At 38.4% G+C, this 72,089-nt stretch overlaps 2 protein-coding genes and 3 non-coding genes across 5 annotated transcripts; all 5 read right to left on the bottom strand.

The window, feature by feature from the left end:
• Positions 1–39,652: 39,652 nt before the first annotated feature.
• nkx6.1 (NK6 homeobox 1) lies at positions 39,653–41,829 on the bottom strand. Its single transcript, XM_052099357.1, has 3 exons — positions 40,865–41,829; positions 40,468–40,640; positions 39,653–40,281 (listed from the first exon to the last, which is right to left on the bottom strand). The coding sequence occupies exons 1-3, from the start codon at positions 41,412–41,414 to the stop codon at positions 40,036–40,038; spliced, it is 969 nt and encodes a 322-aa protein (XP_051955317.1). The 5' UTR covers positions 41,415–41,829; the 3' UTR covers positions 39,653–40,035.
• A 4,447-nt stretch (positions 41,830–46,276) lies between these two features.
• Positions 46,277–53,436, bottom strand: LOC127624576 (60S ribosomal protein L17). The gene is made up of 6 exons (XM_052099359.1): positions 53,324–53,436; positions 53,198–53,238; positions 52,856–52,990; positions 47,212–47,310; positions 46,609–46,800; positions 46,277–46,357 (listed from the first exon to the last, which is right to left on the bottom strand). Exons 1-6 carry the CDS (start codon positions 53,361–53,363, stop codon positions 46,310–46,312), a joined length of 555 nt encoding a protein of 184 aa, XP_051955319.1. The 5' UTR covers positions 53,364–53,436; the 3' UTR covers positions 46,277–46,309.
• LOC127625582 (small nucleolar RNA SNORD58) lies at positions 46,479–46,545 on the bottom strand. The gene has a single exon (XR_007968317.1). It is a non-coding gene; the product is annotated as a small nucleolar RNA SNORD58 (small nucleolar RNA).
• On the bottom strand, positions 47,409–47,475 carry LOC127625583 (small nucleolar RNA SNORD58). Its single transcript, XR_007968318.1, has one exon. It is a non-coding gene; the product is annotated as a small nucleolar RNA SNORD58 (small nucleolar RNA).
• Positions 53,073–53,143, bottom strand: LOC127625584 (small nucleolar RNA SNORD58). The gene has a single exon (XR_007968319.1). It is a non-coding gene; the product is annotated as a small nucleolar RNA SNORD58 (small nucleolar RNA).
• Positions 53,437–72,089: the final 18,653 nt, after the last annotated feature.

Below are 72,089 nucleotides of genomic sequence, written 5' to 3'. Positions count from 1 at the left end.
CACCCCAAGAGCACCTATGCACATGTTTCCTTTGATCATGGTCCGCTTGGAAAGAATTGGTATGGACCTTGTTGAGCCATTAGAGCAGACAGCATGTGGACATCACTTTGTGTTGGTTCTGGTGGACTTTGCAACGCGATATCAGGAAGCATGTAGTGTTGCTGAGGCACTCTTCAGAATTATCTCCCAAGTAGGGATTCTGAAAGAAATCCACACTGATCAAGGCACTACTTTCATGTGTTGTATGAATTATTGGGATTTAAATAGTTTTGGACAAGCATATACCATCCACAAATGGACGGCTTGGTCGAACGGTTTAATAAAACCCTGAAAAACATGATTCGTAAATTGTCCATGAAGATGCTCAAAATTGGGATAAGTGGCTTGATATTTTTACCTGTTATTCACAGTACGAGAGGTCCCACAAGACTCCACGGGGTAATCCCCGTTTGAATTTTTGTATGAGCGTATGCCTTGTGGGATATTACATGTCATGAGGGAGAATTGGGAAGAGGGACCTTCAAACAGCAAAAATGAAATTCAATATGTTCTTGACCTGGGAGCAAAACTCCACACGTTGGAGCAGCCGTAACAGGAGAATTTGCCACAGGCTCAAGAATGTAAAAGCCAGCTATATATCAGGGGAGTGTGGCTACGGGAATTTACAAAGCTAGATAAAGTCCTTGTATTACTACCAGCATCAAGCTCTAAATTACTCGCAAAGTGGCAAGGGCCCATTGAGGTCACACAGCGAGTCGGGGAAGTCGATTATGTGGTTATGGGCGGAGCACGGCAAATTTACCACCTTAACCTCTTAAAACTGTTGAGGGAGGTGGTTCCTGTGATTTTGGCAATGGTGGTTCCGGAGAGGGAGGTGCTCGGACTAGAGGTGAATGTAAAAGCCAATCGAGGCACCCTGGTCACTTGCGGACACCACCTCTCACCATCGCAAGCCATGGACATAGCCCGGTTGCAAAGAGAATTCTCTGACGTGTTCTTGCCCCTTCTAGGTTGTACGAACCTCATGGAACACCATATAAAAACAACCATAGGGGTAGTTGTAAGCAGTCGTCTCTTCCGATTACACAAGCACAAAAAAAAAAGTTGTTCGGGAAGAATTAAAGGCCATGCTCGATATAGGGGTAATAGAAGAATCCCACAGTAACTGGACCAGCCCAGTGGTGCTGGTTCCAAAGAGTGACAGCTTGGTCCAGTTCTGTGTGGATTATAGAAAGGTCAATGGTTTGTCTACATTTGACACATATACAATGCCTCGTATTGACAAACTGCTCGATCGGTTGGGCTTGGCTCTTTTTATTTGAAACTGGATTTGACAAAGGATATTGGCAGATCAGCTTAACACCGATGTACCATGAGAAAACGGCCTTCTCCACACCGTTTCTGTTCGGTTTGTTTGGGGCCCTGGCTACGTTTCAGCATCTTAGGGGCCGAGTCTTCAGACCGCACTCCACGTACGTTGTGCAGACATGCAGCATCTGAGGGCAGTTCTGAGTTCGTTGTGGCAGGCGGGACTAACGGCAACCCCAAAAATTGCACAAATGGGTGGTTAGAGGTACGGTATCTGGGGTTCTACTTGAGTCAAGGGCAGTGGACGGAGCCATGCCAACAGACCTTTAGGCAGGTGAAAGCTGCGCTTTATGGTGGGCCGTTGCTACATGCTCCTGATTTTTCTCTCCCTTTTTTTTCAGACTGACACATCGGACAGGGGCTTCAGAGCCATGTTGTCCCAGCTGGTTGAGAGGGTGCTGTACATCAGCCAAAGGCTCTCGGCGAGAGAGGAGAGGTACAGCACCATTGAGAAGGAGTGTCTGGCCATCATATGGGTGGTTCTTACCCTTCAGTATTACTTGCTGGGATGGGCTTTCACCCTCTGTTTGAACCACGCCCAGCTTCAGTGACTCTATCACATGAAGGATACCAATGCGCAGATCACCCGTTGGTATCTGTTTAAATTCAAGGTGATTCACAGGACGGGGGGTGCAGATGGCTGTTGCAGAGTCGGGTAGTTGGGGTATATTGAAGTGGGGGCGTGGTCGAGCACTGGCTTGTGAGATCGGGAGATGAGAACGGTAAGGGTCATCACCTTTCAATGATTGTCTCTAACAGCTGTTTGTCATTGCACTGAGAGTGGAGATGGAGTTAAAAGTAAGCCAGATGGCAGTAGAGGGGAGAGAGAGAGAGAGACAGAGCCCTGCTGAAGCTGCATGATTGTGACTCGGCATGACTATTTTTTTTGTTTTAGTATGGAAATAAAACGTATTGTTTGAGTTTAATTTCCACCCTCCGCTTCCTCCTTGTCAACACGTATAGAACCCTGTTACAATGGTTAATAAAAAAACAATTCAGCCCAATACTGTCCAAATTTCACATTTCTACAAATACATGGGTAACTGACCATTGTTGCTTTTGCGCAATGTGGCATCCACACCAATAGGTATCAGTATAAGTCAAAGATAACTGACATTTTGGCCAGCGCAAGACAAACAAAGCTTACTGAGTGCACCTTTAAAGTATTGTAAAGTATAGATTTAGAAATTGGGTAGGCTTAAGTTTAGTCTTTATAAAAAGATTTAATGAGATCCTTTATCTCTGTATAGTATCATGCGGAAAAAGTGTCAAATGGCAGGTTGTGTTTAACAATCTCTTCACATTGTAAAAGAAATCTTCCATAACACTAATGAATTTGGAAAGGTTTAATGAGATAACCAAGGTATGAGGAAGTAATTACCTTCTCATAAAAATGTCTGAAAGATTTAGTTTAGCTTTAACATGGTGTTTGCTAATTAATGATTTTTCATGTGACTGAGTATCATGGTGAGGAGCTGATACGAGCGTCTTCCTGTGAGAAGCACTGCAGTTGCTGTCATTTCAGAATCTCCTGGTCAATACATTTGGGAGCTCTGAGGTATGAGTCTCTGCTGGCCTTATCTTCTGCCCTCCTCCCTCTTAACACCAGTGATTGAGTGCTGGATATTAGACCCTCAGGCCACCACAAACACACACATCACACACATGGACAAACACACACATCACACATATATTATCCAGGCTGAGAGCCATGGTTCCCATATACCTCATGAGGAACTAGGAATGAAAGAAGGAAAATCTGGTCTTGACACCGTTACAACACAGACAGGCACACTTTACAGTTGATTTAAAAAAATCATTTGACATGTTATGTAAACGCGTCCCTCCATTTGATTATATATACATATTGTATGCCTTCTCAAAAATTTAAAGAAATATTTTGGGGCAATAGAAAGTGTTACAGTATTGTTCAAACATCATTTATGCACTGCTTAATAAATCAATTAGCATTAGGGCAATAGTAATTATTGAATCAAATGTATGAAAATAAATAAATATAATGCAATGTAGATTATATAAGTAAAAGTACAATGTAGTCACTTAAAGGAATTAAGGTACCACTTTATAATAATGGTCTGTCATTATTAAACTATGCAGGAATTAATGCAGGATTAATGAGAAGTACTACATTAACACTTTAGTTACTATTATTAACTAATATGGAAACATGATTAATGTCCATTAAGTAAGTAATAGTGAACTGATGATTGAGTTCAATGTTAGGTAATCAATAATTACTGAATTTGATTTTCCTCATTGAAAACTATCAACTAACTATGGCTAATTTAATATAACTACTAATTAATTACTAATCAAAACATTAAAATATGTATGAAATGTGAATGATTATGTTTTTATTGTGAACATGATCATGAAATGCACCTTCAGAGAAACATGCACCTCAGGTGTGTTCTTTGCTGGAATTAATTTCTGAACATAACATCTCTCTAAATCCTGGCTACAGTGTCTGGTAGATTATTATAGTCAGTTTACAGATGTATGTGACCAACATGTGTATTCCTTGGGATATCACTTCTGTTCATTACATTATTAACTTCAGCAGGTTTGAGATTGCTGGAGGTCTTTTTAAAATAATTTTGGTAACCCATAAGTAATGAATCAAGTGTTACCACATAAAAATGAAGGAATTACTAATTATTTTAAAGTCATAGTAACGTATTATTATTAGTTAATACACACTTGTATATACACTTATATATATATATATACATTTTTTAATTATTTTATTATTCAAAGATACTCTAGGTTAATCTTACAAGAAGTGTTTAATTTTATGTGAAGTGCATTTGTTTTCTGAGTAACTGGATCCAATGAAAAAAAGAATGAGTGTCTGGTCCATCAAGCTTCTAATCCAATCAGGGTTCGCCATATTCAGTGCTCGCGCTGAAACTGAAAGAGCGAGTGAATTTAGCTCCGCCCTCCCTTCGATACGCCTGCACGCGGTAAACTTCAACATTCATTCTGATTTGTTCAGACCGAACATGGGCAAAGGAGGAATCATTTCGAATTAATTTGATAAAAACTGTACGTATTTACAGAGTGGGCAGTCTAGATGGAAGAACACTTGTGGAATCTCCTCATGCTGCATTCAAATATTGTGGAGATTAACACACTTATCCTTTAGACACATAATTGTATTATTTTACTTTGCATTAAGAGATACAACTTTTAAAACATGTAATAACGGTGAGAACCAGGAATTAAAAGCATTATCCTGCTAAAGGCTCTTGGCCTATGCAATTATGTTCAGTTATTTCAATGATACATAATTTTGTTTTTTTGTTTAATGTCTGTGAATGTTTGTTAACTATCTGTTTGATTAAATTAATAAAATGTAGGAATAAACACTTGAGTATTCATTACTATCTGACAAGTAACACCTCAGTTACTATTAATTGTTATAATGTGTTTTCACTTTAGAATAATGGTCCAGATAACTTTTAACTCCCAAGGAAGGAAACAGTAAGATCTCATTAATTAATAATGTGTTACCATGACCCTAACTTTAAAATAATGGTCCAGATAATTAGTAATTCCTTTATACTCATGTGGTAACTCTTGACTCAATACTTATGAGTTACCAGAATTATTTAAAAAAAGACCTTCAGCAATATCAAACATGCAGAAGTTAATAATTTTTAAATGAACAGATGAGATATCCCAAGGAATGCGTAGGTTGGGCACATACATCCCTATATATCAGAAGTCAGCCCCCCCCCACCCCCATTATATTCATAATAATGGTATAATTATATGTTTTTTTCCCCAGTGTTTATTATTACATGGTTAAATTTGTAACTTGATTTCATGAACTGTTACATTAATTCACAAAGACCACATGCATAATCTTGTTCACAATAATAACATAATCATAAGCCATTTTAGACACGCTAATGTTTTGATTAGTAATTAATAACTAGTTTTTTTAATTAGCCATAGTTAGTTAATAGTTCTCAATTAGGCAGATCAGATTCAGTAATTATTGATTACGTAACAGTGAACTACATCAGTCATCAGTTAACTATTATTTACTGATTGGTTAATTATGTTTCCATATTAGTTAATCGTAGTAACCAAAGTGTTAATGTAGTACTACTCATTAATCCTGCATTAATTCCTCCATAATTACCTTAATGACAGATCATTATTATAAAGTGTTACTGAAATGAAAAACATAGAGTTTGAAACTTTGCTGTTGTCCAAGGCAAGATGACAGGAGAATGGAAAGAGAGAGACAAGTTCATCTATTTAGTGATGGACAGAGTGCCCAGGCAGGGGCAAACAGTCTATAACAGCATGTAAATGAAGTAGCCTGTGCCAACACACCAGCGCTTTCTCTTTATCATGAATAAATATTGGTGGTTCTCACCAACTTGGGTGCTTGCTGTAGAACAAAGCCTTGTTCAACACCACATTCCATGCATCTTGTTGCTACACTGGATGTCTTTATATAAGTGGAAACACCCTGGTGGGGCTGTGATCGCTTTATCAAAGAACAGGTTAGGTGGTAACCACAAAGTCATTAACCTTCGACCCTAATGAATTTTTGGCCAGGCGAACACCACCTGACCATCTGATTGTTCGGGAAAGGGATTGCTTTTGGTCCTGTTAAGCAAAAATTTTCTTTCATTTATTATCTCCAAAATGCAGCAGGGAGACTTCTCTAGGTCCAAACAAAAATGTAAAGCACAGACCATTAAAACAATATTATTTATGCTCATGAACATTTCTGGCACTTCAATAAAAATACAGTATAAGCAAAACAAATGCCTTGCAAAACAAAAACTTTGGAGGTAAAACAGAAAGGTGGCTGGAAAGGTGTATAGTTGAGATGAAATACCTCTGGGAAGCTGACATGCCCTGTGTTGTGATTGTTGATTTCCACAAAAATTTAATTTCGACTCATGCTTCCTTTTCTTAAAAAATAAAAAAAAAAAAAAAAAAATGCAAAAATCGAGGTTACAGTGAGGCACTTACAATGGAAGTGAATTGGGCCATTTTTTGGAGGGTTTAAAAGCAGAAATGTGAATCTTATAATTTTAAAAAAGCACTTATGATTTCTTCTGTTAAAAAATCATAGTTTTTACTGTTATTTTGGGGTTTACGGTGTTGTCTTCATGGCAACAAATTGGATATAACTTTACACAGAAAAGGTTAGTAACCAATTTTAAAACACTAAAATCACAATAACACATATATTGTTTATGTCTTGTACCAATACTTTTGAAAAAGTACTTTAAGTATTTTACAGATTGGGCCAATTCATTTCCATTGTAAATTCCATAGTAACTGTAATCCAGAGTTTAGCTTTTTTAAAGAAAAGGATGGACAAGTATATACATTTTTGTGGTAATGCTGTCGATTGAGTGTAGCTTGTATTGACTCAGAATATTCCTTTAGCAGCATTTTGCTGATTCACGTAACATTATTATACATGCAGTTTTTAAAATCTCATGTGGGACCACACAAAATATTTGTACCACCAAAAGATTCATTAGTCACACCACAGGACCATTGAAAAATAAGTGAAATTATTAAAATGGTGAAAGAGTTGTTGGACTGCTCCATGTTCAATAGTTAGTATCAACTGACAGAATTGTTGGCACAATGTTGATTACCACAAAAAAAGATTTTCGATTTGTAATCTATGTAGAACAGAGAGGTTAGGGTTAGTTCACCCAAAAATGAAAGTTCTATCATCATTTACTCACCCTCATGCCATCCCAGATGTGTATAACTTTCTTTCATTTAATGAACTCAAATTAAGATTTTTAGAAGACACTGGACTCCAGTGGTTAAATCAATATCTTCTGAAGTGATATGATAGGTGTGGGTGAGAATTAGATCAATTTGACAATTTTCTTCTTGTGTTTTTGGTTTGTCATATTCTTCATGCATATCACCCCCTACTGGGCAGAGAGAAGAATTTCAAGCAAAAAAGGACTTAAAAATGTATATGTTTCTCACTCACACCTATCATATCACTTCTGTAAATATGGATTAAAACACTGGACTTCATTGCCTTTATGTGCTTTTTGGAGCGTCAAAATGTTGGCACCCATTAATATACACGGCATTGACCTAAAAAGCTGAATTTGTGTTCTGATGAAGAAAGTCATACACACCTGGGATGGCATGAGGGTGAGTAAATGATAAGATCATTTTCATTTTTGGGTGAACTATCCCTTTAAATCATGTTTGCGTGTGTAATGTTTTTTTGTCTTGTGGCTATACTTTGGAAACTGTGTGTTTTTCAACATATAGACTGGCCTCATTCATTTCCTTTGTGGGTGCCTTAATGTAATGGCATTTATTTTATGTGATTTTTACATAAAATAAAAACTGAACAGAAATGTTATGCGTCAACTACCCAAGCGCAGCCCTGTGAGGACTAGCAAAATTGCTATATGTGACCTAAACAGGCGGCCATCTCAAAACCTGATTTGAAGGAGCGTCTCCCGTGATAGAGCGCTGTCTGCTTCGTGTTCTGCTATAAATGGTTCCACTGTCAGGGAGAATGGGTGGAATAAACTTCACTCTCCAATCCCCTGGCCCATTTAAACAGCAGATGAAAAGGTGGAGGGACAGGCAATACATGTTACTCTTCTTTCATTCGGCACTCAGCAGCTGATAAACAAAACAGCAAAGATCCAGTGCATTTTTCGACAGGCACTTTTCACTTGTCACTCCACATAAAAAGACATGCAGGGATTTTCACATTCCACGTTTCTCTATCGCTGTCATTCACACAACAGCCTCTCAAATGAAGCTGTATTTATTATCTAGCAAGGTCTCGCACGTGCTCTCTTTCTATTTCTCTGATGGCATCGTGACAGAAGATTAATTCCAGTCAGCTGCTGAAAATAATTTTTGGAAAATAGCATTATGGGAACAGTGATCATTATTTAGAAGATGATTAAATATGTCTGCATCTATTGACTTGAGGCCCTGTGATTTATGTATTTATTTAGTCAATAGTCTAATGTAAATGATGTATTTAATTATAGAGAGTGATGTCAGGTCATTGGTAAGAGGAACCAGGTGTGCAGCGCATGTTCTGACAGATGTGAGACGAGGTATCAGAGCAGTTCAGGGAATCCTTTCACCCCCAGATCTATTTCTTCATCTGTCCCACTGTCGCCCTGTATACAGTATATGCTCTACATGTCTCTTTCTCTTTCACGGCTGCCATTACAACTGATATACTTCTGACAATACCCTTGCTCCTCATTCATTCTTCAAACTGAGATTAGTACAAGGCACAGTTTAGCTACCAGAGCAGTGTAACAAGACAGCTGTTGGATGTGTTCTCATTTGCAGCTGGATAAAAATGTATGTCTTTCAAATAAAGCTAGATGAGCATGGTGAGATCAGGCTGTTCTGAGAACTCATCTTCCTATGGTATTTGATCTATTTAAAAGGTACAAGGTGCATAATCTTGTCCAAAACCAACAGTTATAGGTAGAAACAGACGAAATGTTCTGCTTAGTCTTTAAAGGTGCACTCAGTAAGTTTTACCTCTATAGAAATAAATATCACTTTTAAAAAATGTTTAAAATTATGTACACTCACATAAGATGAAGACTCCTGTCATATCAGTAACCTAATAAAAGTTTATATATATATATATATATATATATATATATATATATATATATATATATATATATATATATAAAGGCCTCTTCATGGTAGCCTCCATGTTGAGGTCACATGACCATCCGAATACTACTTTCATTCATCTCAAATAAGAAATACACCTTTGTTAATGGGCACTTTCACTCATTGAATAAATTAATCACAGGCAGTTTTGGGTTGATAACTTAATGCTAATTTTTACATGCATTTTTATAACGACATCTGAAAACTTCTGCTTTTGAATGATGCTGCATCCACATGGTTACTGTACTGTAGGTGTCCTTATAAGGCCACACTGCCATATCGGCCAGTGCAACATAAACAAAAAATTACTTAGTACACCTTTTACAGTTCGTAGGTGGAGACCATGTTCTCTCTATTTTTGTTGTTGTATTTTTTTACCCCAATTTGGCATGCCCATTTCCCAATGCACTCGAAGTCCTCGTGGTGACGTGGTGACGAATCTCAGTTTTCTCTGTGTCAGAGTTATCATGTGGCTTGTTAAGTGCATTACCGTGGATACCTAGTGTGTGTGGAGGCTCACACTATTCTCCGCGGCATCTACGCACAACTCACCACGAGACCCACCGAGAGTGAGAACCACATTATAGCGACCACGAGGAGGTTAACCCTACGTGTCTCTACCCACCCTAGCAACCGGGCAAATTGGTTGCTTAGGAAGCCTGTCTGACCATATTCTCTTTCAAACGAATATAAAAATCCATAGTCCTTCATTGGATTCTGTCCTTTTTGATCAGAAGCAGGGCAACCATTCCAAACTGATTTGTTTATTTTTCCCCCTGAAGAAAATCTTCTCTTTCCTCACTGCACCTCTCCTTCTCCCCGTGGATTGCTTCATGACTATCTCCCTCCCAGAAGGATCAGACGGTCAGCTGCCAGTCTCATAGGGATGCTGGAGGTCATGCAGTGTCCCTTGTCATGCCCGAGTGAAGTGATTTCCATTTTAATGTCACACTTTTAATCTCTAAAAAATGCAATATACAAGACACAAAGGCTTTAAGTGGTCTTCATATATCACTCATTCCCTGTGCTTTCACTCAGGTAATCATAACGATTGGTCTCCATATCTCAATATCTGCCACCAGAGGTGCAATAAGAGTCCTGGCGGACCATGGCTTACAGGAGGAGGCTGAAATTTGGAGGACATCTACCATTCATGCCACAAAGGGACTGAAATAAGTGAGACCCATCAATTTAGCTGAGTGTCAATAATCTGCTCATTTGGGATACCTTTAATGGATCTTTATCCTTGTAAGATATTATTCACTGACCCTAATGACCTAATGACTGCTATAATCATAAAAAGTGTGGCAATAAAAATACAAGATAATTCACTTAATTGTGCATTTTAAAAGCAGAATTCCTTTTCTGTCTGTATCTATTCAATCTAAATATAAACTAAATGAAGCACCACCAATAATTCATACAGTTCACACATTTCATAACTGGCTTCTATAAAGTATGTTCCTGCACAAAAAAGGTCTGAAATTAATTGACCCGTTTAAACCATAAAGGAATAGTTTACACACATTTTTTTAAACGTAAGAACGTTAGCCTCTGTCACCATTTACATTTATTGTATGTAAAAAAATACAAAGTGTAAAGGAAAGGTTGACTTAGACTAACATTCTGCCTAGCATCTGCTTTTGTGAACAGGAGCCAGCTGGTACATGATAGCTGTGCAGTATGTGTAAACCTCACTCAAGAGGCACACTAGCTACTGACGCTAGAGGCTGTAGTCTTTAGCTTCCTCGTTAGTGTGCCACCTCCCATGATGCAGGTTCGAATCCTACTTGGAGGGGGTCAGCAGGACTGGTTACGTGAAGAAATATAACAATAGCAATTTATGACAAAAACATATATAAAATTATAGTTCATATATTTGAGCATAAATGTGCATATTTAAATTCCATGAGAATTACAGAAAATATGTTGCATATATGAAAGCAACTATTTTTGTAGTATTTTGAAATATATGCTGCGGGTACACGTATGTTTTTTATAGCAGTGAAAACCACATGTGTTTTTTCACATATGTGCTTTACATATATTGCCATAAATCAGATTTCTGTATTTCATAGGAGAAATAAAGGCATACATGTTTAATATAACATGACAGTGAGTAAATTAATATATATTTTTTAACTATCCATTTAAAACTTGCAAAATGCAAACATGCATTTTCCCCTTATATAATTTTCCTTATATAAAAAAATAATACATTTGGCAATAAAAATGCATGATCATTCACACAGAATTATGCATTTAACGATAGCAGAACAATTTAACTCAGATCTGAAAGAAAAAAAGCAACACTAGCTAAAATTAATGCTGGCATTTATGTGTTCCTAAATAAAAACAGGTCTAAAATTAATCAACCCCTTTAAACCTCAACCTTCGTCTTCATGTATTTTCTCCTATAATATCAAAAACCAATCAAAGATTATAAACAGATTATATATTTGCAGTAAAGTAAAACCGTAGAAAACCGCCACAAGCCCATCTGGAGTATGATCATGCTGTGTAGCTATACACACTGTGTCTGGGTGACTGCTCATCTGGCAAACGGCACCATAATTTTTCCCTGTCATGGATGGAGGGGGCTGGAATTTGCAGAGGAACCCCACCGTTGAATGTTTATATTTTATAAACAAAATGATGTTTTCACCATTGGATGGGACGGGTGGTTCCAGTTGTTGAATTTCTCCTATGCCTGACGCAGATTATTAATGCGCTCGAGTAACTGTTAATTTCACTTTGGGGGAATGATTTATGGTCAGACTAAGAAGAGAGGCATAATCTAATTGAGATCAGAATAGCTGTTTCTCCTGAAGTCAAGGCTGTCCCATCCAGATGGGGCACTATGATTAATGCCTAATGGGCAAATAATCCATGAAATTAATATAAAACAATTTTTAACAACAGAGCACACTTTAGAGAGAATGAATAAATAAATTGAGATGGAAGTGTTTCTTTCTTTTTCTTTGTGGGTGTGTGCGTACATGCGTGTGTGTGTGTGTGTGTGTGTGTTGTCTTCAAAGCAGGAAAAGGTTCTCATTGGTATAGAGATTGGATTGTATGCTTGCCTGGTTTACAAAGAAAAATCAAACAAAAACATGAAAAGTGAGATTTCATAGTATGGCGTACCCAAAATGCGTGAGCTGGAACAATTACATACACATCTAAATATCAAAATGCCAAACATTATCACAGCCAACTAGAAAATAATCAAAACAAAATTACTGGTGATGAATTTAATTATTTTGTGAGACTGTCTGCCAATGGCTGTGCGTAAATTGAAAAAGACAATTGATATGGCACTAATGGTTTCAAAGTGTTCCAAATTAAATTCTTTGAAGATCTGCTGCACAAATTTGAAATTTGGAGCAATTACATACCACAAAACAAAAGTTTCAGATTAACAAATATGGGGAAGATAAGCAATAAAAAGGGTTCAGATGAAAAGCTTATTAAAGTTAATATGTTGAATACAGTATGCAAAATTAAGTGTGACACATGCAGATGCACTTTAAAAGATCTATGCTTATTGAAAAAGGGTAATGTAATAAAGGATCAGAATCTGCATCAGAAATATGGAGGTTTCATATTAAGATCTGATGCGTTTGTCAGGAAGATCCATATTAATAAATGCTGACACATTACTTTGCCATTGTCCATATTGATTTTTCATGATGGTTTCATCTGTGAGCAGTCTGAGCACTATAACATATTATAACAGTACCTTTTGCTGGGCAGCTTGACCAAAAATCATTGAGAGTCCTTTTTTAATGCTTCATTGCTGAAATGGGCAACTCACATCATTCAACCGAGTTGCTAATGAGGTGAAGTGTAAATTTAGGTTGACAAAAAGGCCTCCTTATGCAATTACGTCAAGTTTTTTATTTTCCTAACGGTGGTTTAACTCATGCGGACTGGCATTGCTTACATTTCATGTACAAGTTTTCCCATTTATACAGCTGGATTGTTGCAAGGTGTAAGAAGTTCCCATTGCATAGTTTTCCAGGCTCACTTCTGAACAGTGTGCCAGCTTTTGCTTGTCAGAGATTTTAGGAAATGCAAGTTTCCATTTTGTGCTTCAGATAGTGTTATTTTCTGCAAATTAAAAGATACAATGTTGAATTTGACTAAGTAAAAACTGGGCCTCAAATTGTATAATGCTATAATGAAGTATTATATCTATCAGGAGGACTTGCAGACTTGAGTGAGATTTAAGATGACATTTATTTGATGAATATAACAGAAAAGTAATGTCTCTCTTTGGCGTAGGCCCCATCTGGCGGTCCGAAGTAGTTGTACTCGGAACCGTCATATCCTGCCGGAGATAGGAGGCAGGGGCGAGAAGCCAACCCCTGTGCAGGACGGGACTCAACTGGTGGTGGTGGGGTGGTGGAGGTTGCCGTGTTAGCACACTGAAACAGCAATGTGATAGATTGTGAGCAGACTTATAAAGCAATGGCTTACATGTGATTGGCTGGGAATTATCCAGCTAATGGTGCGATGATGTACAGCTGCTAGTCTTCCCGCTAGAACTACGCTGCGCTTACATTTAGAGGTCGACCGATTAATCGGCCGGACGATTAATCGGCTGATTTTTTGCATTTTTTAACATAATCGGCATCGGCCAATATCCAAGTATATCAAGCCGATTATTAGGCAGGCGCATCTGTGGGAAGCCTAGTGTTGTTGTGGAACACGTGTTCGACGCACGCTGCCCCTAGAGTCATTTTCCAGCAGAGTGAGCAGACCTCATCCAGTGCCTAAGGAAGGAGCTAAGTTCCTTGGAGAAAACAGTAAGGATTAAATTTGTATAACTTCTTTATATTTAATGAAAAACTTTTGATATGTTACTGCCAACTTCAAGAAAAAACGTGACAAACGCGATAGTTGACATGACGTTCGGCTACTTTGGATATTGATAGCGTAGTTGAAGTTGCATTATCACAGCAGAAGGGTTGCTATCATGTCACAATAAGTAAGCAAGAATTTTGCAATTACAGACAGTGAATCTGAGACTTTTATTTGTTCTGTTTGTGTGTCTTATATTTGAGAGGGTTGTCACTCAATGCAGATAAATAAGTAATAAAAAAGATACCAATGCACTATAGGCTATTGAAGGACTGGCTTTGGTAAGCTCGGACGTTATCGGTTCTGCTGTCGGTACTGGAGAAATTAAGAAAATACATTTATTATTGCTATAAAGAGAAAGTTATTTTATCTCGCCAGCCATTTCTATGTATAATAATATGAAACCATTTGTCTGTGATGCAATTTATCTATTCGCAGTCAGAGAGAGAGAGAGAGATCTCTCATGCGGTGCCACAGCGAGCACAACACGAGCCCTGCATAATGAGTGAGAGAACTAAACATTCAGACATAGCCTGGTTTAGATCTGTGATTATTAGTCTGATTTTATTTTAGATTTCGCCTTCCAATGATTATAAAAATAATATTTATACATAAGCCGCATTCTGTCTAGCACAACATCCTTCCCTTCACAGCGGTGCACTGACATTTCTCCCTAAAACTCAAACTTAACGTCAGAATCAGCACGATCGGTGATTGTTGTAAAATGCAGTCTAGCTACTGTTGCTAAATTGTGGGACGCGTTTAATAATAAAAAGAGCGCAATAGATACAGTTCCCAAGGTGGCGCATGCTCCGAAACACACCGCAACGAGACAATATGTCAAAACGACCGGCTTGGAGATTCACTTGGATGTAGTTATGGAAATAGTTGGGAGAAAATATGCTGCATCCGGAGCCTATTAGATCTGAACTCGGTCTTAAAGGGGAAGCTGCCTAATAAACATGCTGACGATTGAGCCATTACTGCGAATCAAACAACAAAAGGCAAAGAGAAAATCACTTACAGCTCTTGAATGAATAACTTCTGCATTAATAAGCATTAATCTATGATAAACTATGCAGTGTTATTTTACAATTGATTATTAGATTTCTTTTTAGACCACACCTGAACAGTAATGTTAGTAGACCTTCCTGAAATTAAATCACTGTGCCTATATAACGTTTATCTTTGTGTAATTGTTTATATTTTGTTTATCTATTGTTTATCTTTGTTTAATATATATATATATATATATATATATATATATATATATATATATATATATATATATATATATATATATATATATATATAAACCGTTAAGAATACCGTTAAAGTACCGGATCGTTAAGCAGTATCGGTAAGATAGTAATACCATCAAAACCTTAACGATACCCATCCCTAGTTATGCCTGTGCTTCTCTTGGATGATCTGAATATTGGATTACGTGTCTGGATTGCCCCTTAATTAAAGCTGCATTTGGATCTCAACCTTCGTGTCATACAATATGTTTTTACATTATACATTTTTCATTTAAGTGTACAAGTGCAGATTGGTCAAGTGTTCAATAAATGTATTTGTTGAGAAATTTTGTCTATCTTAAGTAATTATTTGTGTTACATTTTATCTTTCAAATAAAAGGTTCAAATAAGAGGTTCAAAACAAGCACATATCGGCCAAAATAAATCGGCAGCATTTATCGGACATCGGCCGACCCGGATTTCAAAAGATCGGCATCGGTCGACCTCTACTTACATTGCATCATAAAATAAACGGTGTGTACTGTACAGGGGCTAGATTAATATTACCTTCCTGTGTCCACCTGTCCAAACTGTCATCAGTCTTATACTCTGTATCATGTATTCAGGTGAGCATCATACATAAGAAGAAAGGTTTCAATTCACTTTGATAGCAGGGTAGCAATTTCCACTCCATAAATACCTAAGAATTAGATTGGACACAGTATAACTCATTGGCTGTAAATTGGTGGGACTTTGAGGTCACCAGACTTTATAGAGCTATTGTAATCTGCCAGTCAGTGACCTCTTTAAGAAACTGCAGACATCAAGACAACTATTACATTGTTGGAGGTAAGGGACTACTATATAACACCCTTGCTCACATTGTTCACAACATAGCTGAATTATTAAAGCACATAAGCACGTTATTTATCAAATTCGGGGTCAAACTGAGCCTGCCAGGATGTGTGTGGTGGAAGAAAAGATTGATTGTCTTTACAATGGTTTTACATTTATGCATGTTCTTGAGTGTCCACATCTCTTATTGGTTGCTGTAGAATTTTGTCATAAAAAAACAATTTCTGTCCTAAAACAGCAACTGTGCATGAACCTGCTGAAAATCTGCAGAGACTGTGTGTTGCACTGTTAATTGTGTGACCTGTTAAACTTTCCACAACTAATTGGCTTGTTAATTGTTTAAAGAAAAGAAAGTGATTGTTGTGCAGTTAGCCAGTTTGATAACATAAGTATTTCAATTATCCTTGCAATGCAGACTATGCTCAGCAAGATCGGATAATCTATAAGATCTGGTCCTGGAATGGTTTGCTTTAGAACTAAATGAACTGGCACCCACTTCCATATATAATTTGTTGAAAATGTACATATGTGGTTTAGCTAATGTGGTTACCTCATTGCTGATCTTCAGTTTCTAACTCTACAAAGTACACCTCTCCTGAAGTATAGCACTTCTCACTCCAGAAGATGCATTGGACTGACTGATGAGATTGATCTATAGGCTTGCAAATTTGTTATGCATATACGAGGCCTCTAACATTTCATTTTCATTTTGGGGTGTGCCTGTACTGGCCACATGTAAACTTTAATTTTAATTCTCATTTCAATTGAATGAAGCTATGTTTAACCTATAGGCATGTAGTGGGGGCTGTTTGGGTGGGGAGTGGATCAGGGTTCTTTAAACAGCCTGGGCTGCTGTGAGACAAATTGCTACAAATCGCAAATTTCCATTTTAGAGGATTACAAAGAGCCCCCATTGAGTTGCTCTCCACAGCACACACAGAAGAGCAGCAGGAAACTAGAGCAAAGCTTAATGAACAAAGAAGCGTGGGGAATTGTCTGAGGGACAGCCAGTGACTTTTCAGCATGGGATTTTTGGAGAAGTTACTGATCCTCCTTAAGGAGGAAGGTGAAGCTTTGGGAGAATTTGTTTCTTTTTATGAATGATTTAGTTGTGTTAAGGGTTTTTCAAAAGACTATTTGTAAGTATTACTAAATAAATAGTATTTCTAAATAAATAAGTTATTTGATATTTCTATATTAAAGTAATACTATTCTGTGCAGTTTGTAATTTTAGATATTTTATTGAAATAATTTGATGACAAATGAAAACACTGTATATTAAGGTTGTATTCAATATTAACTAACAAAGAACAATACTTGTACATCATTTATAAATCTTGGTTGATGTTAATTTCTGCATATACTCAGGGGCAGACTGGGATTAAAGAGCGGCCCAATTAACCCAGCCCACAACACACCACACAATTGATTAGATTTTCCAACTAAATTACAAATTTTTGTGTTGAAAGAAAAATAAAAATTTCTAATGACTGCTAGTCATGACAACGGGCCCCACAGTGAAAAAAAAACTGTCATAACTTTAAAACAACTATAAATGTGATGAGTGTATTTGGTAGAGAAAGCAATAAAATAAGCACTTTACAGCTCAGACAAATAACATGTCTGAAAACCTTTTTCTCAACATACAGATGTTAGGTTAAAATGTACATGAAAGTACAAGGGAAAGTGTGTATTTTAGGTGCTGTGACAAGTCCGCATTTCTTCAAATTTTTAAGATCTTAATCACCTTTCAACTTTTTTTCTAGAAGTGCAAATAAACTATTGTCATGGTTCATATGAGGTTGTGGAAACAACAAGTATAATAACAATGTATTATATATGTACTGTATATACTGTATAGCTATACAAGTTCATAAAATGTTGTTTAAAATAGTTAGATGAAGAACGTGTCAAACAGCAGGACACTAATGACATTGCTTATTTTTTATAATTTCTTTAAATCAATGAAAACAAAGTTGACCAGAATATGTACATATACAAATATATAAAAATAGAAATATATGTAAAAAAAATAAAAAATAAAACATACCTCTTAAAGAGTAGATCTTTGCAGATATTTTGCAGATTGATTGCTAATTTTTTCACTCTATGTGAGTTTGTTGCATTTGTATATTTGCAGTGTTTTAATTCCTTTCCAGATTATTCTTGAAAAAAGTGGAAAGCCCAATGTTTTGACAAGCTCGGTTTCTGCTATCCTTTAAACAAAGTAAGCCTCAAAGGCTCAAACAGCCCAAAATAATATTTGTCATGACTTATTTTCTGTATTTTTATCAGGCGTGAGCATTATTCAGCATGTCGCAATTCAATGCAAATGACTATGTATTGTTCATAGCTTGTTTTCAGAGTTTTACATATGCTGCTGTTATTGTATTTGTTGTAATTTGCAGTTATTTGTCATTAAGTGATTACTTAGAGCTCATCTTATACTTAATATGTTGTCTTTGGTTGTCACCATTTGGGCCGGCCCAAATTACCCAGCAGCCTACTGGAAAAACACCCGGTGCTCCTGACGGCCAGTCCGCCCCTTCATATACTAATACGTTTTATACATTAAAAGTTGCATACATTAACTTTATTTAATGCAAGAACATAAACACTAATTAATAGTATTTTGATTAATTAACATTAACCAAGATTGACTGCTGTAAAAAGTCATTGTTCATTGTATCATGATACCTAATTCCAGTGGTGGAAAAAGTAAGTAAAAGTGATGTTATTGAAGAAATAATTACCTTGAGTACAAGTAGAAGTACTGAGAAATATTATGACTCAAGTAAGAATAAATAAGTATATGACGAGGAGGAGGGCGTGGCTGGGCCATGACTATGGACGCCTGGTGCTGAGTTTCCCCAATTAGCAGAAGAGAGATAAGGAGGAGCTGGGGATGCCAGTTCGAGATAGAGAGAGAGACACACAGAGCTTGTGCATGTGTTTTGTTATGCTGTAAAGCAGTTTTATGTTTGTGTAATTAAAGTCTTTTTGATTGTTCACTCCGGTTCCTGCTTCCTCCCTAGTAGGGAAGGCAGAGGTCTGCCACAAAGTTGTTTGCCAAAAAACTACAAAGTAATTGCCAAGACATTTTTGTTCTTGAAAGAAACTGATGCTTCCTTTCACCAAGGATGCATTAAATTTATCAAAAAATAATGCCAAAATAATTCATTTCAAATTGTTATAGTTTGAAATAATTTTTTAAGTGGTATTTGTTACATTTTTTCTTTATCTGTCATGGCAAACATATACTGTCACCTATTCCTTACGAAAGCATTCCAAATTGTCAAATTTTCTCCTAAAGTCGATTGTTTTAGAGAGATGAAGGCTATTCCATGCATTGCTGTTTTGAAAAAAGACTCTCTAACCAGGATAGAGAGGGAAGTGGACGGCCAGATGCACAACAAACAGACAAGAAAATCAGAGTCTCTAGTTAGAGAAACAGACTCCTCACAGGCTCTAAACTAGCAGCTTCTAAATGCCAAAGACCTGCATTGCTGCAAGAGGATTCTGGGACAAACATAACATTTTAAGAATACAACATTTATTTAAATAGAAATAGCCATTTGTAACATTCAAAATGTCTCTAAATCATCTCTAAACTACATAATGTGCATTGTGACTGAAACACATTCCTATTTCAGGTTTATTGTCATTCATGTAAGTCCAAGTATTTTGGATATTTATTTAACATGCTGTACAAAACTACTATAATGCAATATCAAAGAGGAGGTAATGTATCCTGTAAGATATTGCAGCAATTATCCAGATATGGAATGAGATTATTAAGCAATCTGTTATCAACTCCTACATGCCAACTGAATGGTTGTTCTCTATATGTATTATTGTATTAGTTGTAACAATACAGTCTTAATTTACATTATGGTTATTTAACATATTGAGATATTATCATAAAGCAAATTGTAGCATTTGGTTACATTATGGTTTGTGATTTCTCATATCTTTTTATTTTATATAACATCCATCCCTTGCACACTTTTGGCCTCTAGATAAACAGATAAACATTAGCACAAGGCAGGGAAGTACAGTACAGCATTTTTAATCAACTCAAATAAAAGTAAAAGTACTCTTATTTATTTAAAAAAGTAGAACAAATTGAAAAAATGTACTTAAGTACTGTAACGAGAGTAGTTCAAAGTCAAAGTAAACTTTAGTCTCCCCAAGGGGAACTTTGGTGTGGACTCCATGTTGCTACATGTCATTGAACATTATAAATTACACATAGTACAGAACAAACACATAATAAAAAGACATTCAGGCAATGTGAACTGCTATTAAAAATTAGCACCGATACAGGCACAAATTAGTTCTTAAATCTATTTAATTTACAATGTGGCACTCTGTAACATCTTCCAGAAGGAAGCAATTCATACTGTGAGTACAAAAAGTGGAATGAGTTGTAATTCGTTACTTTCCATCTCTGCCTAATGTATTTACTGATGTTATAGAACATTATTGTAAGTGTTAAGTAATTTATCTTGTGAACAAATAACTTGGGGTCTTGGTGTAATTTTCACCTTTTTGATCTTACATTTTTATTATAAGAATAGAGGATTTTATACACTGTTAAAAAAAATCTCCCAAATGCTGTGTAGACTTTCATGTGGTTTCTCAACTAAGGTCCAAATCTGGAATAGCAAATAAATTAATAACTTACCAACCAACTGAAATCATGATTTATGAACCAGCTGCACCTGACAAACAAAGTCTGATTTTTCAAACAAGTTTGTCCTGTGGTCCAGAGAAGGTTAATATTTACTCTCACAGTTGTCCCACTAGCCTGCAAGACCTGAGAACAGACAAAACTAGTGTTGTCTACAAGTGCTGGGTGAGAGAGAGGCAAGACCCGGGAGAGCTTGATTTATGGCCATGCTCACCAGAAAAATGCTCTTTTATGTACCTAATCCTGGGAAAGTTGGTATACATGAAAGTTGTCAGTTGCACGCAGATAGGGTGAGCAAAACAAGGCTCAAATTGTGCTTTTTTTCCCCCTTGTCGATTTGCTCCTGGGCTATAATGCTCTTTTCCCATGCTCGCCAAGGCCCTGCTACTTGTTCAGCGATGTCGCAAATGGGTGTTAATGCCTCTTTAGTTGTCATACCGGCCTGACGAGGAGAAGAAGAGGCGTCTCTACCGTTCCTCTCTGAATCCTGGACTGTTTCAGTTTGGGAGAAATTGAGATTGTCACTGTGAGGTCAGAGAGGATCAGCTTAGGAATCCTCTGCTCTTTACACTGTGACTGAGAAGAATCTGACATGCCCTATGTGGCAAATGCTCTCTCTGCTAGGATGTCAGGATGCTTATGATAACATGATGTGATATAAAGTCCAAAATGTAACACAGGACTTGGGAACAGGAAATTATACAGGAACTTTTTACAAAATACAGTATATACGTAAAAAAAAGACTTTTATTTTTTTAATTGTCATGTTATCATTACTGTAGCAAGTTAAACTTGTATTTGTAAATTATTACAATGTTCATTACATTATCTAATAATCTTTTTTACTCTGGAAGTTAATATGGATGTCTACCTTTTTGCACTAGATCTGTGGACAGGTGTGACAGGAACAGACCTTCATGCACAATCTATGTCTTGTGCTTGCTCAGAAGCATTAACACAGCCTGTGGAGACTAAACTTTTGACCCCTGGCAACTGTGGTACTGCTGATAGGTGTTTGAGAGGAACGTAATGGGGCTCATTTCAAATGGAATCATTCCAAGTGTAAACAATGACTCTGATGCCTCATCCAAATTCTCCTCACACACTGGAGGTAGGAGATCCTGGCCTCATTACTCCAGCCAGTGTGACGATCATGTCCAGAGCCAGTGGGACTTGACACTTTGCCCTCTTCCATGAGAAGACCTTATTACTATTGTATTTAATATAGAAATCATTCTACCAATATTTTGTCATTTGCACATATTGATCCATTGGACGGTAGATATCAAATAACTTATGATTTACTCACTTCAAAAAAGCATATATCTGATACAGTATATTGTCCTTGGGTGTATAACTGATCCCCAGATGGTGTGCTTGTTGATTTAACTTGAAGTCATTTAAAAGACATACAAATTTGTATCTGGTTATTTATCTAACTTAATTTTCTATGAGAAGAACAATAAATGTGACCGTTTCATCTTTCTGTCCAAGTAAACAATACTCTTAACCAAAATATGTTGGTATAAAAGAATAATTTTTGCCTTGTTAGAATTGTCTATTTGACCTTGCAATCTCAATTGCAAACCAGCAATGTATGTTTCAACAAGAGCCCACAGTCTGTGTTTGTTTTATTGACTGGCCACAGACCAGAGTTGTACCTCCTTTGTGTTAAATCGGTTTTCATTTTTTATTGGCAGGCCACTGACGGAGGTGTTTTATTGAAGCTCTTTGGAGTTTAACAGCTCGTGGCATCAATATGTGCTAAAGAGATGCCTATAAAATGAAACAAAATTAAGTAAAATAATAACGAGATGAGAAAAACCTCAAACGTAATGGGAAGTAAAAAATTAGAACCATTAACCTCAGGTGATTAAACGGCAGCAATGGCCTGTTTCGTTTTATAACTTATTAACATGCTCAAAAATGTTAGTCATGTCTCACATTGTCTGCCAGCTTCATAGGTCTCATTGCGGTTTCTCACCCGCTCATGCTGTTTCAATATTTTCTGCTTCACGGTGTATCAGCAAGCAGACTAGATGTGCACAACACTGTTTGTGCTTTCAAATACAGAGGCAGAGGATAAACACCAGACCACCCAAAGCATAGAATTTATCATTCTATCGAATCTGAACAAAATCTATGTGCACGAAACATGCAATATTGCTTTTCAAGACGAAGACAAAGAAGAGCATTTATATGCCGCTTGCAACGTTCATTGACAGCAATAGTGACAAATACCTCTATGAAAAATAAAGAGGCATAAATTGAATCATAGACTGCTGAACTTGAGGTCTCGTCATTATTGATTATGGTAATATGACTTACTGTGACCTAGGGATGTTATGAGCCTTAAGCATTGATTAAATACACACCAAAACAACTTTGGCAGTAAAATCAGGACTCCATTCAATTAGCGGCCACCCTGTATTTAATTCTTCCTTTTTAGAAGCATTTCATTCTTTTATGTATATAGTCTGTTGTCCAAATATTAAATTAAGCTCTGACCATACTGATGGCAACTGACCTCTCATGAAACATTTGACTTAGGACCTTTGACAGAGAGAAGCGTCTGGGGCTCTGGTCATGTGGTGAATCAGAGGGAAGAGAGGCAAGAGGTCAGAGCAATGCACTTAAGTTCTTCTCTGCCCATCGTTGTCCATCCGTTTGCATGAGCCTACGTCCTTAGATTTGGCATTCAGATCAATAGATTCTCAAAGATTGACTTCATAAGTAGGTCATAAGAAGCATTTTAGATATTAGCGCCGGTCAGCAAGAGGCTGCGCAGAGTTCATGCTCTGGTCTCTCACTTAAGCTCTCACCCTGGCAATAAAACTCAGAAACATATAGATAAATCATCGAAATTCAATAGGTAGAAGAAGAAAAAGGAAGACTGCATAATTCCTCCAACAGACAATAGATAAGTTAAATAATTTTCATTTGATGTGGTTTGTTTGGTTTTGCTTTGTTGTTTTGTTTTACTTTGTTGTTTTGTTTTTGAAGTATGATCTTGTGGCAAATTTTTACATTGGTTCAGAAATGTTATACCTCTAAATATGGTCTACTATGCCACATTTCTTACAAGCACCACTATTCCCGAATGTTCATGCCCTGAAAATCAGGCATGCTGGAACTTTGAAATGACATCCCATTTGATTCCAATTGCTCACAAAAAGTTTGTTTTAGGATTACATTGTATGAGTATTAACAGTAATTAATACTCAAGTGTTTCCTTTTGATAATATTTGTTAAATTCTTGCATGCAACAGTGTGAATGTGATCAACTGGACTTCCAGCTTCGGCCATTGGGGGGAAACTTGTGTCTCTGCAGAGCAAAAATGGTCTGTCTTCCAATCAGTGGGCATTTTTAAACCAATTTGCCTACTATATTGACATTCCCTACTTTCATTGGATAGTTCAGAATCGCCCATTGGCCTCTGATTACTACATTTGGACTCCTAACTTTCATTGGATAGTTGAAAAACGTCCATCCCGTTTTGAAAACGGCCACTTGGGAAATATCCATCATTATTCTGCAGAGACCTACAACATACTTTCACTGGGGGGTAGTTCTGAAATTCTTTAAAAGAGAGACCAATTTAAGCAGACAAAAAAAATGGACCGCCTGCCCATGATTTTCCACTGGATCATGTCTATGAAGGTTCTCAGATTCTGCTTAACAATTTGAGTTAAGTTTTGTGAATTGATCAATATTTCAGAATCTGAACATCTGCCTGATTATGTTTTTACTTAAAGACGTGGACATCAGTCTCAATTATTTTTTATGGGCATCCTTCGGTCTTCGGGAGAAGATGGTGTAGCTTCCAGTTGGGCGATGTTCTATCTGCACCTTTGAGGGTGGCTGAATAGACTGATTCTTGAATGACAGACTCTGCCCCATCTGTTGCAGATGAATGATGGTGACGCCTGCTGAGGCTGCCGTTGTTTTTCCTTCCTCCTATCTCTCTTTTTCAGCAAGGTATTTGCTTCTGGCATCCTTGGCTTTCTGTAAGCCCTGTCTGAAAGCAAGGCACTAAGTGGAGCAGTCGTCTGCATTACTTTCCAATGTGTTGATGTTGGACAGCTTCGTGTCTTTCTTGCAATGTCCTTTTAGCACAGAAGTGGGCATCCAGTCGGCCTTGAGCCCTCTACTAGCTCGCCATATACAGGTGAAACTCGAAAAATTAGAATATCGTGCAAAAGTTCATTAATTTCAGTAATTCAACTTAAAAGGTGAAACTAATATATTATATAGACCCATTACAAGCAAAGTAAGATATTTCAAGCCTTTATTTTTATAATTTTGATGATTATAGCTTACAGCTTATGAAAACCCCAAATTCAGAATCTCAGAAAATTAGAATATTGTGAAAAGGTTCAGTATTATAGGCTCAAAGTGTCACACTCTAATCAGCTAAACACCTGCAAAGGGTTCCTGAGCCTTTAAATGGTCTCTCAGTCTGGTTCAGTTGAATTCACAATCATGGGGAAGACTGCTGACCTGACAGTTGTGCAGAAAACCATCATTGACACCCTCCACAAGGAGGGAAAGCCTCAAAAGGTAATTGCAAAAGAAGTTGGATGTTCTCAAAGTGCTGTATCAAAGCACATTAATAGAAAGTTAAGTGGAAGGGAAAAGTGTGGAAGAAAAAGGTGCACAGGATTGTCAGGAAAAGGCCATTCAAATGTGTGGGGGAGCTTCACAAGGAGTGGACTGAGGCTGGAGTTACTGCATCAAGAGCCACCACACACAGACGGGTCCTGGACATGGGCTTCAAATGTCAAACGTCTTACCTGGGCTAAAGAAAAAAAGAACTGGTCTGTTGCTCAGTGGTCCAAAGACCTCTTTTCTGATGAGAGCAAATTTTGCATCTCATTTGGAAACCAAGGTCCCAGAGTCTGGAGGAAGAATGGAGAGGCACACAATCCAAGATGCTTGAAGTCCAGTGTGAAGTTTCCACAGTCTGTGTTGGTTTGGGGAGCCATGTCATCGGCTGGTGTTGGTCCACTGTGCTTTATTAAGTCCAGAGTCAACGCAGCCGTCTACCAGGACATTTTAGAGCACTTCATGCTTCCTTCAGCAGACAAGCTTTATGGAGATGCTGACTTCATTTTCCAGCAGGACTTGGCACCTGCCCACACTGCCAAAAGTACCAAAACCTGGTTCAATGACCATGGTATTACTGTGCTTGATTGGCCAGCAAACTCACCTGACCTGAACCCCATAGAGAATCTATGGGGCATTGCCAAGAGAAAGATGAGAGACATGAGACCAAACAATGCAGAAGAGCTGAAGGCCGCTATTGAAGCATCTTGGTCTTCCATAACACCTCAGCAGTGCCACAGGCTGATAGCATCCATGCCACGCCGCATTGAGGCAGTAATTAATGCAAAGGGGCCCAAACCAAGTACTGAGTACATATGCATGATTATACTTTTCAGAGGGCCGACATTTCTGTATTTAAAATCCTTTTTTTATTGATTTCATGTAATATTCTAATTTTCTGAGATTCTGAATTTGGGGTTTTCATAAGCTGTAAGCCATAATCATCAAAATTAGATCAAATAAAGGCTTGAAATATCTTACTTTGCTTGTAATGAGTCTATATAATATATTAGTTTCACCTTTTAAGTTGAATTACTGAAATTAATGAACTTTTGCAAAATATTCAAATTTTCGAGTTTCACCTGTAGTAGTTCCTGGGAATGCTGCCTTGTTCCATTCTTCTGACATGGACAAGCCATTAAAGGCGCTGTAGAGGATTGTGTAGGAAGGACACGGGAGGCAGGTTGCTCCAAACAAAGGAAAGCCTTATTAATTAGTCAAGTCAGCACTTTACAGCTTCACAAAATAACGTAGCTTTACAAAGTAAAATAGCATCCCAACAGGATGCTCTCAGTCTCTAACTCTCTCTCGTCTGGTGGTTCTGTGGCCGTTTATATGCCACTCTCCCCATGCTCACTCAAATTAGAGACAGATGTTAGACATAATTTAGCTCAGGTGCAAGCGCTGTTACTGTTTTCTTTCTCTGGACAGGCGCTTGACCACGCCCCCACTGCCACAGGAGCCTTTTGCTGAAAGTGTAGAACAAGCTGTTCATGCCGGCGCTTTCCAGAACCTCCAGTGGAAGCTGTTGAGTTTCCTCTCATGTCTCACATAAGTGGTCCAAGTCTCACTGCTGTAGAGGAGTGTACTGAGCACGGAGGTCTGGTAGACGAGCAGTTTGGTCTTTTCTATGAGATTTGGGTTGTTCTAGACCCTCTGTTTCAGTCTGGTCATGGCTGCTGCTGCCTTAGCGATCCTGCCGTTCACATCTGTATCGATGGACAGCAAATTGGAGATGGTGGACCCGAGGTAGGTAAAGTTCTCAACAACTTCCAGGTTGTACCCATCACTGATAATAGTGGGGGAGAGTCTGCATCCTGTGCCATGATGTTGGTCTTCTTCAGATGATTAGTCCAAACTCCTTGCAGGTGTGGGTGAGGTGGTTGATAAGCTGCTGCAGATCGTCTTCCATGTGTGATGTCAAGGCAGCATCGTCGGTGAAGAGCATTTCACTGATGAGTACCTCTGTGATTTTAGTCTTAGCATGGAAATGGGAGATGTTGAACAGCTTGCCATCTTCCCTGGTGTGAAATTAGACTCCCTCACTGCAGTCCCTGAACGCTTATTGGAGGAACATGGAGAAGAAAATGCAGAAGAGTGTCAGCGCTAGGACACAGCTTGTTTGACTCCACTGCCAACTAGGAAGGCCTCAAATGTTGAGCTGTGCTGTTAAAGCAGACCATGCTGTGCATGTTATCGTGGAACAAGGTGATGATGGCTAGCAGTCATGGAGGGCAGCCAATCTTCTGCAGTAGCCTGAAGAGTCCACTCCAATTGACCAAGTCAAACGCCTTCATCAGACCAATGAAGGCAATGTAGAGGGGAATCTGCTAATCTCTCCATTTTTCCTGCAGCTGGCATAGTGAAAAGATCATGTCTACAGTTGACTGGCTGGCTCTGAAGCCACACTAGGACTCTGGGTGTACTTTAAGGTCTGCAGGCGTACCAGGGCAACACGGGCAAATGCCTTCTCAACGATGCTGAGGAGGGAGATGCCCTGGTAATTAATGTAGTCTCTTGATCTCCTTTGTTCTTATACAAAGTGACAATGTTTGCATATCGATTGTCCTGGGGGGTGTCACCCTGTTCTCAGCAGAGGCAGAGAAGTTTGTGCATTAGCTAAAGCAGTGCAGGATTCCCGCTCTTCAGGACTTCTAGCGGGATGCCATCTCTTCCAGGGGCCTTCCCACAAGCAAGACAGTCAATGGCTTGGGGGTCTAGCTACTCCATGACTGGCAGATCTTGGATAGCACCCAGGGCGGTGTGTGTGACGACAGTTTGGGTTGAGTACAGCTCGAGGTAGTGCTCAATCCAGCACTGCAGCTGTTTCCCCTGGTCTGTTATGATTTAGCCCGACTTGGACTTGAGGGATGCGGTATTGGTGGATGAGGGGCCAGTTGCCTTCTTGATGCCCTCGTACATCCCTCTTACATCTGCAGTGTCAGCAGCTGCCTGGATAGCACTGCAGAGGTTTCGCCAATAGGTGTAGGTGCAGTGGCGGGCGGTCTGCTGGGCATTTTTCCTGGCAGTCCTGAGGGCCTCAAGCAATGCCTTGCAATCCAGGAGGGCTTTCCTCTTCACTTCAGTCATGGGTTCCATTTTCTCCCAGTGGGCCTCATACCAGTCTGCATCTTTACACTCCTTCTTCACATGATGACTGGGTTTTACACAGCATCTCGGAGGTGGGACCATCTGAGTCAATGGTGTTTTTGTCAGGTGTCTCCTCGTTGAAAGCTTCCTTTAAGTTGCTGATGAGTTGTTGTGTCTTCTCTGGATTGCTCGTGCAGCTGACATCAATGCGTGGGCAGCTCTTCTTCTTGAAGTGGTGCAGCTTTTTCAGCACTACTCCCACCTTGCTGGCCACAAGGGAGTGACCCGTGTCGCAGTCAGCACTGTGGTAACTGCGGGTGAGGAGGACTCTGGCAAGTTCCGCCCTCTGGTGATGACGAGGTCTAGCTGGTGCCAGTGGCGTGAGCACGGGTGTCTCCATGACACCTTGTACTTGAAGAAGGTGTTTGAGATACATAGACCACAGAAGCAGCACATCTCGAGCAGATGCTAACCATTTTCATTGATATTGTCCCTTCCATGAGGGCCGGGGCAGGTGAGCCAGTCCTCATGGTCAGCTACCATTCTAGCATTGAAGTCTCTGAGAAGGTAAAGTCCTTCTAAGCTGGGGATTTTGGATATCAATACGTAGAACTGGTCTTTCTCCTCTGGGTTGTAGCAGAGGGTTAGTGAGTACATGCTGATGATGTTGGCTGGGCCAGAGGATGTTGACAGGTGGAGGGCAAGGATCCTCTTGGTGCCTCGATGAAGGCGACAAGCTTGTTCTTCACAGTGAAGCTGACACTGTGCTGCCTTGGTTTGTCTGAGGACTTCCCATGCCAATAGAAGATGTTGGTCAGTCAGGACTCCTGTAGGCAGGCAATGTCTCTGGAGATTTCCCTGTCGATGACTCCAGTCTTGCGTGCAACATTGATCTTCTACAGGTCGGCAGTGAGTCCGACCTGTTTTTTGAGTCTTGCCTGGTGTGGTGTTTGTGGCCTACTTGTCGAGATAGTTCTCTAAGCTCCATGCACCCAGTGAAACAGGCAGGTCATGGCAGGACAGCACCTTACTGGCTGGAGGCTGCCCAGCTTGAGCGGGCGGTAGCTGTCCAATGAGATACTATGACCTCTCCTACCATCTGTATTGACCCCTGGCACTCGGTTCTAACCGGATGAGTTTGTCACCAGTAACTGGCTATTCCCGTGTTGTGCCGACGCCTTGTGACGTCGCTGGAGTGTCCTCTCCATTGATGCTACAAAGCCTGGGCAGGGTACTATGGAAAATCAGCTGTTGCCCATGCAGCAAATCCCCCCTCTCCATGCAGCTGGTGGATCCAAGGGAACAAAGGGTGCTGATACAACCTGGCACCAACAGCATCACAGGAGTTGTCAGAAGGATACTTGTACAATGTCCCACTGCCTTAGGGACTCCGTCTCTAGATTTGGTTTCGGGTTGATCCCTTAGCCTTTCCCATGAGTGGGTACAGCCACAAGGCAGCAGAGGTTTAAAATCGGAGTTTACCTTTCCTAGATGAGCGACCATCCAAGGTTAACAAGACCCATCTGCATAAAGCAAATGGTTTTAAGGCACCAGTGATCCACCTACACCCTTCTCCTGTTTGTTGAAAACGTGGTCCACCAGGCTTAGAAGCTAGGCCACGTGTGAAGGCCAGGAGCTGGATTTTGTTTGACAGATGCATTCAGAGGCGCATACCAGATAGAGTATTTCTAGAGAAATGGGAGCTTATACACACTTCCACCCCAGCTGTATTAACCTTGGACTCAATTATTTACAGTCAACCAAAGTAGTTAACTATTGTGCAAAGAACCATGTGCTACTTGTTTTATACAGTAAGTGGCCACATTTGAGTGGCTCACAGCAGTGTTTCCACAATGAGAACACATAGTAGTATCATGACTTAATCTAGTGTATATCAGTTTGAGTCACGTAGCAAATATCTGACAATTATAGACAAACGACAGAAAAATAAGCCAGAGATCATCATTGAAATTTACACTGTGAGTTAGATTAAAATTCCATATTTAAAAACCGAGATGCACAGGGCAGAAAAATGCCACCCAGAGCTGGGGATAATATAATTTCCATGTTCACTTTTTCATCATTTTTCATCAGACCCAATATTTAATGCTGTTAGCCAGAACGCACCGACGGTCACAATGAAAAGCTTGTCAATGGCCACATGCGTCAGACACACAGCCGCTATTGAGTGAGCTGTCTCAGTAATGGAGTGACGAGTCTGGGTAAAGACACCCCCTGAAACACATTTGGGTAATATGCCAGGGCAGTTCTTGTTTATCATGTGATACATTCATGAGTGGGCGCGGTACATTATGTACATAATTCACTGCTTACATTTGTCAAAACATGGGTTTGTATGAGAGCTAATGATCCGCATTAAATTAATGACACCATAAAGGAGAAAAATCCACTGTTCACGCAGGCATGACAGGATCCACTGGCCCTGCTAAAGCATTAAACTTATAAGGGGGTAATCAGGCCCTGAAAATACAACATAGAGCCAAATACAACATAGTAAACGGTGCGGGGAATGTACCATACTGTCTATACTATGTGCATTTTTTTTATACATTTTAGCAGCTAACCACCTCACGTTTTGTAGTGTGGGTTACCCCAGAGGTTTCAAATGACAAACAACAATGTCAAAAAAAATGTATTACAGGTGCACTGAGTCCGTTTTTGCTAATTGCTAAACTTTTTAATGGAAAAAAATGCTACGAATAGCAAATTTTTACATGACTTCAGTAAAGGCTCTGAAACACTCATGGCGAAGTTCGTCTTTATTCTTAACTCAGAGCTAGAAAGAGCGTCGAAAAAGCAGCGGAACGGGATACTGTTTGTGAACATTTGGACACCTCCCATGCCATTGGGGCCGGTATTTAAATGAGTAGTTAAATTTTGAGATGCACGTTGTCCTGACATCAGACTAAATGTAAAATGGATGTGACATTCAAATTTGTTATTAGTGACTTCATGCCTCATTCTATGAACAGAATCCACATGAGATCAGATACTGTTTTAATCATTAAATTATGATCTGAAGCAATATATACGTAGCATTTTATGTGTAATTTGTCATGTATACATTCTGCATTCATGGCACTAAATTCTGTAGAATTTAGAGTAAGAACATATTGCTTCATTCACTCTTACTCTTAATAAACATTTATTGCAGCAACATACAAAACTGAATTATCACATTTATAAAATATGCATTTGATATAATATATTTAGTATAATTAAATTACATTTCTATGCATGTTTGTGGTTGATCAAAATTTTGGAGCTGTTTCACTAATCTATGTCTCAACAGAAAGATGCACACCATCAGCTGATTCCTGCTTTACCCATGATCCTCTCTCTCTCTTTCCTATTCTCAGTGTCACTTCTGCTGAATGATAAGAGATGTGACAGAGCCTCTTCACTTCTTTAATTTCATTAAAAGATTTAATACATTCAGGATGCACTTTATCACCTTTTTATTGTATTTCTTATTCATCGCACTGGCCCTCTTTGTGTCTGCCTTAACTTTTCTCCTGATGAGTGAGCGCTACGCATCCTGCCACACAACACAGCCCTAAATACATGTATAATAAGGCTTTGGATCTCCTCAGCCAGCCAGGGAGAAATCTATTACTCCACTGCCATTTTCCTAAGTGTTTGTACCCTACCATGACCCTGCTATTTTATCTGTTGGTTTTTATTTTCAGAGTGCATGCTGTCCATATGTTACTCTAATAGTTGCTATAATTCTTGGGCAATAGGGCTCATGTTTTATTGGGAGTGAGTTAAAATAGAGAGAGAGAAAGAGACATACAGAGAGAGAGAGAAAGAGAGAGAGAAAGATGAGGCAAGAATGCATTTTAATAAAAAACCTCTTTAGCAATAGACTAATGGGCTGACATTGATGTATTTGCATAGGGATGAATTATACTGGCCTGGCTTGACGTGACTTTTAAAATATGATTGAGGAGGTTATTATTGCTGCTCTAAGCTGTGTGTTAGCAGGTTATTTTAGCATGGTTAGTGCTAATAAAATGCAGAAATCAGGACTTGGCCGATGAGGGCAGTTTATTAATGGCTTGAGCCGTCTATTGATGGTGCTCATTCTGTCATTATACCCCACCCCCTACACCCCACCACCACAAGCATTCAATAAAATGCCAACAGTCCACTTTAAAAGCTCACTCAAAAAATTTAAATTCTGTCATAATTTACTCACCCTCATGTGATTTCAAACCTGTATGGAACACAAGAGATGTTAGACAGAATGACATGCTCAGTCACCATTCACTTTTATTTTATGAAAAAAGAAAACGCTATGAAAGTAAATGGCGACTGAGACTAACATACTGCCTAACATCACCCATCATGTGCTGCACAGAAGAAAGAAACTTGTTTTTTATATTTAGAAAATAAACTATTTGGAACAACATAAGAAAACGTATTTCCACTCGTCACTCATTTTCTATATAAATAAAACAAAAATCGGTTACAATGAGGCACTAACAATGGAAGAGAATAGGTCAAATTTCTGAAGAGTTTAAAGGCAGAAATCGGACTTACATTAATTATTTTAATAATAAGTTGTAAAGTTGTTTAAATTATTGTTTTCCAGGATTAAAGGATTTGCATTGTTATGTTGTCATGGCAACGGAGTTGTAAAAGTGGATATAACTTTACATAAAAAAGGTTAATTAGTGAATATATCACACTAAAAACATCCTTGTAAACATATACTTCACGTTTTGTTGCTATACTTTCAAAACGGTGAGTGTTTAACATTTAGGGACTGGCCCCATTCTCTTTGCTCACTGTAACCCAGATTTCAGCTTTTTATTTTAAGAAAAGGAGGGACAAGTCATAATTATTTTTTGTGGTAATCAACGTTATGCCACAAATGTGATCAATTGAGCTTAACTTGTATTGAACCTGGAATATTCCTTTAAGGTCTTACAAATTAAAATTCTCATTCACTTCACTATGTATACCAAACCATGATACCACACAAGCCTATACACCTCTATCCACATTGCGAATGATTGCTACCGTCAGATTATCTTAAATGTGTTTATCTTAGGTTGTTTACCACAATCTGGATTTGTTTGTAAGCCACTGTGACTAGAGGCTTTGCCAGATCATGAGAACATCATTAGACAAGATTACAGGAGATTATAAACACTAGAATTTGCTCATACCACCCAGAGTGCCCAAAACATCAGCTCATGGACACTACATATGTACTCAAGAGACCACACAACAACATCAACCTCAAACCCAAACCTCCACAATCATCTGCATCTCACCTAGGATTACATGCTGAAAGAGCAATGATAAACCAAACAATTAATTTCTTAATTTAATTAGGTTTACAACCAGGGACTCAAAACAGTTCAAGTAATGGAAACGAAAACCAAAAAGGAATGTAATTTTTTGCGGAGCATAACTGAAAACAGGAACAAAGTGATTTATTGTTCCAGAGTGAAAATTTTATTTTTAAATGCTGGTAGCCGGTTGTAACCGGTCAATTTCGTTCCAATCATTTTTTCATGAAACCAAAGGCCAAAGAATTTTATCACAGTTGCCCGAAAAAGTGAAACATGTGCTTTGATCCTGAAAGAAACGGCTGCATCACACATTTCTTTGCCTAATTGCCCATTGTGGATGTTGCATTCTGTGAATGAAGACCTTTGTAACAACTACAGTATGTATAAATACTCTATAAATACAAGGAAAACATTATTAGAGGTAAAAAGAACATTTCTCAGTTGTTTCCATGTCTTCACTGAATTATCATTAGATATGATGCATTTTTTGACTGAGAAGCAGATCTGTTACAAAACGTATACTTGACTCTTAATTACCTGTATGCTTGTTATAATTTCTATGCTGATAAATCCACCAAACTTTTAGCTTATTTTGGTGAGGCTTATGTTGGGCTTGTTTTTCCAGACCAGGTTGCTTGTTTCTCTAGCTAGATCTGGCAACACTGCAATTGGTATTGGCAGATTTTATTTGCACCATGGTACAAATAATGGTATATGCTATTTAAATCCCAGTGCAAATAGTGGCAGATACTATTTGCACCTAAAGTATGGGCAGCACTGCAGTGTGTTTATTGTGTATATTCAGAGTCCCACATACGCCCTACATTAACATCTACCCCTAAACGTAACCTTAAGTTAAGGTACCTTAGAAAAAAATAACCTTGGTTTTACTACGGTAACCAACCATGGTTTCAGGAATGAGAGTTGGCAAACTCTTTTCTGCACTCCTCGACATTAACCGTGACAAATCACAGGATTCAAATCAACATTTTTATTAATTTGATCTATTATTTTAAGTAGTATTATTGGAAATATTAAGAGTGGAAACAGGAAATCGAATGGGAAAAAGAGTGGGACAGATTTGAACCGTGGTCGCTAGGACAATACTACACATTCACACACCATCTGTATGCCGCATACCACTGCAGCGACATCTATTGTTTAGTTTGTCGTATATTTCTTTGGTTCCACCATGCTACTGAGGTGCAAATAGCTGCACTGTGTGGCAGTTGCTATTTACACCGGGGTGCAAATAGACATTCTGATTGGTATTTCACTCACCCCTTAGCGCAGACTTCTGTCATTTTAAAAAGAACGTTATTAACCGTTCTTTTATTTTGTTCTAAATAGTAACCTTTTGGAAAGGAGGCTGCAGAACTTCTGAACCGGAACGAAACAATTATGTTTTTGCTCAGAACGAACCGAAATGAAAAACATTTCATTTTTAGTCCCTGTTTACAACTACAAATGTGCTTTTTATTCAGTGTAATGTGCAAGTTCACAATTACTGTATGTAACACAGTAAAGAAAATCAAATTGAATTGTTATGTATAGTCTATAAATGTATATATATATATATATATACATTGGATAGTCTAAGTACTGCTTTTGCCTATTACGTAATCACTGGGAATGAAATTTATAGAAGAAAAAAAGCATAAAATATAAAAATCATCCATGCATTGGAAACCTCTCTGTAATCTCATTGCACTGTGATAACCAGTGAGACGGCTGCAAGGATATACATAATAGAGGATCCCAGGGTGCTCTTTATCAGTACTCTCCAAATGGTTGAGAAAGAGATATGGCCTCGGGCACATGTGTGCCAGGATTCATTCCCTGTGACTACAGCCTCTTGTGACACAGTCTTGTATGCAATCTCTTGTAGTACATGTTCAACAGAGAGCACATCAGTGGTTTCTTTATCCAAAACACACAGTATCAGCAAATTAGTCACTGAATGTCAAATGATATCTTATCAAGTGCCATGGATGAAGATATCTATTGTCACTATAATGGAACAGCATTGGTGGAATAACTTTGTCAGTCCTTTTCCTGTTTATGCATCCAGAAATGTTGGATTGCCGGAGTGTTTAAAATGAAAACACCCCTGTGACTTTGTTGTAATAACAAGCATGTGAATATGTTTCTGTTTGGGTTCATATGTTCATAGAAAACGGCACACACTAAACAACTGGTGATAAACTGCACAGCGCAGGCATGCATGTCCTTTCAGGTAAGGGCTGGGCTGTGGGAAGCAACTGTTAATTCTCAACTAATTAACCTCACTTCCAACAAGTGTCTGATGGGAGAGCAGCACTGACCCAGGATCATGTGGCCAGCTGCAGACACTGCACTGTTCCTGGAACAGCACTAGACCAGCAGGCACTCAGCAGATGCTAACATTTTTCCCCTGAGGAGCTAGACTCCTTGTTCACCACATCTAAACCACAGCGATACGTCATAATTTTACCTATATCAGGAGAACCAGGTCTTTCTCTTCTATGCTTACCTGCTCTGCCTTCATGTCCATCTTGCTTTTTCATTTATGCCAAATGCATTCTAAAGAATGTAAGGACATTATATGCAAGTGACTAAGTTGAAATGAATATGGAAATAGGTGCAAAATTAAATCTATGATAAAGTAAAGCGGGAATGGTTATCGTTTATTTAAGGGGAATCTAAAATATTCTAAAATTATGAAGTATTCAGAGGACCTGTGTCAGTCTAGATCCACCACAACATTCATACATAATAAGCTGACAATATTGATTCATTTTTGAATTTCAGGTTAATAATATGGGAAATGTAATATAGGAACCAAGCTAATTTTTTCTGCAAACATATGTCATTTATTCTGGTGTATAACTATTCATTTGAAACATGGAACTGGCTTTGGTGTGATTGTATGCTGGTGTTGTAAAAGTAAAAGCACAACCCGTTAAAATGAGTAAACCACTTTAAACCTGATGCCACATTGGATCTATAATATAGATCCAATGCCACATTGGATCTATAATTTTATGTTAATTAATTTGGCATTACTAAGAAAACAATCATCCTGAACATGGATTGGCTACATCACTTTCATGAAAAGGCCATGAAAAACACTTCATTCTTGGCATTCAACAGTTTGTGGCCTCTTATATGGACAATGTCCCCCACTTTTTGGACAGGTCTACTTTTTAAGAGACATGGCTGACATATTATTTGTCATTTACTTTTTTTATAAATAGTCACAAAATCATTCATTTTCAATAATTGCCAGTCACCAATCAGCACTGTTATTTTGTATTAGCTCATTTCATCATGTCCTCCAATCAAACGGCTTTGTACAGTAAGAGAGTTAATGAGCATATTCATGAATGTATTTTAGTGTGAAGCAATCAGAGATTAATTATTGCAGATGAGAGTTCATTAAGCTCTCACTCAACAGTAATTTGATACCTTATTGACATTAGGTCATTGGCCTACACATGTAGCCAAATAAGGATAGATTCATTAGAGTTTGACATGCTGAGGGAAATCGTCAGTGATTGAGCCTAGAATAATAATAATCAATGCAATAAAAACAACATTGATGCCTTTTTTAAATTAGGAAGAATAATTAAACGGATTTAGATAATAAGCAAAAGAAATCAAAGGATTCACCCATTGAAAAAGTTCAACATTTTCCGTTTAAATTATTAAATTAAGCTAAAATCTTGCTGGGTAACCGCCATTTGATATTCGCAACCACAGAAGAAGAGAGAAAAGTACAAGTATAACCCTGTGTGCGTCAGGTTGCATAATGTAGAAATAAAATGAAATTACTTTCAATGTGGATTCCAATTTTAAAATGACGTTTCAATCCTCGTTTCATTGTTGAACTAGACTAATATAGGCTATAGTTGTGTCAACGCGTTTCGTTGCACATGCTGTAAATAAATCTTTCACATTTAAAAATACAAATAAAAAATTAAATACTGTAAACGAAACGATGCTAGACCACTTTCGAAAACAACCTTCTCACTAATAAGTATGTTCTCAGATACTCTAACGTAGTCTATACTTCACGCAAAACGATTGTGTCTTTGGAGAATAGAAATACTTGTTTTTAAACCATTACATTTGCATCACAGAAGCTTAACATTTATAACGATGCAGCAAATCATCGGACATGTTGCTACTTATCTGTTAAAAACAATGACCTTTGAAATGTCACAAACTGTGTTATTGGTAGGATAATATTCTTATCAATTGAACCGAAAATATTTTTATATCAACCACAGTTCTATGTGTAGTCATACAGTCACATCCTATTGCCAAGTACATGAAAGAGATTTAGGAAGTCGTTTTAGTCAGTTTGACCATTTCAGAGTAAAGGTGCAAAACACTTACTAAATGGCTATACCACCTCATGTGCTTACCATGTCACATTATTAAACTAAACGTTAATTTGCCGTTTAATTTCTTATTTTGGCAGCAATGGACTCTAAAAAATAAATCTGGCGTTTCCTTAATTGTGTCACAAAATTATTTAAATTAAACGTTTGAAACATAATCTAGTCCAAATGTTTAAATGACAACATGTGGGTATAAGAATTGTCAATTAGATTGTATTTGTAGCCTATTTTATTTTTTATTTTTTTTTAGCTGTAGGCCTAGTCAGGACTGTCAGAAATAGTAGCTAAATGTAATCTCAAATGCTCTGTCGCTTCTAAAAACATGGTTCATACATGTAAAATGAGGTGTGGAGAAGCACTGAACCTGGTGCCTTCAAAAACACCACAATTTCAACAGCTCAAAATCATTTCTGAAATTACAACATACTGAGCATGGCACATCCTCTCGTCTCACCTTAGAAATTAAATCTTCTGTGGGCTTGTTGAGAACAAATCGGTTGAGTGATTTCCAATTTCCAAACAACACGGTGATCTAATCGCGCGAATCATTTGGCATATTGAAGATGTGACGCGTTTTGCTTATTTCTCAATCTACTGAAGACCAACGAAAATGATTTTCTTCTTTCATCTAGCCAGTTATGCCAATATGGCCTTCTCATCGGCATGTCTCGTGATCGAATGAGAGTTAAGAAAAGAAAAGAAAAAAAAAACATTAATTCGCAGTCGTGTTTAAAATAGGCCTATCAATTAGGCCTAATTAAAATGTGTTCAAACTATGAATTATCAAACGTATATCATGCTAATACAATTACCGTTAATCAAATGCAAAATATCAGGTTGTGTGATGGGACATCACAAAACAAAAATATGAAATTGCTAAAACAAGATGAAATTGCTACATATTAAAATAAAAAAATACAAATAGGCCTATATTATTATTAATAATACCTATTATTATTATTATTGTTGTTGTTGTTGTTTTGAAGTGCAATTGACTCGGTGTCCTAATAGTGATATTGAGAGTAAACTTCACCGAAGCCTCAAAAACAATCTCACCGAAAAACAATTTCAAAACAAATTAATCCGTTTGTTGAAATTTGTTGACATTTATTGACAAAATATTATATGCGATTTAATAAAAACAAAATGAAAGAAAAGAAATATTTTTTTTTACATTTTATTAAATAAAAGTGCAATACACGTGAACCTGCAAGGCGCATTTTGCAGGATTCCAACACTGTAACAAACTTAATATGTCATAAATTAATCATGAAAAAAATGAAGGGAGCACTCTAACATTGTGCAACGAACACTATGCTTTATATTACAAATATATGGTTATGTGTTTATTTACACTTTGTGGCCAGATTAATCCTGTGACTGAGCCTTAATTTAGGCTATAACTGAAACATTTTCTTACAGAATTTGAAACAAATTCTGTAATTATTCTATATTTCCATTGTTGATTATTTTTAAGGATCAAAGGGCCAATGCAGCTAACATCCATACTAAACTCAAGATGATAAGCGCCTATGCAAATTAATGATATGAGTATGCAAATCACAAAGCCCAAACAGAAGATCAGACTGAAGCGGTGTGAACGAATTCTGGCATGTTTACTATTCAAAATATTTTACACATAAATATTCACAGTGATATAATTCCTATGCGATACAACTCAAGCCGTTAATTTACAAAACAAAAACAAAAAAGTACCGTTGTCTTTACGTTGAATTGTGTCTATTGCAGACACTGATGCACGTTCAGCTTCACCGATAGTACATATTCCTCTGATGTGCATCCTTCCACTCAAACATAGTGAATAAACTGTCGCCTACATTATTTTGACACTTCTTGAGGAATTTCTCCTCAAATGACTGGCAACTCTTTGCCCGTTTCCGCTTTACGAGCTCTCGTTTTCCGACGTGTGAATAATAAGAGCTGAGTTTGGTTTGTGTTTTTTCAGTAGCTGAGTTATTTTCTCATCGTCTGAGTTTGGGTCTAAAGGCTTGTTGTAGTCGTCATCATCGTCTTCGTTTTCCGAGGCCCCTTTCAGCCTTTCGGTCTCCGAATCTTGTTTTTTCTTAGCCGAAGCCATTTCAGCCGCGTGCCGTTTTCTCCATTTCGTCCTTCGATTTTGAAACCACACCTTTGCAAATGAAAGTGAGATCAAACTTTGTTTAATGCACACAGGAAATCAGACCAGCTTATTTTAAGAAAAAGTGAGCATTCCAAATGGGAGTTACAGAAACCAAAATCGAAAAATAAAGCACTGAAATATTTATCAATGTGAATCAAAAGTTAGTAGCCTAATGACGTTGAATTGACGTATTACCTTTACTTGGCTTTCTGTCATTCCTAAAGAGTAGGCCAACCGCGCTCTTTCTGGTCCCGCCAAATATTTCGTTTGCTCAAATGTTTTTTCCAGAGCGAAAATTTGCTGCCCGGAAAACGTTGGCCGTGTATGTTTCCTTTTTCCGTCTTTGTCAAGCAGCACCGAGTTTTGATCTGTGGGAGCAAGGTAAAAATGTTTTTACTGCATTCTACCATTAATATAGTTTCTGTTGTTTTATATATATATATATATATATAGCCTATATATATAATACTCAAGTAAAATATTTGATGGAATATCAATGCTAAGACGCAGGGCATTTAGGACATTTTAAATATATATATATATATATTTCAAGCTCTTGGAAAGTTATTTTGTAAATGAATCGTCCACTTACGTGGTGAACATGCAAATCTGGCGTCTCTCCAGTGTGGGCTTTGCATAACTCCAGGCCAGAATATTGAAGTTCTGCCTGGAAGCTCTGTCAGAGGTTTCGGATAGCGAGCCACCGCCACTGCCGCAGCACTTGGGCTGAAATACAGCCCTGGAGGAGGTGGAGGACTCAGGCTGCTGAAACGGGGCAGTCCAGACAAGATTCCAGCGGGAGAAGATGCTGCGACGGCGGCCGCCGCTCCTGCTGAGAGCACCGAGGGTCGACTGAGGATGTCGTTTATTCCGTGAGGTGTGGCGACCGCGCACTGCTGGGGTGATCCAACAGCTGAAAGTCCATTTGACGTTTTTATCCCCGGTGAAGAAACGGGGATACCACCTGGATTCGGGGAGGTAGCGGTCGGAGAGTTGGAGGATGCTGGTCCAGTGGAAGATAACGGATAGGCTGGGTAAAGCTGTGTCTTCATTTCGGTCATACTGTGTAAAGCAGCCAAAGGTGGGGTATTGAGCAGGAAAGCGCACTGGCGAGACCCGTCCATTTGCCCCAACGCTAACATAACCAATAAACTACAACTTTAACTTAATATTTCGCAAAAAGCAAAACAATGGAGACCCAGGCGAAATTTAATTAATCGTCAAAAACGTGAACGCCAAAGAAGAAATATTGGATGAGGCAAAAAAATAACATGTAAATGCCTTTCAATCTCAAGTCTTCAGACAAAAGGTTAAATATTTTTCTAAAAATTCCGATTCAGTTGTATTGAAGCTTCGTGCTCATATCCTCTGGCAAAATCCATTCTCTTCTTTCAGATCTTGCAAATCGTGAAAATATGGCATGATAAAACAGCACCGTCCCATCAATGAGAGAGAGAGAAAAGAGCTGCACTACTCAGTGTTTACAGATCTATACACAAAAAGGGTGTCTTTCTGAGTAGTTCACATGAAGATCTGGAAGATAATAAAACATTTTCATCAACCTGCTGTCTTATGCAGCAAAAAGTCAAAACTTTGCGAGTGTGTCCGAGAAAGTAGAGGGGTCCATTGTAATGTGATTGGGTAAACCCAGCAGTGACGTAGTCAGTGTCAGCTGAGTGTCTGAAGTGAATTTAGGAGTCTGTCCTCATTGGTTCTCTATCACCGCTTTAGTTTGCACGTTAAAAGAGCCGCCATCCGACCCACTAAATACAAAAAGGGGACAAAATCAATCGAGTCCATTTGAGATCTATTTCTTAAGTAGGCCTAAAGGAACATCTGCATGTGCTGCTTGCTGGTCCTGTGAGCCAACCGGATCTCTTATGAGCTTTAAAAACATCTATGAACAGGGATTAAACACTCGAGAGGAGTTTGGAGATAAATCAGCATCCAATCACAGAATAATGAAGTTCGAAAAAACACCATAATTTCACGGCTTTGAAGTGTACGGTAGTATATGTTTACACATCGGTGATTATATATATATATATATAGAGAGAGAGAGAGAGAGAGAGAGAGAGAGAGAGAGAGAGAGAGAGTGTGTGTGTATAGATAGACAGACAGACATGCTGGACACGGAAACCTTTAGCAAGAATTCTGGACTACCTAATTTACAATGACGACGATTCAACAACATGATACTCAGTTCATGAAAAAGAGGTTGAACAATGCAAACAAAAAGAAACTAGTTTCGTGTTTTGGTGTCTTTTCTATGTTTCCTTATCTCCGCTGTCCACGACCATTTAAAATAAAACCACCAGTTTTTAGCAAAATTGAAAGTGTTGCGGCATCTTGTGGTCAACCAGCAAAATAACTTACACGGAGTAATTTAAATGAAGTAGGCTACGTCTGGAATGTTCCCAAATTAATTGAGGGTCAACAGTTTGAAATAGGCTATATAAACTCATGTCATCCTGTATGCTTTAAATATAGGCTATTTATTTAGCAGTCACAATTATTTGCTTGAAGTTTGTAAGCTTAATAGTAACATGAGATGTTGAATTGACAATTAAAGCATAACATAATATATATATATATATGCTTTGCCCTCATAAAAGCATTTATCCATTACTGGATCCCTCCTTAACGCCAATTTATTTTGCGCGTCAGCACAGAAATATTCTTAGCACTACACTGCTCTCTAGTGGTCATTTTATAGTCACGTCCTCTGGGTAAGTGTCTGGGGATCTACAATTAGCCGCAAGTAGGTGCTAGAGGGTCCACAGTAGATTTCAGAAAGGTGAAAAAAAAAAGTGCATAATTTTAATTACTTAAAGCAAAAAATAAATAAATATATACAGGTGCTGGTCATATAATTAGAATATCATCAAAAAGTTTATTTATTTCAGTAATTCCATTCAAAAAGTGAAACTTGTAAAATGTGTACATTCAATCCACACAGACTGATATATTTTAAGTGATCATTCCTTTTAATTGATGATTATAACTGACAACTAATGAAAAACCCCAAAATCAGTATCTCAGAAAATTAGAATAGCTAATTAATTCAAAACACCTGCAAAGGCCTTTAAATGGTCTCTCAGTCTAGTTCTGTAGGCTACACAATCATGGGTAAGACTGCTGACTTGACACCTTGCACAAGGAGGGCAAGACACAAAAGGTCATTGCTAAAGAGGCTGGCTGTTCACAGAGCTCTGTGTCCCAGCACATTAATAGAGAGGCGAAGGGAAGGAAAAGATGTGGTAGAAAAAAAGTGTACAAGCAATAGGGATAACCGCACCTTGGAGAGGATTGTGAAACAAAACCCATTCAAAAATGTGGGGGAGATTCACAAAGAGTGGACTGCAGCTGGAGTCAGTGCTTCAAGAACCACCACGCACAGACGTATGCAAGACATGGGTTTCAGCTGTCTTATTCCTTGTGTCAAGCCACTCTTGAACAAGACACTGCGTCAGAACACAAAAAGGACTGGACTGCTGCTGAGTGGTCCAAAGTTATGTTCTCTGATGAAAGTAAATTTTGCATTTCCTTTGAAAATCAAGGTCACAGAGTCTGGAGGAAGAGAGGAGAGTCACAGAATCCACTTTGCTTGAAGTCCAGTGTAAAGTTTCCAGTCAGTGATGGTTTGGGGTGCCATGTCATCTGCTGGTGTTGGTCCACTGTGTTTTCTGAGGTCCAAGGTCAACACAGCCGTCTACCAGGAAGTTTTAGAGCACTTCATGCTTCCTGCTGCTGACCAACTTTATGGAGATGCAGATTTCATTTTCCAACAGGACTTGGCACCTGCACACAGTGCCAAAGCTACCAGTAACTGGTTTAAGGACCATGGTATCCCTGTTCTTAATTGGCCAGCAAACTCGCCTGACCTTAACCCTATACAAAATCTATGGGGTATTGGGAAGAGGAAGATGCGATATGCCAGACCCAACAATGCAGAAGAGCTGAATGCCACTATCAGAGCTACCTGGGCTCTCATAACACCCGAGCAGTGCCACAGACTGATCGACTCCATGCCACGCCGCATTGCTGCAGAAATTCAGGCAAAAGGAGCCCCAACTAAATATTGAGTGCTGTACATGCTCATACTTTTCATGTTCATACTTTTTAGTTGGCCAACATTTCTAAAAATCCTTTTTTTGTATTGGTCTTAAGTAATATTCTAATTTTCGGAGATACTGAATTTGGGATTTTCATGAGTTGTCAGTTTTAATCATCACAATTAAATGAAATAAACATTTGAAATATATCAATCTGTGTGTAATGAATATAATATCAAGTTTCACTTTTTGAATGGAATTACTGAAATAAATCAACTTTTTGATGATGTTCTAATTATATGACCAGCACCTGTATATATGTTCTAATTTAACATGCATTGACGTTTCATTCTACTTTCTGAAGGCTGGTCGGAAATAATGAGATTATCTTTTATTCTTTTGACACCTACTGAAATAAAAATAAATCTGATTCTATTGTTTCTCTCTCCTTGCAATGTACACATTGAAGAATAATTTCTACTTGTCTTTATAGGGAGTCCTTGCTACTCAGTCACTTTTAGCTTGATGTTGTAAAACATTATTTTCTGTAAAGCCCCTCTGGAACAATATTTATTGTGAAAAGGGCTATAAAATACTTCTGAAATATTTCCTTTTAGGTTTATCATTCAACATTGATCGTGGGTAGAATAAGATAGGATTTTCTCTTATTTCAACAACATTTTCTAGATATCTTACAATTTCTATTGGTTTTAGTACAATTACAATATAAAAGCCATTTATATCATTTTGCAAACAGGCTTTCTTCAAAATATCTAAATGGGTCTTTATACATGAAAATATGTAGGTGGCTTTATATTATAAAATGGGTCACTCACAAGGGGTGTCATATTTGGGGTCCTTGGCATCAAAGTTTGAAAACCGCTTTCTGTAGTTCATAAGAACGCATCCGCTCACATATAAATGTTAGAGCCAACATGCTGCCATTCTACAAACTTTTAAGGGTTTCTTTTAAAATTCTAAAACTAAGACCAAACACTCCTCTGAGCTAGTTGAAAAAAATAATTAAAATTATAGGCTTACTATATTCTAGTAAATCCATAACAAAAATAACTGATACCTACTAAATAATTCAAGTGCAAAATCACATTCCTTTTAAAGAGTTACGGCTTAAAATTTAGTTGATATGCTCAATGTGTTGCCAACACCACAGAGCGGATCTGATCGACGACTTTCCTTACATCTCACTGACCTTAGTACAGCTTTCATGGCTAGTTGCATGATATCAACATGTTTCATGAGTAGTCACTTTACCTTTGCCAAAGACTAAAACATTTAAAAAAAAAAAAAAGAAAATCACCTGGAAGTACCCATTCAAGGGCACAGGAGATTCCAGCAGCTCTCTGGCAGTCTAACTGGGTTTGATTCAGCCATTTTCAGATTGCAAGCCCAAATCTTTAACCAGATACGATCAGAAAGCTGAAGTGTATAACTTTTTCATTGTTAAAACACTTTCTATCCTCTCCCAGTTTATTATACACAGATAACAGTGAGTGTAGATTTTTTCCCCAATAACTAAAAACTGTGGCACCATTAAAAATCCCGTTTCGAGATACCCGTCCACACCAACATAATGACATTGACTCATCTAATGGCATAAGACTGGGGCAGGACCGTCTGTTTGTTCGATCAACAGAATAATGGCGTATTCAGTAAGTGGTTTGAAAACAACCGTTTATTTTGGCAATTCCTCATGGTGGTGCAAGTAGCACTGAAATACATCCTTAAGCTTTAACCATAAAGTCTGCATGAGTTTTGTACTTTTTGGCAGGTCTAGTGATAATTTTATTTTAACATTTTTCTCATAGATAAGTTTTGCACATTAACACACTGACAAAAGGTCAATTTCTCAAACAATCTTAATTTGGCATCATGCAGGCATGCCAACAAGAGCTAAAGAATTCACACACACAAAAAAAGGACCAGAGACATTGTGTAGTACGAATGTTGGACTTTATTTACATTTACTCCCGAGCCATAAGCTTCTGCTTCTTCAGTTTCTTCTGGGAAATCTGCAGAGACCAAACACAACCAATGGATACTATGCATTCACCAGATACAGATAATATGACATCAAGTCACCAAGAACACAGTTTCTCAATCCAGGTTCTGAAGAACCCCAGCATTGACATGGCTGCTCAGAAAAACATAGTTCTTTTCATTATTAATCCAAAGGTGTCCTAAGATGTCATCATTACAGCCAAATATTCAGTTAAACAACCAATTGTAATCATTTGTAACAGATGGACACTTGCACTCATACCTTTTTCTTCTGAGATACCTCCTCTTCTGGTTTGGGAACAATCTGCTCCTTCTCAGTGAGGATCATTTCGATGTGGCATGGGGAGCTCATGTAGGGGTTGATGCGTCCGTGTGCACGATACGTGCGCCTTCGCATCTTTGGGGCCTTGTTCACCTGGATGTGCTCAATCACCAGAGAGTCCACATCCAAACCCTATAGGGTGTCAATATTGGATGAATCAAAAGCAGCAACCATCTAGTAGTAAAAGCTGTATTCAAACAGGCCACTTAAAAGGCCAGCACAAAGGGTAGATTTTCCAAAAATTTTAATGGTCACCATTTACTCCATGTTGTTCCAAACCTAAATTACTCGAACTTGGAACACAAAAGGTAATGATAGGTAGAATGCTAATCTCAGTAAACATTCATGCTTGTGGAAAAAAGATAAGTGAATGTTGAATAAGGTTGGTCATTGATCTCCTTTTAAGTTCCAGAAACAAAGTCATGCCGTTTAGAAATGACAATCTACATTTTTAGGTGAACTTTTAAGACTTACTAATAGAAACAATTATGCTGCCCAAGTTGAAATGATTGATGCACTGTGCCATTACTCACACAGCCATACCTTGAGCTCAGCATTGCTTTCTGCGTTCTTTAGCATATGGAGCAGAAACTCTGCACTTTTCTTGGGCCAGCGTCCCTGAGTCCAGCCATGCTGCTTGGCCTAAATGAGAAAAGAAAAAAAATACAAAAATCACATGTTTTGAAGTCACAAAGACTTCTGGCTTAAAACTGAATTTGAGCACCAGAATTGAACTGCATGTTGCTCAGAGTCAGTGGTGTTTTCATGGTTGCTTCCAAAGGTGTCCTAAGATTGTCATTACAACAATGACCAAACAGATTTTCACACGAGTTTCTCCTCTACTGACGGATCTCCCAGCACAAGTTCTTTAAAGTGCACTGCAATTAAAATAAATCTTTACACTTCACAGCAGATGCACTGGAGGAAAGATTATAAAAATCACAGCGGGTGTACTGAATGTCAGATTATACAGCTCGGGACAAAATTTAGAGACCACTGCAAAATTATCGGTTTCTCTGGATTTATTATTTATTAGGTCATGTGTTGGGAGTAAAATTAACATTTGTTTTATTCTAAACTCCAACAAAAAAAAAATCTTTAAGGCACTGTATTTAAGAATTTTGTAAAAATACAAATAGCTTTACAGATCTTTATTGTAAAGTGTTTGAACAATGTTTTCCATGCTTGTTCAATGAACCATAAACAATTAATGAACATGCACCTGTGAAACTGTTGAGACACTAAAGGCTTACAGATGGTAGGCAATTAAGAACAGAGTTATAAAAATGTAGGGCACTAAAGAGACCTTTCTACGGACTCTGAAAAACACCAAAACCTGCATGAACGTGCCTTAGGCATGCTGCATGGAGGCATGAGGACAGCAGATGTGGCCAGGCCAATAAAATTGCAATGCCCATACTGTGAGATGACTAAGACAGAGACAGTCGATCGTCCTTGAAGTGGCAGACCACTTATAACAACACCTGCACCGGATCGGTACATCTGAATATCACACCCGCGGAACAGGTACAGGATGGCAACAACAACTGCCCGAGTTACAACAGGAACACACAATCCCTCCATCCGTGCTCAGACTGTCCGCAATAGGCTGAGAGAGGCTGGACTGAGGGCTTGTAGGCCTGTTGTAAGGCAGGTCCTTACCAGACATCACTGGCAACAATGTCACCTATGGGCACAAACCCACCTTCGCTGGACCAGAAAAAAAAAAAAAAAAAAACGCTCTTCACTGACGAGTCACCAGGAGTGATGGTCAGACTCACGTTTATCAAAGGAATGAGCGTTACACCAAAGTCTGTACTCCGGAGCAGGATCGATCCAGAATTTTTTTTAAATGAGGGATCATAAAAATTGCATTTTGTTTTTATTTAGTACTGTCCCGAAGCAGCTATTTGACAACAAATCCTCACATATATTTCACACAACAAAATAGTAACTGAATTTACACACATGATCCTATTTAGAAGTTTACATTCCCTTGGTTTCTAATATGGTGTGCTGCTTTCTCAATGACTATTTGTGTAATACTTGTTCATGAATACCTGCTTTTTCCTGAGCAGTAAAGATGTCCACTTTTCTTAAGAAAAAAAAAACCCAACCACAGTAAAATTATTTGGTTTCTCTGCACCTTCTGCACATTAGAGTTCTTCCCAACAGTGGCTATATATGAGTTCCGGATTTTGACAACAGAGGGTCTAATACACAACTATTACAAAAGGTGTAAACACAATTATTGATGCTCAAGGCAACAATCAAGTGGTGCAAAATTTTGAACAGTAATGCAAATAAGAGTAAATTGTGTTATAGCTTTTGAAGGGCAGTACTACAAAAAATATATAATGTTTTATAGGCTATTGAAAGGGGTGTGGAAACTAGAGGTCGACCAATTAATCGGCCGATTTTTTGCATTTTTTACATAATCGGCATCGGCCAATATCCACGCATATCAAGCCGATTATTAGGCAGGCGCATCTGTGGGCAGCCTAGTGTTGTTGTGGAACACGTGTTCGACGCGCGCTGCCCCTAGAGTCATTTTCCAGCAGAGTGAGCAGACCTCAAGGAGCTAAGTTCCTTGGAGAAAAAAGGATTAAATTTGTATAACTTCTTTATATTTAATTAAAAACTTTTGATATGTTACTGCCAACTTCAAGAAAAAACGTGACAAACGCGATAGTTGACATGACATTCGGCTACTTTGGATATTGATAGCGTAGTTGAAGTTGCATTATCACAGCAGAAGGGTTGCTATCATATCACAATAAGCAAGAATTTTGCAATTACAGACAGTGAATCTGAGACTTTTATTTGTTCTGTTTGTGTGTCTTATATTTGAGAGGGTTGTCACTCAATGCAGAGAAATAAGTAATACAAATACACCAACGCACTATAAGCTATTGAAGGACTGGCTTTGGTAAGCTCGGACGTTATCGCTTCTGCTGTCGGTACTGGAGAAATTAAGAAAATACATTCTTTATTGCTATAAAGAGAAAGTTATTTTATCTCGCCAGCCATTTCTATGTATAACAATATGAAACAATTTGTCTGTGATGCAATTTAGCTATTCGCAGTCAGAGAGAGAGAGAGATCTCACTCAAGCGGTGCCACAGCGAGCACAACACGAGCCCTGCATAATGAGTGAGAGAACTAAACATTCAGACATAGCCTGGTTTAGATCTGTGATATTAGTCTGATTTTTAGATTTCGCCTTCCAAAGATTATAAAAATAATATTTATACATAAGCCGCATTCTGTCTAGCACAACATCCTTCCCTTCACAGCGGTGCACTGACATTTCTCCCTAAAACTCAAACTTAACGTCAGAATCAGCACGATCGGTGATTGTTGTAAAATGCAGTCTAGCTACTGTTGCTAAATTGTGGGACGCGTTTAATAATAAAAAGAGCGCAATAGATACAGTTCCCAAGGTGGCGCGACTCCGAAACACACCGCAACGAGACAAGCAAAGTATACACTATTTTGGGTTTCATGTGCGCGTTTAAACGATCAACTATACACAAAAATATGTCTAAATGACCGGCTTGGAGATTCACTTAAACACAGTTTATGTCTTAAATGGACGTAGTTATGGAAATAGTTGGGAGAAAATACGCTGCATCAGGAGCAGAGTTTCCGCTAGAAAAAAATGGTGCCGGTCAAAGTGACCGGCAGAGGTTTCGTTTTACGGACATTTTGATGATATGCCGGTCAAATATATCGCCTCTTAATTAGTCAAGTTGAGGAAAACTGGAGGCAGTCTATGTAACTTAAAAAATGACATAATCAGGCCGTATAGAATGCAACATATTATTATTAGCTTAACTTTCAAATAGACGAAAAAAAAAACATGAACGTCCGATTGGCGTCAATCAACGCCAATTGTTTTTTACTGTGGTTTCACACACATTCACTTTTTGAAACATTGAGGCACGGATGTACCTAACACAAATAAATAAAACATCTCCAGTTAACTAGCAGATCATTCATTTAGTCTGTTATTAAATAAGAGATCTAGTGCTAAAATCTGTTGTTTTTGAAATCAAGCTGAGCGCTCGTGTCCGCTGCTATCAGTTGCATGGACGACGCGCTGCGGGAGTTGCGCAATCTTCACTAGGACGCGCGTTTCAATCTATCGCCGTTGCGGAGACTCTATTAATTCCGGTGAAATCACAAAATAAAATGCACACAAACGTATCCCTGCTTGATATAGACTGTAACCATGCACTGATGAACATAGGCTATTCAGTTTTGATGATAGAGAAAAAAACTGCACGAATGCGCGGATTAGAAGCACTGATCTATCTATAATGAGATGTTCCTGATTCACCATCGTCTGGCCTCTGAAAAAAGCTTTTAAAGCTAGTCTGCCTGGGCCTGGCCATATTTGAAACGTCTCACTCAATCGTTCGTTGTTTAGGTCTATATTGCAGCCGTTTTAGGCGTGCGCTTTATTTGAAATGCAGCATGCAATGTTGTTTCATAACTTTCAAACGATAGAGCCTGTTCCTTTATAACATAGCAAGAGATCGGTGTATTTTTGCTTTATACATTTTAGGCTTATTCTCAAATTCAGATTGTGTTAGGGGGATGGGATTATTAGGCAATTTTAATCGGACAATTTGACCGGAGAGATTTAATTTTGTCGGACATTTAATTTTTTTACCGGCCAATGTCCGGTAATTACCGGACAACGGAAACCCTGATCAGGAGTCTATTAGACTCTGTCTTAAAGGGGAAGCGTCCTAATAATAAACATGCTGACGATTGAGCCATTACTGCGAATCAAACAACAAAAGGCAAAGAGAAAATCACTTACAGCTCTTGAATGAATAACTTCTGCATTAATAAGCATTAATCTATCTATGATAAACTATGCAGTGTTATTTTACAATTGATTATTAGATTTCTTTTTAAACCACACCTGAACAGTAATGTTAGTAGACCTTCCTGAAATTAAATCACTGTGCCTATATAACCTTTATCTTAAAAATAACTGTTAAGAATACAGTTTAAGTACCGGATCGATAAGGAGTACCGGTAAGACAGTAATACCATTAAAACCTTAACGATACCCATCCCTAGTTATGCCTGTGCTTCTCTTGGATGCTCTGAATATTGGATTACGTGTCTGGATTGCCCCTTAAAGCTGCATTTGGATCTCAACCTTCATGTCTCGGAGCAGTTCGTAACACCTGCTTTGTTTATTTAATATATTTGTTATACATTATTTATACAATATGTTTTTACATTATACATTTGTCATTTAAGTGTACAAGTGCAGATTGGTCAAGTGTTCAATAAATGTATTTGTTGAGAAATGTTGTCTATCTTAAGTAATTATTTGTGTTACATTTTATCTTTCAAATAAAAGGTTCAAATAAGAGGTTAAAAACAAGCACATATCGGCCAAAATAAATCGGCAGCAGTAATCGGCCATCGGCCGACCCGGATTTCAAAAGATCGGCATCGGCCTGAAAAAAACAATATCGGTCGACCTCTAGTGGAAACCTATAAAAACAAAAGGGTTATGCAAACTTCTGCACTTAAATGTATAGGGTGTATAGTTTGTGAAAACATTTTATATTAGATTTAGTTCACGATTTAACCATATGTTAGCTTTTATTTTTAAAATACAAATTCCATGTAGCCTATCCATATGTCATATTGCAGGTGTTATGAAATTACTTAACAAAAACTGTAACCAAACATTGTAAACAAATTCAAAATACAATCCCCACATCTTAACATAAGTTGTATTCTATCTAAAAAGTACAGTGTAGTTGTCTAAATGTGACTGTCTGATTTACCTCCGTTCTCGTGGGAAATGAACATTAGAGAAAAATACTCTTACATATACACGTGCTGCACGGAGAAATAGATCAGCTTCTTTCAGCTCGTTATTTTATATTGGTGCAACATGTGCTGAATGACAGGATGACAGAGTGCATGATGTCATTGCCATGGTATCCAGATACATTTCAGCAGAACGACTACAATGAAAGTATCGTCAAATCAAAATTGGCGAAATTGAAAAACTATGAGCAGCTGGTTCATTATGACAACCGATTTTGCTGGCACACAGCGGCATGATGCAGATCATACCAGTTTGATCGTATGCATCTGAGCCCATTTTAATGGTACATGCAGAAGTGTTAAAAAATAATATAATCACCTGGGCACAACGACCAACACCTCCATTGTAACGACGGAAAGGAACACACTGGTGCTTGATCATTACATCCTTCAGGTACTTGTTAGCTTTGCGGATGTGCATGCCTTTGATGGCCTGAGCGGTCTCACGGGTGTTCTGTGGGGTTCAAAAAACTCGTTAACAGGACAGTTTTAAGTACATCTGTCAAACAGCACTTTACAAACCAAAAGAGAAAGAGGCTATTCAGAAACAAACACGTCATTCTTTTCATATTTGATCCAAAGGTGTCCTAAGCTGTCATCATTGCAGCCACATTGTGCATTTATCACAGTTGTTTTGAGGCATGAACAGGTTAAGCCTTACCTTGAAGTGAACACGAAGGTTGGAGCCCCTCGACTTGCATGCTGTACAAGTCAAACAATTAGACAGTTACTTCACATCTTTATCAACAATACAACATTAATATAAAAAAAGCAGCTGTCAACTCACATTTAGTCGGGTTCTCTGGGTCGAGAGAGTAGCGGACCATTTTAGGAGATCTGCATTGGGACAGAGACAAAAGCGGGTTAGAAACCACTGAAAATGAACTCCGAGACGACTCATAACTTAACTCCACAGAGCAAGCGAATTGACATCGTAAGGGTTGGATGTAAATTGTGCCAGAATTAATTTATATTCTAATCTGTATTGGATTAAGTTATTGACACTTTTGATACTTTAAAGCGGAATCCCTTGAGCACGTGCTATTAATAAATTAGTGCTGCTGTTTAATGCGGACATCTAAAAAATGGCAGCGCACGGGCTATCACTGAACAAGAGGCAAAATACAGTAATTTAGAGTTGTATGACGGGCCATATTCTAAAGGAACCTTAAATACAGCTAAAAACAAACATCTCGATGTGTTATTTCGAGATAAAATCATATGATGTAGATGATTCAAGTGGATTTTCTGACCATCGCTGCAGTGGGATTCAGTCAGACACTTACGTTCTCAGGCCGCGGAAGAGAAGAGGAAGTCAGATGCATTCTGGGAGAACAAATGCGTTCCTGCTTCATCGTGGCGTGCATCTGCAGAAATCATTGCCTTTGATAAAGTGGTGGCGCCGCACAGTGGCTCAGTAGTCAATGTGGGTAAATTGCATGATAGCAAAAACATGAAGAGAATCAGCACCCTTCCTTTTTAGCAAGTTAAAAGTTACATGTCGCAGCTTATATCAATACTGCCCTAATATCAAATGTCTTACTAGAAAAAAATTATTAGGATCCAACGTGAATTTTCTTGATACATTTTTTTTTACCCGGCATGATCGTGCCGGGCAACATGTGCATGTAAAATGGCTAGAAATAGCATATTAGCTTAGCATAATGCTGACAAATTACACAAGGGTTATTTCTATTTCTTTTGCTCCAAACTTACTTCTCTGTCTGCTCGTATGAGTGTAATCAGGGACGGATTACCAACCAGGCAAATGGGGCCTGTGCCCAGGGGCCTTTGACTACCAGGGGGCCCTTGACTGCCCGGGGATGCCCTGGGTTTTAAGGCTGCACCATATAGTTTGGTGATCTCTCCCCTCCCCTGCTTGAAACCCCATTTGGGCATGAACAACGAATATACACAATACAAAAATATACAACACACATACAATACAAATATTATAATATATACAAAAATGTAATTTACAAGCAATTTACAGGTTTGGTTTACAAGTCTCCAAGTACTTCAGGAGACTTCAGGTTCAAGAAATGCTTTGTTTAAAAATGAAGCAATATCAAAGAAATGTAATTAATATCTAAAGTATTATATTATTAAAAATAAATAGATGTAAACAATATATAAACCGTTAACCTTCATGGTCTGGAAAATACTGTATATTCTTTTGTCATGTTGTTCTGTTGTCTCTTTTGACCGCTAGATGGAACCCTTGCAGACCCGTGCAAAACTTTTGTGGGACTAGACAAGTCAACTTTATTTGTATAGCGCTTTTCACAACAGGCGTTTCAAAATTTCAAAGCAGCTGTACATTAAATTATGCTGTAAAAGAAAAGGAATTAATATAGTGGCAATTTTATTTATTTATCTTAAGAACTATTAGTGGTTAAAAGAGTATTAATAAGTGTTGTGGATCAATGATTAAACAAAATTATATTTTTATATTTACTATAAATGTTTGTGTTAAAGTCATTGAAGTCACCTCGAAATAACTGAGGAACTACACGTAGATGCATTGTCCTTTGATTTTGGCAGATTCGTTCTTTTGTTAGTGGTTAATTCATTTTCTATGTATTTTAAGGGAGTGTTGTCCCTCCTTTGACCAGGTTGATATAGGTACCGTTCAGTGATGAGTCTCACAGTACTTTGAATTTTAAAATGAATACAAAACCTAACAGGTAGCAAATGTAACACCAATAAAATGGGGCTGATATTATCATATTTTTTTTTGTTCTTGTTATAGCACTCTTGCTGCTGCATTTTGAACCAACTGATGATTAATTATTAAACCTGCAGGACATCCACCTAGTAATGCAAATTACAATAATCTAGTCTTGAGGTCATGAACGCATTAATTACAGATGTGTCTTAACTTAACAATATTTCTGAGGTGGAGGAATGCAGTTCTACAAATATTGGAAATTCATTTTCAAAGGTTAGATTGCAATCAACTATAACACCAACATTTTTTGCTGGAGAAGTTGACGTTTCAGTACATCCATCAATAGTCAGATTATATTTTAGCATCTTATTTTATTTAGGTTTTTGTTCTAATTATTAGTACTTCTGTTTTATCGGAATTGAGTTGAAGGAAATTTTTCGCCATCCACTCTTTGATATTATTTATACACGGTTAATTTGGAAAATTGTGAAATTTCATCAGATTTCGAAGAAATATAACGATGGGTATTGTCGGCATAACAGTGAAAACTAATTCCATGGTTCCTGATAATGTCTCCTAGGGCGAAAAGAAGAGACCCCAAACCTGACCCCTGTGGCACTCCATACTTAACTAATTTGATCTGACAGTTCCTCATTTACACAGATCTGACAGTTCCTCATTTACATAGACAAAGTGGTAACGGTCAGAGCTATAGGACCTAAACCAAGCTAATGCCTGTCCACAAATGCCAACATTAATTCTCAAGCCTATCCAAGAGACTGTCATGATCTATCGTGTCGAAGGCTGCACTATGATCTAAAAGCATTAGAAGAGAAATGCAGCCGCGATCAGATGATAAGAGCAAGTCATTTTTAACTTTGTTAAGTGCAGTCTCTGTACTATGGTGGGGCCTAAATCGTGAATGAAATTCTTCACATAAACCATTATGATAATTGTTGTGAGGACACCATCTTTTCTAGTATTTTATACATAAATGGGAGATTTAAAATCATCTATAATTAGCCAATTCTCCTGAATCAAGCTGTGTTTTCTTGATAAGTGATTTAATAACTGATTTAATAACTAGATGGTCTGGCATTACAGGAAACATCTCTTTTAGAAGTTTAGTCGGTATTGGATCTAACATACATGTTGTTGATTTTGATGTTTTGATAATTATTGTTAGCTCTTCCTGACCTACAACCGCAAAGAATTAAAGTTGCTCGTAGGGAATAATTTTAGTCTTCTGGGGTGCTGTGGCAGATGGATGCGTAATTCCAATTTTGTTTCTGATGATTTAGATTATATCAGTAAAGAAATTCATAAAGTTATTACTGTTATGCTGTGATGGAATATCTGTGTAAAGGGATTCATGGAAAGGAGGAGGTGAGAACCGGCTTTTCAATATAAATAATAGTTTAATGATAAACTTAAAAGACACAAACACACACATGACGGACATGTCCGCTAACGATCTCTCTCTCCCGCACGATACGCTGCAGTCGACCTTTATACCTTAGAGGCTTGATTAGCCTAATACGGGACCGGGTGTGTATGATCCCGGCCTCGCCCTCCGCCCTGCCACATTCCTCCCTCGTTCTCTCAGGCTGGGGACCCCCGGCCTGACGTACACCCCCCTTTCCATGTCTGCCAACAGGTCATCCCAATCTACCTGGACGAGGGAGGGGACAAGGGGTGGGAAACAGAAATAATTAAAATGGGGGGTACTTCCTGTAACAGTGTAGTACCCCCCAAAAAACTGTAAAATTTAAAAGAGGGAAAAGGCCAATGCAGAGCGACAGTGAGAGAGAGGAGAGAGAGAGATGAAAAAAAAAAACTCTTACTCGCCAGTTCTCCGATACGCCGCAGCTTGTTCCTCGGCCACTCCACCCTCTATTGGACAACAGCCGCGCCTCTCCGGGTGGATCAGAGGTAGACCTCCAGCCCCTGGTGGACGGAACGCCCCGCCGAGTTCTCGGGGAACAGAAGGGGTCTCCTCCGCCCCTGGCAGCGGTTCTCCAGCTCCAGGCGGTTGCCAGTGAGCCCCTTCCCGCTCACGGTTGGCAGTCTTAAACCCTGCAGTGTTTCAGCGGCCGGTAGGTACTTTGGTAGTTTGGGAAACAGACACAATCTCTATATGATATATAGATGATTCAATATCTGTGTGTTGTAGTTTATGTGACCTGTGTGATATCTCAATGCAGCTAGCAGACTATTTTAGCCAGTATTAACATGTTTGTCTGCTTTCTGACCTGGGCCCCAGTTAGTCAAATACTATCACTATTAAGACTATGAGCCATATTACTAGAGAAGAGAGCGGCACCTTCCCTGGAGGGATAGAGTCCATCTCTTTTTAGCAGGTCAGGTCTTCCCCAAAAATTCTTCTATGAATCTTATGCTATTCTTTGGACACCACTCAGACATCCAGCCATTCAGTGACACTAATCTACTCTAAACCTCGTCACCACATCAAGCAGGGAGGGAGCCAGAGCATATTACAGTGTCTGACACCATTTTTTGCAAGTTTACACACATCTTTAACATTATCTTCAGTGATCTCCGACTGGCAAAGCTGGACATTGTTAGTGCCGACATGAAAAACAATCTTAGAAAATCTACATTTAGAATTAGCCAGCACTTGTAAATTTGATCTGATGTCAGATGCTCTGGTACCTGAAATGCATTTAGCAAAAGTGGCTGGAGTCTCTATTTCCTCATACCTTACAATAGAGCCACTAATAACAAGGGCATTTTCAACATGATTCTCAGTGGATGCATCACTGAGTGGGGAGAATCGATTGGAAATCCTAACAGGAATGGGAGAGTGGTGTCGCTTTGCCCTACGAATATGCTGCCGAGATGACACACAAACGCCCTGCTGCAGGGGCTCTAAAGCTGGAACTAACGTGTGTTTTGCTCGCTGACCAACCTTCATCCAAAACAGTATCTACTGGCTTCTCTTTCTCACTCACCTCCACTAGAGTTTGGATGCTCTAACTCATTAAACTTCTCCGTCAGTCTGACTAATTGCTTATATTTATCCCATGTAAATATAAAAGTGAAAAAAAACAATGCACAAAAAAAATTGTTAAATTATGAAAATAGAAATGTAAGCAATGCTAAGCAGGCTAGCAGACTTCAAACATGAGCGCTAGCAGAAACAGGACAGATTTATCAACCAGTCGGAAGGAAATTTGCAATTAAATTCACCAAAGTGGCATTCAACTGATCACAAAGTATAGTCAAGACATTATTGATCTAAAAAACAGCACCATCACTATTTGAAAAAGTCATTTTTTATTAAATCTAGACAGGCCCCATTTCAGCAGCCATCAATCCAACACATTATTCTTGAGTAATCATGCTAAATTGTTAATTTGGTACCAGAAAATCACTTGCCATTATATCAAACACAGTTGAAAGCTATTTGGTTCATTAAATGAAGCTTCTTTGTGTTTGTTTTTTGAGTTGCCACAGTATGCAATAGACTGGCATGTCTTAAGGTAAATTTTACGTCAGAAATGGCAAAAAAGAAACAGCTTTCTCTAAAAACTCGTCAGTCAATCATTGTTTTGAGGAATGAATTTCTTTCATTTTGACTAATGCTAAAATGCATTGTCATAACTTAAGTAATCGATTATAAAAGAAGATTATGCAGCAGCCATGCAGATGCATTAGAACATTCATTTGGCAAAAGACACTGAGCAAGAAGCCAAAAATCTTTCTGAGATGTGTAACCAATCAAAAATTCAATATTACAGCTACATTTCCTGTCAAGAGAAATAATGCCAACTCACTTTTTTCTGTATGTTTGAAACGCTGCTAAAATGAATACTGCATGCTGTATTGGAGCATCAGCCACACTTGTCTCTAGTTTCCTTCGTTCTCTTCTCAATGCAATACAGTCCTTGTGTTTATGGGGAGGGATGGTGGATTTGGGCCATAACTTCCAAAACTCTGTCAGTGGCACAGGTACACTTTGTAGAATTTCATGTTGTTCCCATTAAACTGTTTCTATTTTTGCTTACCCTTACATGCAGAAAGGTTATCCAAAGAGACCTGTGTGCTTCCTGCAGTATCGAACTGATTCTTTTGTATCCTGCCAGGAAATCTGCTGAAGCTCATAGGTTAAATTTCTTCGCCTCTTGAGAACAATTCTAGAGCACTTCAGGACAATGTTAGAGCTGCGACTGGTCAACATGAACCAAGCATTACATTACAACAAATTTGTTAGCCTTGCAGGGGCTTGCTCAGTGCGACAACAGCATATTAATCCATTAAACATGCTTGAAAACTAGAACTCCATCGCTAAGCTAATTCTAATTCACTGATATAAACACTGATCTGATAAAATAGCTTTATATGTCTCTGCTATATAGCATTGTACTATACAATATATTGTATATTTGGATGCAGCTGACATTGCTTAAAAAAAACCCAGCATGCAATATTTTCTGCTTGCTCATATCCTCATGGTATCCTTACACACCTAAGCGTTTTTCTGACACGCTCCTTTTCTTATAGGGAACCTTTTCTTATATTTTCCAGAGAAACCTTTCTACTGATATCTAATACGTTTGTCTTTGCCAGGTTGGAGTTTCTAAGAATTGCACGATCCTTTCTAATCATATCTCTTGAACTATCTTGTGGATTTTCCCACCGTTGATGGCTCTTTAATTTGGTTGATTCAATTTAAGCCCAGACTCTAAAAGTCCTCAGTTACACTCCTGTAGAGTGCATCCTCTTTGAGCAAAGCATAGGGGTACAAGATTTTGAATTTACTTTGTTAAAAGTATAAAGCATTATAAAAAATAATAGACTAAAATAACTGATCATGATTATTTTTTCAGTTCAGTTTAATGGGATGAAAAAAAACAACAACAAATTAATGCGTGTAATGACTAAAAGTACTGAGGTGGTGGTACAGTGATGGTATCAGATGGTAACACTCTTTATAACATGGGACTGAAATTCATGTTACATGGTATTGGTATTTAGATAATACTACAAGATACTTTCATGAATACCATGGAATTATCATTGGAACATGCAGGGTTCACACTCTTTTCAAGGCACAATATTCCAGGAAATTTTATGCACCCAACAAGTGTAATATTTAAGCAAAATAATGTTTTGACTGTAGTTTCTCACCTCCTGATATGCAGTTTGCTACATGGCCCAGTGTGATTAATTCCTGTAAAGCTGTGATTTTATTAAATAAATATATAGTCTGTATGTGCTGTGCACTTCAGAGTGCTCTCTGCCATCATCTCACACACACAAGAGTACACATGATGATCATGATGAGGTGTTTTCAGTGTATGAGCGGTCGGCTCTTCACAATCATTTTGAAGAGTGCATCACTTGCAGATTATTTATTTATACACTAGTACATCTCACAATTTACATTTGATTAATTGTACATTCAAACATTAATTTTCATCCAAATGTCATATTCCATGACATTCTGCATTTTATTGCTAATGCCATTTTTATGACTAGATTCTGTGTTTTCCACATACTACATGTGGTAACTGTGGTATAAGCTGACTCCGATCATTGAATTATTGAAAATTAATTCACATCCTGAGGTATTAAAACCAAATCACCATTTTAACAACCCAGTATGAATTAATAAAAATGAAGTGGTCCGACTGTCATCATTGTCTAAAATTTATAACTCACAGAGATGCAAACTCGTGAGGGTTGAAAAAGATGAGACAATCACTAATCCACGGACATGTTTTCCGGGGTTATTTTTTAAAGAATAAACTAAAAGCACCAACTTAAGCTATTTTAATGAATCAAGTATAGCAACTTATCTGCACAATTGTGCAGAATCAGCTGCAATAAAGGGTATTTTGGTGTGGCTTGCTTCTTTTTCACAAATCTGTTCAGTTTCATTAATTGATTATTTTGTGACCACTTCTGGAAATGCCACTACGCTGAAGCATCACTTCATGCTGATGCGAGTCATGTGAAAGCCCATCAACGTGTATAAACGTCAGTCAGTTTTACATATTAATAGCTCTTCCGCCATTTTGTCTCTAAGATGAACAAGGTAGATTCACATGTCGATGCAAACGAACCAGATTCTATATGGCTGTAGCAGTAACCCATCAAGCCTCGGTTGGACCGTGATTGCCAAGCACACGATTTGCTGCTGCTGTAATCGATCACGAGGGTGTAAGCGCCCTTAACGGCTAATGCGTTTGCGTACAAAGGTGCCTCCAGAAACTGGTTAGGACAGGCTAATGAGGCAGCATAACATCACATCGTTGCTAGGATACCAGCAACTGATTAATGCCATCTTGTTGATCCGCATGCACAGGATTGCGGGATTTCACAGCAGCTAAGGATACATCTATGCTGCCTTCAAAAATCGATCAGATGAAGGTATGTCATTCAGTACCGCCACTCCCTGTAAGTAGACTACGCAGTCTGCGTAGGGCACCAACTCCCTAGGGGGGCACCATCTTACCCTAGGAGGGCACCAGAAAGTCCACCATCTGCCCTTACTCGCACGTTATATGTTATTCAAGGACCCAAAAGCAGTTGCGGAACACAGATGATCGCTTTGCGCTCATAACACGTGAACACGTGAATATCACTGTTTTATTATACTCAGATATTTTCCAGAACAAATCATTATTTTTCAGGACAGTGTTATTTTTCAAACTTTCCATGATTGTAAAACTGTATTGCAAAATTTCAGGTTTTACAGGACATGTGGGAAACCCTGACATGTCAAAAACAAACAACAAAAAAATAAATAAACAGGAAAACATCAACATGGTAGTTTCATGGTACATGTTTAAAAAAACATAGTTTTACCATGGTACTTTTTTGTATTTTTTTTTTTCATTTTATTATTATTGTTGAAAATGGTGTGAAACTTTTATAATATTATTTTACATTTATATTAATAAAATGTGTAAAAATTAATTTATTTTAATTATAACATGTTTATACATTGTAATTATATTACATAATATATACATTGATATAATTTTAATGATAATGCTAAATGATATTCAGAATAATATGAGTTAAAAAGATACATTTCTAGTTTGGTGTTAATGAACTGGTACCTGAGCCTGGGCTATGAGGGTACATAACACAAAAAGGTTTGTGAAACACTGGCATCGGGTAATGCAGGTGAAGATGAGATGAAGACACCATGGAAAGAACCAATCTCTTCATGCAGTTGTTTCTGTAAGAGAACAATGGCCCAATGAGCTCTGATTACTAATGAGAAGCCGGGGTTACTGAGAGAGGATGACAGTTATGAATTAAGATCCAGTGTAATTGTACAAGACTCTAAGTACCCATCTGAGTGACTTTAATGGAATGAATTGTGATGGATTGCCGGGCAGTCCGTTTCATCCTTGTGCGTTGCAGCAATGAAAGACATGAGGTCTCCTCATGGCACCTCTCTTTCTCTCTCCCTCCTACTCACTGCAGATAACTAGAGAGTGATCAAGAGGAGGGGTGAGATTTTTGGAAAAGGAGAGAGACTGCAGTACTGCAGAAGCTGGGCGTTGGCTATGAATTTGAGGAGAGAGAGTAATGCAAGATGGTGAACAAATGTGGCCCAGTACAGCAACCAAGCATAATAGAAAAGGAAGATAAAACAAACTTTCACCCACTGTTGCACTTGTGTATATGGTTGTGTGACAATAAAGTGATTTGATTTAAGAGGGCAAGTGAGAGCGAGAGAGAGAGAGAGAGAGAGAGAGGTTGAATTAACACTTCAATACTGCAACTGACATATTTAAGTCAACACATTTAATGAGCATTTAACTGCTTATTGATGACTTTCGGTGACCTCTTTCAACTTTGTGGTATCAATTAACCATTTCTGCCCAGGCAATATGCCTGCAGGCATAGGCGGAAATCGCAGGGGGGGTCAGGACCATTATTATATAATGATATATTCTTAAAATAATTGTTTAAGAAATAAAATAATACAAATGCAAACAGGGCAACAACAAAAAAAACCTTGGTGTCCCCTTCAAAAATTGCTCTTGAGAATTGTTATGTTTATTGTCCCCCCCAACATTTTGATGAAATGTTCGCCCCTGCCTGCAGGTACAAAAAAATAAACAAACAGTATAATAAATAAATAATATATCAAATAAATGATTGAAAATTTATACATTCTATAAAAACAATTATAAAAATCTGCTCTACATTTATAAGGAGCACGTAAAACTTTTTCAGTTGCCTAGGTTTTAGAAGTGTTTTTTCCAGATAATTTTTTCATAGGCATTTAAAAACAAACTGGGTCTGAGTTGAATCACAACATTACAACTGTCACGATTCACTGTTGTCTGGCCTGTGTTTCTCCCCTGTCATCTTTTCCCGGACTACACTTCCCATAATTCCCTGCTCTCCCATCCAAGTACTAACCAGGCCCAACCCTGCTTAGCTTCCGAGATCAGACGAGTTCGGGCGCACTGAGGGTGGTATGGCCGTAAGCCTTGTGACATGTACAGTAGCATATACTATTGCTTAAAGGAATAGTTCAGAAATTAATATTATGTCATCAGTCTCTCAACCTCTTGTTGTTTGTTCTGAAACTAAATAATTTATTTCTTCCGTGGAACAAAACAAAGAGTTGTTAGGTAGACCATTTGGGACTGATAATCTCAGTCACCATTTATTGAAAGAAAATGGTGACTGAGACCAGACATTCTGCCTAACATCTCCTTTTGTGTTCCAAAGAAGAAAGAAAGTCGTAAGAGTTTAGAACAACATGAGGGTGAGTAAATGATTACAGAATTTATTTTTGGGTGAACTTTCCCTTTAACAACCTCTGAGCTCACAGCAGGTCTGTTATGAAAAGTTTATACATTATCACTAAAACATAAATTTCACTGTTGAGTTGACAGTTTACACAGTATGGTTCCATTTTGAGAACTTTTCTACTTAATCTGTCAACACAAGGTAAGAATTTTGGTAAGCAATAAGTAATTTTGGTCGCTATCTTCAAAATGTTTTAGTTATTCTATCCAATAGTTCTTCTATCCCAGTTGAATGGCCAGAGTAAAAATAAATAAACCGCAACATTGGCTCACGCAATAGCGTGGGTTTGTGGCAAGACTGTCTGATTGTCAGATCAGGGCGAGTGTTCATGAAACATGTTTGAACAAGTAATTATTTCTGCAATTCCGTTTGGTGACACTAGTGGTGCAGAAATTACACACTTCACCTCGAACTATGTGTCCATAACTAGCCATTCATCAATCCCATCCATCCACTTCTATATTTGCTTGTCCTTTGCAGGTTAGCGGGGAGTACAGGTGGCCAATCCATCACAGGGCTAACACATACTGACATACACAGTCAAACTGTCACCCAGACCTGCGAGCAATTAAGAGTTTCCGATTCACTTGACCTGCATGTTTTTGGACTGTGGGGGAAACCAGAGCACCCAAAAGAAACCCAAGCATACACTGGGAGAACATACAAACTATACACAGAAAGGCTCTGGGTGAGCCGGGGACTTGAACCTGGGACCTTTTTGCGTTGAGTGCTACCCACTGAGTCCTCCATAAATATTCACATTCGATTTTGAAAGTTTCTTCAACGCTGGGTTAGATTTACCAACACAGTGGTTTAGTTGGAAAACAGGAAGCTTTGTATTTCTAGATTTTAATAGCAGCGCTTAGAGTTTTAAATATTTAATGAGAGGAATCCGCACAGGCTGAGAAAATGCCTGCATTCCGACTGTATGAGCTGTTAGGGAAGGACTATTTATCAAGGACTTGGTCCGTTCTAATGAGATTCAGCCAAACATGCCATGATTTACAGAGCACGCACAATTCTTCACTACCACACAGAGTGAAAAGCAGTCAGAGGAGGAGCACAAAGCTCAGATCTCCCCAGAAATGAGTGAGAGGTGCTCTATGCCCTTGATACTGCTGTCTTTGATCTCAAGCAATGCTGAGAGAATTATAAAGAAAGTGATCCCATGTTTGTTTTTTCCAAACATGGGATGGAAAAAGTTTTCATATTGGAAAAATCTCATCCTTAGAATGGAGTGTAACAGTATAATGACGGGCAAGGAGAAGACAGGAACTGGCTGAGCAGTCAACGTAAAGTTTAATATCAAACTCAACATAAAACAAACATAAACAAACACACACATATGCAGCGTGGCCACGTGCGTCTCTCTCGAACTGGTGTCTCTGGCCCCCTTTTATCTGGCTCTCCCACTGATCATCTGACCCACCGGACTGCCAACCCCCCCCCCCAACCTCTGGAGGGGAGACCCTGCCCTTCCGGCCGTTCCGTCAGTCGGTTGTCCTCCCTGCCTCCTGGGAACCTGGGGGAGAGACAAGGGTAGGCGTGGGGAGAGGGAAAGGGCAAGCGTGAGATACAAAGAGAGATAGATAGGAGAGAGAGAGAGTGAAAAATTTGCTCACCGGTCCCTGGACATGCTGTCACACGGCCCTTAACCGCTCCTCCTCCCTCTGGCGGACAACAGCTCGCTCAACCCCGGCGGATAGCAGCGAGTCCTCCGACCCCTGGTGCACGGAACTGCTCCTCCCCTTCTCGGCAGATGGCAGCAGGTCCTCCGGCTCTCAAAGGCCGGCAGCAACCCTTCCGTCCCCTGGCAGACGGCCACGGCTGCTCCTATGGCGGATGGCAGCGGTAAGGACTCCGCAACAGCGCATCACTCCTCCCTCCCGGGTTTAAGCACCACTGTAACAGTATGAGGACGGGCAAGGAGGAGTCGGGAACTGGCTGAACATTCAATGTAAAGTTTAATATCAAACTCAGCATAAAACAAACATAAACAAACACATGCAGCACGGCAGCGTGCGTCTCTATCTCTATCTCCACATGGCACCTCTGGCCCCCCTTTATCTCGCGCTCCCACTGATCATCTGATTCAGCACTGGCCATGCACCCTCACAGCCCGGCCATGCCCTCCTCCTCATCACAAGGAGTTCAGATGCTTTTGCACACATTAGGTATAAAGTTGCTAATTGTCTCATATTGTGTCATATTTGTATCGCTATTTTCTACAACTATCTTTGGTAATAACAGCAATATCATAAAAATGTTAATAATACTTCTGATCATCTGGACACATTTCTCTGTAGCTTGAGCATTTTTTTTATTGCCCATTATGGTTATTCTTCTGTGAGTTAATAAGCTTATATTGCATCCTAGAGGTGCTAAAAAGGCTTTTTTACATTTATTTATTAATTTATATATATATATTAATAAAATAATTCATTGAGTGACTAATTTGATTATTTTTTTGTTTGTTTTTGTTACAGATGTCTTCGTGGCAGACTATGATTAACTCAACATCTCTCTATAGTTTTGCATGCTTTCTGCACACTCTATTTATTATTATTATTATTATTATTATTATTATTATTATTATTAATATTAATATTAATATAGCAAAATATGATATTATATATAACAGGCCAAATATTCCCCCATTAACAACATTACTACATTTCAGTCAGGAGTCATTACAACTCTCTAATATGTTGGCAGACTAGATCTACTTATGCTTCTGCTGCAACTGCTGAGGAAGTACGAAGTCGTGCTGCTTCTAGAGCAAACACAGAGATGCTGAGCTGAGCATGTAAGACACTTGCTGCACAATTAGATATACATGCAATCTGTAAACAAGTTGGCTAACAGATTACAAATCACAACTACTGATCCTAGAAATGTAGTACTGGCCCTCCTTAGACAAAGACATCTATACACTGTACACGGGGCAGATCATCCAATGGGTTTTATGGGTGTGTGCCCAGGGAGCCAGGCCACTACGGGGTCCACGCGTATGATGTTTCGATCACATGAACTTCATCAGGCATACTTGTAAAACTTGTATGCCTGATAAGGGTCATGTGACCGAAACGTCGCACTAAATTCTTGATCGTGTTTTGCAAGCTATGGCATTGAGCGGGATTTTTCTTTTTGTCTTGATAATATCATTCTTACACACATACCTATGCATTTTCAGGTGTGCGAGGGGCTTAAAATGATAGTAATGCAATACATAAAATGATTTCCGCTCTCTTTAATTTGTATTGAGTAGGCCTCAAAGGTAACCAACCGCACCAAATTCTTCCTAAGAGCCTGAACAACAGTACTGCATCACTGTAGTCCTTTCCTTTTTGCTCTTTACTCTTCCTCTCTGCTCTGTACTAAAACAAGGGTATAGAACAACACAAACAACATTGCTCTATAATCAGTTAGTCAATGCCTTTTCTCATTCTTTCTCTCTTCCATATCCTCTCAATTTCTCATTCACATACACTTAGCAATCCCCCCACATACACATTTTCTCAAGGTCACCTCAACTAATACCAGAGCCTGCTCATCACTATATAGGTGGCTCTTATGTGAAAGATGCAGCTATGTATTGAGGAACAATGTTGGCAATGAAGCCAGCATGCTCTCGTATAGCTGCATTAGCAGAATTTGTTGCCTCTGCAAGTCAGCACAACAGTGCCCCTCTGTTCTGGCTGTCCAACAGAGGGCAGCATTATCTGTAGCTAAATGTAATGGAGCACTGCCAAAATAAAAACTCAAACTCACACAAACACACTCAGATGAACACACAGGAAGAAGGGGAAGGTAAAGGAGCTCTGCAGTGCAGAACAGAAGCTGCACCATTATCAATTTCACCTAACATCAGATATCAGTGAGCAGGCCTGTGGACGCAGCACATTTGCCCAGTCCAGTCCATAGCAAACAGCAGCAGAAATCATGAGTGTCATTGGGTTTATCAAAGAAACCGTGGATTCATGGGTAAAATGGGCTGGCTCAACGTTTGGCTGACCATATGTATGTCATATAAAGGGTGATCAGACCTGGTTTAGTGGCTGCAGGTGTTGGTTTTGTGTTAACATAACATGACATGAAGCATCATACATAAACAAATCTATCTACACAAAAACACATCCAAAAAGTTCTAAAGTGTACAATGCTTTTTTGGACTTGTACCATTACCTTGAAACACCATGCAAATAGAATGGTATTTCAATATGGTCATCATTTATCGAAGTACCATACTAGTATCATGGTATTCTTTGAATCCCTTTGAAGCGCCATGTAAATATACAAACAGCCAATCATGCATCACTTCAACACTTCCTAGCCCCTCCCTAGCAACCATTGTCGAGCACCTTAACAACCAAAATCCATAGAGGGATATCTTCCATTCTGAATGTCACAGAGGCATGGGAGTTGGTTTATATCATTCATACTGACAAGCAGCCTTTGGAGATTCATGATTGGCAGCTGCCAAGCCACTCCTAGCAACTACACAGAGTACCCTAGCAACCGTTTAGCAGTAACTATATCTCTGCACCAGAAAATCAGAGAGACTTCTGGGTTGATTTATTTCAATCAGGATGGCCAGGAGACTTGATAAGTATCACTATGTTAACTGCCTAGCAACCAGATGGGGTTACCCTAGCAACCGAGTAACAAATCACATATCTCTGCATCAGAAAAGCGTAGAGACTTCGGGTTGACTTATTTCAATCAGGATGGCAAGGACACTTCATTAGTATCACTATGGTAACTGCCTAGCAACCAGATGGGCTTACCCTAGCAACCGAGTAACAAATCACATATCTCTGCATCACAAAAACATAGAGACTTCGGGTTGACTTACTTCAATCAGGATGGCAAGGAGACTTCATTAGTATCACTATGGTAACTGCCTAGCAACCAGATGGGCTTACCCTAGCAACCGAGTAACAAATCACATATCTCTGCATCAGAAAAGCGTAGAGACTTCGGGTTGACTTATTTCAATAAGGATGGCAAGGACACTTGATTAGTATCACTATGGTATCTGCCTAGCAACCAGATGGGGTTACCCTAGCAACCGAGTAAAAAATCACATATCTCTGCATCACAAAAACATAGAGACTTCGGGTTGACTTATTTCAATCAGGATGGCAAGGAGACTTCATTAGTATCACTATGGTAACTGCCTAGCAACCAGATGGGCTTACCCTAGCAACCGAGTAACAAATCACATATCTCTGCATCAGAAAAGCGTAGAGACTTCCAGGTTGACTTATTTCAATAAGGATGGCAAGGACACTTGATTAGTATCACTATGGTATCTGCCTAGCAACCAGATGGGGTTACCCTAGCAACCGAGTAAAAAATCACATATCTCTGCATCGCAAAAACATAGAGACTTCGGGTTGATTTATTTTAATCAGGATGGCCAGGAGACTTGATTAGTATCACTATGGTAACTGCCTAGCAACCAGATGGAGTTACCCTAGCAACCGAGCAACATATCACATATCTCTGCACCAGAACACACTACAGACTTCCGGGTTGACTTATTTCACTCAGGATGGAAAGGAGCCATGTATTGTATTACCTTGGTAACTGCATAGCAACCACACGGGCTTACCCTAGCAACCGAGTAACAAATCACATATTTCTGCACCAGAAAATCGTACAGACTTCTGGGTTGATTTATTTATGACCATAATTTTTGTTCTTTTCCAGTTACAACATGCTGTTTGACGAGTTTTGCCACGGCAAGCACCACTCACATTTTCTTCAGGAAATGTACCTATCTAGTTATATATAATATGCAAATTGTATATATATCAAAGTACCATGGTATTACCATCTGATCTGATACCATAGATATCAGAGTGTTATTGCTAAGATGTACCTACACACACAAGGATTTTTGCCTCTGAATAGTACATGTACGAGTTGTTATGATGAAATGATGTGCAAAGAGGTATGGGTTTGTAGTGTTAGTAGTATAAATATGAAAATAAAATATTAAAACAGTGATTTTGCATATTGAACCCATGTGTTAGTATAGGTTGCATGAATAATGTATATGCAATGTGCATACAGTATAATGAATGTTTACTTGTATACTGTAGATACGATACAACTCTACTAAACTATACTTTATACTGTATTATACTATCCTGTACATTATTGTTCTATATCTATCTATCTATCTATCTATCTATCTATCTATCTATCTATCTATCTATCTATCTATCTATCTATCTAGCTATCTATCTATCTATCTATCTAGCTATCTATCTATCTATCTATCTAGAAGGGGTCTGGCCACCGGGAGAACCGGTACTTTTCCCCATGAGCCGGCTGCGAAACGAGGCTGTGTTATGCAGAAGGAAGCCTGCATATGAAATTTTTTTCTATCAAAGCAAATTTTTTTTACATTGTAACTGTTATTGGTTAATGTTCTTGACATATTTGATCATTAGATACACTTCGTTAAAAACACAGAACTTTCAGCACATTTTTTTGTTGCTGTAAATATGGCTTAATTATTTTCAACAATCTCCTGACTATTGTAATGATAAGTAACTTTACTTGGTGAATTCAATTTAGAATGGGCTATTAGGGTTGCTCTGTTGGTCCTGCACTATTCATTCAATTATTTTCAATAAATGTGCCTGTATTCGCTAACGTTGATTGAGTGAATGTGTGTCATGTTCTATATTTAATGTACAATGATCATAATGCAAGGCAAGCATATAGCAGATAAATGCCCCTTTTCAGCTGAAGTGTCGGAATTGGCTGTTGGAATAGATTAAGTATTGTATATGGGTCTAACTGTTTTCTGAGGGTTTCTTGCTTTCAGACTAGTCGACTAGTTGACTCCTCAGTGAAATCCTTCTTATATATCCATTCATCAATCCATCCATCTAGCTATCAACTGGATAGAGTACTCTTTAAAACACGAAATTGATGATTTATGGTAGAATTTTAATAGCAGACCTCTGGTGTGACCTGCACCAGCCAAGCAACTGCCATTGAGATCAGTGGGAATACTAATAATAGCTTTCCCACGTTATTAAAGACCTACTTGGTACATCTCTACATCTACAGTACACCAACTGAAAGGCTCATGCAAGCTTGAGGTGGTGAGATGATCTATGGTTCTTTTTTGGCAACATTACTCACTTCTCATTACACGGTATTATGTTTCTCAGATGTTTCTCTGCCTGTTGTTATGGGCTGACCAGTGCTTCTTGGGTGTGACTCAGGGCTGCAATGAGGCAGGCTGGCTACCCTTCTCTGCCATAAAACTAATAGCATCCATATATCTCTCTCCACCACACGAGGTGAGACAGCATTGCATTACAGCTTTTGATTAAATATCAGATACTGTGTCTGCAGGTAGGAGACAGGGAATGTAACTATCCGAATATCAGTCAGTACAGTATCCCACCCAGTTCTCTTACTACCACCCTATAGAAAATTCAATGTCTTTGCCCTCAGCTGTTTTCTGCATTGAGAACCTGTTTTCTCTTTATAGATCTACTAACTCTAATTCACACAGCAACATACACCTCCTGCATCTGAAAAAATACTGCAGAATGATTTTCCATAAAGAGGTATGAATATGTATTGAATACTGACGTAATCCTTATGTAATTGAGGCAAACAGGAACCCTGTTATAAAATCTAACTTAAGGGGATCGTTCACCCAAGAATTAAAATTCTGTTATCATTTACTCATCCTCATGTTGTTCCAAACCTATATAACTAACTTTCTTCTTTGGAACCATGGAACCAGTCTCAGTCACCATTCCCTTTCATTGCATGGACAAAAAGATACAGTGAAAGTGAATGGTGACTGAGACTATCAAACAGCCAGTGCTGGATAGTAACTGATTACATGTAATATGGATTTTGTTATCAAATTACATTTTAAAATACTTGTAACCAACTTAAGTTACTTTCTTATGGATTACATGTTAATTAGGCAACAGCACTTGATTGTTCATTATATGGCATTTTTTTCTCTTTTTTTAAATCTTTTTAAATTTTTCACTCTAACTATGATATACAGTATGTTCAGTAACAA

This window comes from Xyrauchen texanus, chromosome 31, assembly GCF_025860055.1.
Source record: "Xyrauchen texanus isolate HMW12.3.18 chromosome 31, RBS_HiC_50CHRs, whole genome shotgun sequence".
In the NCBI taxonomy this organism is placed as follows: domain Eukaryota; kingdom Metazoa; phylum Chordata; class Actinopteri; order Cypriniformes; family Catostomidae; genus Xyrauchen; species Xyrauchen texanus.
The sequence above is the reverse complement of the archived record's forward strand: the minus strand, read 5'-3'. Positions and strand labels throughout refer to the sequence as shown.

What these genes read in the sequence shown, in the direction of transcription:
- nkx6.1 (XM_052099357.1), bottom strand. Translation starts at nt 41,414, where the DNA reads ATGTTAGCGTTGGGGCAAATGGACGGGTCTCGCCAGTGCGCTTTCCTG. An exon ending in CAGATTTGCATGTTCACCAC is followed by an intron (nt 40,641 to 40,864) that starts GTAAGTGGACGA and finishes TTGCTCCCACAG; the next exon opens with ATCAAAACTCGGTGCTGCTT. An exon ending in TGACAGAAAGCCAAGTAAAG is followed by an intron (nt 40,282 to 40,467) that starts GTAATACGTCAA and finishes TCATTTGCAAAG; the next exon opens with GTGTGGTTTCAAAATCGAAG.
- LOC127624576 (XM_052099359.1), bottom strand. Translation starts at nt 53,363, where the DNA reads ATGGTCCGCTACTCTCTCGACCCAGAGAACCCGACTAAAT. An exon ending in ACCTTCGTGTTCACTTCAAG is followed by an intron (nt 52,991 to 53,197) that starts GTAAGGCTTAAC and finishes TGAACCCCACAG; the next exon opens with AACACCCGTGAGACCGCTCA. An exon ending in AAAGCAATGCTGAGCTCAAG is followed by an intron (nt 46,801 to 47,211) that starts GTATGGCTGTGT and finishes GACACCCTATAG; the next exon opens with GGTTTGGATGTGGACTCTCT.